General features: G+C 38.5%; 2 protein-coding genes across 2 annotated transcripts; one reads left to right on the plus strand and one right to left on the minus strand.

The window, feature by feature from the left end:
* Window positions 1-34,272: 34,272 nt before the first annotated feature.
* On the plus strand, window positions 34,273-39,667 carry acod1 (aconitate decarboxylase 1). Its single transcript, XM_039745363.1, has 5 exons — window positions 34,273-34,450; window positions 34,920-35,081; window positions 35,875-35,964; window positions 36,133-36,338; window positions 38,103-39,667. The coding sequence occupies exons 1-5, from the start codon at window positions 34,439-34,441 to the stop codon at window positions 39,052-39,054; spliced, it is 1,422 nt and encodes a 473-aa protein (XP_039601297.1). The 5' UTR covers window positions 34,273-34,438; the 3' UTR covers window positions 39,055-39,667.
* Window positions 39,668-46,260: 6,593 nt separating this feature from the next.
* zgc:162944 (uncharacterized protein LOC569993 homolog) lies at window positions 46,261-60,636 on the minus strand. Its single transcript, XM_039745364.1, has 4 exons — window positions 60,438-60,636; window positions 57,884-58,055; window positions 55,506-55,710; window positions 46,261-46,510 (listed from the first exon to the last, which is right to left on the minus strand). The coding sequence occupies exons 1-4, from the start codon at window positions 60,543-60,545 to the stop codon at window positions 46,318-46,320; spliced, it is 678 nt and encodes a 225-aa protein (XP_039601298.1). The 5' UTR covers window positions 60,546-60,636; the 3' UTR covers window positions 46,261-46,317.
* Between the last annotated feature and the right edge of the window lie 757 nt (window positions 60,637-61,393).

Genomic DNA, 61,393 nt, shown 5'->3' on the forward strand with positions numbered 1-61,393 from the left:
AACAGTCTGAACTTGAACAGTATACAATACAAAGTACACCTCTTGGGTTTTTAAATTTCCATAACTTTAGAGATGAAGATATGGACAGGTTTAAAGTTTCTCCCTTTGTGCCTGTGCTGCAGAAAAATCGTTGGGTATCTGCCAGGTACATTTTGACCTGGAAGCTCCCTCATTCTTTCAGTATTTTGATAATGACACTCTTTCAGTTTTCTATTATTTTACTTGTACACTTTAACTGGTCCTTTCTGTCATTATCCCAGACTTAAAATATGCTGGTCCATCTGCACCCATTTGAACTTAATTATCAAGAGTAATAACTAAATACAAAAAAAGTAAAGGGAAAAATAAATTATACAAAGCAAAAGGAATCAAGAAAGAACCAAAGAAAAATGTAAAAAAAAAAAAATTAAAATAAAACATCAAAGGGACAAACATCCATCCATCCATTTTCTAACCCGCTGAATCCGAATAGGGTCACGGGGGTCTGCTGGAGCCAATCCCAACCAACACAGGGCACAAGGCAGGAACCAATCCTGGGCAGGGTGCCAACCAACCGCAGGACACACACAAACACACCCACACACCAAGCACACACTAGGGCCAATTTAGAACCGCCAAACCACCTAACCTGCATGTCTTTGGACTGTGGGAGGAAACCGGAGCACTCAGAGAAAACCCACGCAGACACGGGGAGAACATGCAAACTCCACGCAGGGAGGACCCGGGAAGCGAACCCGGGTCTCCTAACTGCGAGGCAGCAGCGCTAAAAGCAAAAAGCAAAAAGAAGCTGGAAACAAGATAGCCGACCCAAATTTAAAAGCTTCGTAAGCCAAAAGTCCAAAAGCCAGAGAATTAGATACAGTAATTAAAGGTCAAAAGGCCAATAAACCAAAATCACAAAAATAAATTAAAGGGTCAATAATGGAAGCAAAGACACAGAAAGCCAGAGGGCTGCGGAGGAGACAACTTACAGCATCCGGGGCCTGTTTTATAATTTGGGACTTTGGCCCACCAGCATAGAAAACAATTCAACAATTAATAACCCAATTACCCAACAAAACAAGGAAGGCAAAGAAGGCAATATTATGATTCCTAAGTCGTTCTTAATTTATAGTATTCATAATAACATTTTCTCTTAGCCTTTGCATTTTTTTATGTTATGAAACATTCAGTTTCACTTTCCTTTTCTTGTTATATTTTATAGTTTTTAAGTTCTGATGCACATGATGCCAGCTTGTTTTAAGGGACATCCCCATTTTGTGTCCCAGTTGTTAGATATGACCATCCATTAGGGGCTTGAGCCTGAAAGTCACATCACATGATGTCATCAGTCAGTCCTTGTCCACGATCGTGGATTTAAAACTATAAACCTTTTGCGAGTACTTTTCTTTTTCTAAAATCAGGCCTTTTTGTGTTTCTTGGTGATTACAGTTCCACTGTTATATATAAGGCTTTAATGCAAGATTATTTGTCTATCAGATTATGACCCTTGCTAGCGTTTTCATTAAGAATTTCAGTTTGTAGCTCTTTCTCCTTTTAGAACAAAGAGACAAAATCCAAAAAAAACAAAGAAAAAAAAACAACTCAAGGGCAAGACCATCACTGAAAAAGGATACACCCATTTTGCTAGGTTGGGGATTTCATCTTATTTCAGAACCATGTGATTTTCTCCAGTTAAACAAGAAGTATCAGTTGTGATAGGAACCCAGGTAGCATCACCACTTATGGCCAACAAGGCCATCTATTGGAGAGAAGCATGGTCAGCAAGAATCCTAAACTAAGAGTGTGTGAATCTCCAATCAGTATGTTGGGATTCCCCCAGGTTAATAGATGATATTATCAGCTCCCTTTCCAGCACTGTCAACAGTACAGATTACCATTAAGATGCAGGAACATCTCCCCGATGGCCCCTGTACTTTTACACTGGATCCATAATCACAGAAGTGATTTTCCAGAAGTATGCAGAAGTAGCAACTGGAAGAAACTTAAAGGCCCTTTCCAGCCAGTATGACATCAAATGTGGAGTCAGATGTCACATGCACTGCGGTTGCTGACCTCATCACCAAACCATGTCAATGTGCACAAAGGAAATCACTGGGTGTGTCAAATTACAATAGTGCCTTTTTCTGACATCCAATACCATGTTACCTCACGGAGTCAGTACTGTTCACAAATACGCCAAATTCAACCCTAATCTCTGCCCTTTTTTCTTTTTTCCATTCTGTCAAGGTACATAAAGCACAAAACATCAGAAAGTCAAGTTTGTCTTCTGCTTGTGAAGTCCAAAATGCCCAAATTCCTTATGCCTCACCGCTGTATCAGATGCATTGTACTTGCATGTTTGCATGAGAATTCATTGGTTGTCATCTCTCATTCACACAGAACTTGCCCCAACAATTAAAAGTAAAATTGTAAGCAGTTTGATTTTATTGGAGCGAGATGCTGAGCATGTCACATGCGAGAGAATAATTTTAGGTTACATAGCATTTTTCTTAAAGAAATAGCACAAAGAATGAATAAATGTCAGAAACCTGTTCAAGCGTATCAGGAAACCAGATAAAGGACAAGTGACCAACAAAGACAAAGACGTAATGCACAAAATGTACTAAAAGATGACTAAGAAATCAGCAGATGTCCTGTAAACAAGAAGATTGAACAATTGTTCTATACACAGAAATTTCAAGTTTGTTGGCTAAATCCAAAGGATAGGAGATAAATAACAATTTCATAAAACAGACTTTTATTTTTAATAAGTCACTTGGGTGTAGACCGATGAACTAACCAGAGTAAATGTATGCATTGATTGACACTTGACACAAATTCAATAATTTAGAAGATGAACCTCTACCCTCTGTTTCTTTGACCATTCTGACCATGATATAACAGACTGCTGTGATGGATACTCCCTCTAAGGCATTTGCTGAGGAGTAATTACCGTAAATAACGAAATGAACAGCTTTTCTCCTACCTGATTACTGACTCAAAAAAAGTTTTATCAAACTTGTCCCAGTTGAGTATAAGTTTCTTTCTTTAATTAAGATGTAGATTTCTACCACACCAACTACATGACTAGCAGTCGCGGGAGTGCACCGCCGAGTACTTCTGACTTGCTAAGATTACGTAAATGAAGGGTACGACTGAAAAATCACTGGAAAAGTTGACTGATGTGAAATGGATTTTAGACAAGTGCTCAACTGGAGGGAGTAGTTAGACCAGGTTATAGAGGGGATGAAGGTAAGGAGCAGGGCCCCTGCTTCACAGAGAGATGATTACTTGTCTAATAGGGCTTACAGAGAGAGAGATGTTTGTTATTTTCTTTGCTCTGTTATTCTACTCCTTTCCTTTTACTATTATTTTTATTAATAAACTACCTTTGTTTATTCACTATTGGCCTCACCAGCATTATTCTGGGTTTGGAGATAACTCAGAAGCACCCCTGTCTGGTTAAACCAATCTATATATATAATTCACTAAGGCAAGACAACCATGAAAAGCACGCCGGAAGGGGCGTGGATTCACTAAGCCGCCGACAAGTGAGACACCTATGGCGCACACAGGAAGGAATCACGCCCACCAACTCCAAGACCATTGGATACGACGACAACTCGCAGGGCCACGCCCACCAACTCTGACGACACACAGAAAAAATGGCGTCATTTATGTTCGTCTGTCGTAGAGGCCACATGCAGTGCAGGTCAGGTTAATGTCATGTGCATTGACTGTTCATAGAGGCATGTTTCTCGCAGAGGTGAATCGCCATATGCAGCGTGTGAAACGGTTTGCGAGGGGTATCCCATGGGATCCTTAAAACAATCCTTTACAACTGAGGTTAAAGCACAATGAAGTAAGCAGTCTTTAAAAACCACCTTTTCGGTTATGATGCATGACCGCGTGCACCATAACAAACTGTTTTACACGCTACATACAGCTATTCGCTTCCGCGACAAACATGCGTCTTCTTAGATGCTCCTGCAGGAACACGGAAGACGTTTTCCTGCCCACCAACGCTCCTTTTCACTGGCCGGCGTCTACCCTCGCTCTCTAGGCATTCACACTGCCTGCCCATTTGCCCGGACGCAAAAACTCACCGACCACCCAGTTAGTACCTTTCGTCTGCGGTAAGAGTCCACATGCACGTCTGAGCCACGCGGCGTTTGTTATGCCACGGGTTCACTATTGTGTTGTATTTTGCTCTCATCAGAGTTCCATCTTTTCATTCACTTACTGTTGTATTCTCACACCAACCTGTTTCAGACATCGGTGTCTTTCCAGAAGTGTTTAGCATTCAATAAATAATTATGCATGACATTGAGCGTGTGTCTACCCAACGCAGACAGGCATGGGTAAGCCGTTGAACCCCATTCGGGCTGCAAGCCGTGGAATTCCCACTAAATGTGACTCATACGCTCCAACTCATTACGTCCCTACCCTTTGTGCACACCCCCCTCCTACCATGGTCGGGTATCTTGGTGGATTATATATAGAAAAGCAGCCAAAACCGAGGGGTATCCCATGGGGTCCTTAAAACATTCCTTTACAACTGAGGTTAAAACACAATGAAGTAGGCAGTCTTTAAAAAGAGGTTTCGTTACGACGCGCCTGTGCACCATAGCAAACTGTTTTACACGCTACATGCAGTAATTCGCTTCAGCGACAAACATGCGTCTTCTTAGATGCTCCTGCACTTTGTTCACACCCCCCTCCCACCTCGCTACTACCGTGATCTGGTGTCTTGATGGATTATATATAGAAATATATAGAAAGGCAGCCAAAACCGCACAGAGCAATGAAAAGTTCAATCTTTTCATTCTCATTCTGTTGTATCCTCAAACCCTCCCTTTTTAGACAACTGTATCTTTCCAGAAGTGTTGAACCATCATTAAATAGTTATGCGGCGTTTGTTATGGCGCGGGTTCACTATTGTGTTGTATTTTGCTCTCTTCAGAGTTCCATCTTTTCATTCGCTTACTGTTGTATTCTCACACCAACCCGTTTTAGACTACCGTGTCTTTCCAGAAGTGTTTAGCATTCAATAAATAGTTATGCATGACATTGAGCATGTGTCGACCCGGCGTGGGTAAGCCGTTGAACCCCATTCGGGCTGCAAACTAAGTCCCACTAAGTGCGACTCCTACGCTCCTACTGGTTGCGTCCCAACCCTTTGTACCACCCCCCTCCCACCTTGCTAATACCGTGGTCGGGTGTCTTGGTGGATTATATATAGAAAAGCAGCCAGATCCGCACAGAGCAATGAAAAGTCTACGTCACTCACAGGTACGTCTGGACTATGTAAAGACGGCGACTTGACGAGTTGGAGGTGAAATCAGCAGACTAGCATGACGAACGGAGCTGAATGGACGTCATTCTCCTTTCCTCCCGTTCCACACTCCGTGCCGTGCACCCCCATCCCTCCGTCTGGCAGGAGAATGCACCAGTTTTCAGTCACTTCAGACGATTGTGTGTTGGTTTGTTCCGTGCATTGTTACAATGTTGCTTTTCTTGCTGATTTATTACATTACAGATTTTTCAAATGTTAATTTTCTCCCTGTGCTTAAAAATCATTAAAAACCGGCCTGATTATGCGGCGTATGGTACGTCGCGGGTTGGCTAGTATAATATAGTGCAAGAACCAAACAAATACACTACCAAAACATTTGTAAGCTAATTATATCTTTGAGTATTATCTAAAGATGGCTTTAGCAGGTTAAAAAAAAAAACATTTCTTTATACCTGTTAGGTGTCAAGCAAGAGTTCCTGAGGTGGTAACAGTAATGATGAAACAGGAAACTGGACACAAGTTATTGTGTGACTCATTCTGAATTTGCTTTCATTTTGACAGAACGTTAGCTTCCACGTCTTAGTTTATAGGTTTAGAGAGTTATTATCATTATTTCTGTCATGTATACATAGTGCAGTGGAATATTTGCGTGCATGCTGATCAACATGCAACATGTTCCCACTCTGGTGCCTTGGTTAGTGAGTATTCGTATTTGTGTCTCCTATGTGGTTCATTTCAGGCTCCACTGACAATTTAGTAGATTGATAGCCTGTTAGCTTTGTTAGTCATAGGGATAGAGTACTTTCAAGTCCACTACAATTTCACATTTTTTATGTCATTTGGCGTCCATAATGTGCCATACTAACCTCCTTTTCACAGTTATCTAGTATAACCGTACAGAGGTTTCAATGTCTTTTGGGTGTCATGACTGTAGGAAGCTTTTCATTAAAGGTCCAGACAGACCTAATTAAAAATCAAGTAGCAAAGATTTAAGGGCAGTTACAAATATGTAATTGTACAGTATGTAGTGAAGATCAGGGGTCTCTAATACTTCAAGGAAGCTTGTTTCTCTAGCTTTAACATTAGCACATCTCTTACATATTTGTTGTGATATTTTGTATGCTAAACTTAGCGATTTTATGGCATTATTTATGCATTAGATGACTGGTCAAATTCTAGGAATTATATTTGGTTTTCAGCAAGGAGTTTGCTTGGTTGGTTTAAGTGATGCTTGCTGGCATATGCTTTTTGGTACATAATTTGTGGTGCACAAATGTTAAAATCATCTCTAAAAAATGTTCTCCTAATTATTATGGAATATGAATGTTTACCTCATACAGTTTGATAACCTTAAAAACCAGCAAGAAAGTTAGTTCAGTGGTGGACTAAAGAGGCGTAGGAAAAACTGAGGGACTGCTTTCATTGTGTTAACTAAGACATGTCTAGAAGCTCTTCATCAAATCTGAATGAGTCTGCAAACACGGTAACAGTTAAAAAGGTGTACCCAATTATGGGCTTGCAAAAACAATCCACATATTTCCCAATAAGAAATTGGACACAGTGACATTTGGAATTTCCAGAAAGCATATGGCAATGAGTTTAGGATGGCAGTATGTAAGCATACAAGAAATAAAAGTAACAGAAAAAGCAATTAAAATATGAGTATGGAAAAAAGCTTGAAAGTAGTAAGCACTAATGATTCATGCAAAACTTGGACAAAGTCTAGAGATGCCTAAGGATTACAGAGTAAAGTCAAATACAATCTCCTGCACATTCTCTCTTTTTAAATCAGTTAATTTCCACAAGGTCTCTGGTCTGGATGGAATTTCAGAGCATGATTTGAAATTCTGTAGCAACCAATTAGCTGACGTCCTTAATAGCATTTTTAATATTTTGCTAAGAGAATCTGTGGACATTGACTACTTCAAAATTACATTAATTAAAAAGCAGACTTTCTGATTGACTATAGATCAGTGTCACTCATTCCAGTCTTGATAAAGTGCTTTGAGAGACTGGTGCTGAGGTACATCCAACAGAATATTTCTGATAATCATAATTACCTCCAATTTGCTTATCATCAGAACTGGTCCACAGAGAATGTAATATCCCTTCCACTTCTTACTTGCATATCTAGATATTATAAAAACTGCTATGCCATAGTCCTGTTTATAGATTACAGACTGCATTTAATGGTGTTGTACCAGCAAAGCTGAATCCTACCAAGCTCCTAAACTGGGAATTTAGCACCACCCACTGCAACTGAATTTTGGACTTCCTAACTAGTGTCACACACGTGTGCTTCGGAGGCAGTCAACAAGCCCAGAGGTGAGCGATTTATTATCGGATGGGGGGTTGTATTGTGGTACTGATGCCTCTCTCTCCGACCTTGTAGAAATAAAGAAGACAAATAATTCAAACCTACCTGCAATAATCCATATTCCTGAAAATGGCACCTCATCCAAGACATCACTTCCAGCTCCCGAGGATGATGTCACTTCCGCTTCCCAATGATGACGTCACTCCCGGCGCCCATTGATGACATCACTTCCCATATGACTTCTCTTCCTGTTTAATCATTTCCTGCAGCCATTTTCTTTTATAAAAGCCACCATTACGAATACCGTGTGGTCGAATGTTTGATTTTCTCTGCATTTTTGACCAACTTTTGCTACAAAGCAATATACGGGGCAATTCCCCAACTCTCTATAATTGTCTGGTGATTGTTATTTCATCACACTAGCCAACTTGAGCATGTATAGATTGGCAGCATTACATCATTTACACTGACCCTCAACCCAGGCAGTCCACAGGATAGTGGACTGGGCAGCCAAAGACTACCCCAACTTACTAATTCAACCATAACTGTAGACCTGATCACCAACAACGATGAGACGGCTTACATAAAAGAGGTCTATCTGCTGACTCAGTGGTGAAACGACAATGATATCACCCCTTAATGTCAGAAAAATGAAAGAGCTGGTCAAAGATCTCAGAAGCAGAAAGCAGACCAAGCTCCCATCTGCATCGGAGGGGGTGTGGTTGAGAGGTTGAGCAGCTTTAGATTTCTTGGAGTAAAAATCAGTGATGAACTGAAAGGGATACAAGAAGGCTCACCAACATCTTCACTTTCTTAGAATTATCCATCTGTTCTGCAAGTGAATAATAGACTACATCCTCACTTACTGTATCACATCCTGTTGCTGCTCCACGTTCCATTGTGCATCGATTACAGCATATTGTACATAAGGTATTGCTGTTGTTGTGCTCATTTCATCCAGACAAATTCTTGGATGATTCCAATTGCCAGTCACCCCATAATGTTTTACATTGGACCCCCTTCACATAAGTACATATAAGAGTGATGCCAAATGCCTGTCACTCTACATAGGAATTCACACTCACCAGCACTGACAAACATACAGGTGTCCCCATGACAAATGAAAGCTCAGTCACTTTGGTTATAGGGCCCCTTTCTAACCAAAAGTGTGCTACCTCTACTGTACTTGGTCTAAATATTGAGGAGCGACCCTCGGCTTTGATAACCCTGTGGGCAAAAAAGCAGAAATCTTCCCACACTAGGTGCCTTAATATTTACTTCAATCACTCAAGATATAAATACTCTGTATAGAAATGTAAAAGTAATGTGGTATTTGTTAAAATACTACACAGAAAAAGATTTCATAGAAAACAAACAAAGCCTGGATGTAAAAAGTCATAAGAAAGCTTACTTTAAAATTAACAATGTCAGAAGAGGATGTTGTCCTGGCTGGCATTTTGAATTTGCGATAAGTGTTATTCATAGGTTATGTTCCTGGACATCCAGATGAAATGGTAATACATGTATTGATCTCTGAAGTCACTTCCTATGCCATTGCTGCCTTCTGTCATCACCTCTTGGTTCCTTGGACATGCCATATTTATGTTAAAATTTTCACATGGGGCTTCAGGACATGTCACATTGCACACATTTGATTGGATGACTGTCCTTATGATGATGCATGATTCTGCTCAAAGTCTTTGATATTTCCATAAACCTGGTACTGCATTCCTTTCCCAGACTGTAAACTGATTGAAACAGCTTCCAGTCCATACTTATTTTCCACTCTCAATTTATAAACTAACAGAAACATCTGCCTTAATTTTATAAATCACTGGTGCAATACAGAAAGAACGTACTGTGTGACAGATAGAGGGCGCCACTAAGCCCCAGACTCCAGACCCAATGCACGTACACAGCCAAGGGTTCAAAATAAAGTACATTGTCTTATACAAAAAATACATTTTTCTGGTTCTTTCTTCACAAAAGTAGGCACAAGCACAGTTCATACATGAATTCTCCTCTACTCTCCTCCTGGCAAGTCTTGTCCTCCACCTCCCAACTCCAACTCACCTGGATGAGGTTGAGCAGCATTTTTTATACCAGACCCATGAGTACTTTGGTGTCACAAATTAAAATAAGTGTTCTGCAATTTCAAAAATTGAGGATTTTCCACTCCAGGACACCCTAGACATACCATCCTGCCAAATTTCAGCTTTTTAACTGAACAGGAAATAGTGTTTGGTTTGATGAGTGAGGGAGTGAAAGAGTCGTTCAACTTTACATTGTATATATATTTCTGAAGGGCGCTATGCTTTACTCAAAAATGAGCAATGTAATAAACTGCATCCTAAACCGATTCTCTTACAACAGCAGTACATACCCAGTGATGTCTTACATAAATTGTTGTAAACACTTTGGGAACTATTTACAAAGAGGAAGCTTGTACTCTTCTAAATTAGTCATTCAGACAAAACCCAAAGCTGAATGAAGCAATTTTTCTAAAGTGGAATTTCACACTACACAACATGGCACAAAGAACTATTCTTACATTTGCAGGACAATTTATCATTTTGGTTGTTAATCCACCCAATAACAAATCATAAAGCTGCATGATTACTTGCTGTCTTCTTTTGTTATACTTGTGCTATGTAAAACTCTCATAATCCATGATTCACTTTATCTGGTACTGGCTGTCAATTGAGTAATCTCCTGTTAAGCCACAAAATTTGTTCAGCAAAACAACTTTGCACAACCTCAGAGCCCATGCCTGGAAAAAATCCAACATGCTGCAAAATAAAGGTAATAGGTACATTCTCAAACCTGCTTAAACAGATTCAAGGTGGTGGGGACAGGAGCCAATCCCAGCAGCACAGACCACTAGGCAGAGAGTAATTGAGCCCTACTTGTGCCTCCAACCATAAAGGGTAAGCTTAGAAGGTCCAAATTCATAGATCATTGGGATGATTCAGGAAAACTGGAGTACCCGGAGGAAAACCTGTGGCGACATGGAAAGAATGTACAAAAACCACCCAGACCATGATCAGCCACCAGATTCACACTCAGACGTATCTCATGTTTTTTGTCATTAGGACAATTATGACAAGATAGCACAGAGTAAAAATTTAAATGTCTGTATAGTCTTGCTTTCCACAAAGTTACTTGCTAATTTATCCCATGTGTCTATGGTACTTTGTGTGAAAAAAGGCATTCTAAAATTTGTATGAAATTTATACTTAACAAGTTTCCCATTTTGTCCCAGCGTTATTGTTGGAGAATTTTTTGTAAAGTAACACCTGGTCTCCACTGTACTAATCCATCCATCCATTATCCAACCTGCTATATCCTAACTACAGGGTCACAGGGGTCTGCTGGAGCCAATCCCAGCCAACACAGGGCGCAAGGCAGGAAACAAACCCCGGGCAGGGTGCCAGCCCACCGCAGGGCACACACACACACACACCAAGCACAATTTAGAATCGCCAATGCACCTAACCTGCATGTCTTTGGACTGTGGGAGGAAACTGGAGCACCCGGAGGAAACCCATGCAAACACGGGGAGAACATGTAAAGTCCATGCAGGGAGGACCTGGGAAGCGAACACTGGTCTCCTTACTGCAAGGCAGCAGCACTACGCCACCATGCCGCCCCACTGTACTAATTCCCTTCATAATTTTAAACACTCCAATCATAACCCTTTTTAATTTTCTTTTCTTTATACTTAAATTAATCTGATGATTATACGTTATCTGTCCTTCTTTCTAGTTTAGTATCTTTAATCTTTCCTCAGGGCTCATACGTCTCAGTCCTGGTCTCCTCTTGACTTTTCCAGTGGTGCTGTGTCTGCTATGACCAAAACTGCACGCAACACTCCAAGTGAGGCCTCACCAGTGCATTATGAAGGTTAAGCATAACCCCATCGGACTTGTACTCCATGCCTAGTGCTATATAACCTAAAAATCTGTTAGGCTTCCTTAAGGCTTCTGAACACTGTATTTATGGATAGTGATGAGTCCACTTTGACTACTTCGGTTTACTCAGTTATAGCAAGTTAACTTCATGTAATATGGTACATTTACTTAAGTGAAATTTAATCTGCCACAGATTTGCCTAAACCTCTGTAACAATTCAGCTGATTATCCATTATCTGTTGTCACGCATGCACATCGCAGGTCCTCCTCACAGGCTCAATCGAGGTATGTAATAACCCACCGGGATGAGAGGGGGAACTGCCGCTAACAATGCTGTCTCTTTCTTTCCCCACAGTGCCAAGAAGCTGCCCAAGGAAGGCTCTTTAATCCATCCACTTCTTGGCCAGCCACCATAAAACCCCAGGCATCCTAGGAGAAGGTGTCTTTTACTTTTATTGGCCAGAACAACCAGCGAGGAGCTCCGCTATAGAGTGTGATTTGAAACTCTGTAGCAACCAATTAGCTGGACGTCTTTAATAGGATTGTTACTATTTTGCTAAGAGAATCTATGGACCCTGCCTACTTCAAACTTACATCCTTCTGATTGACTATAGAACAGTGTCACTACTTTGAGAGAATGGTGCTGAGGTACATCAAGCAGAATATTGCTGATTATTATAATTACCTCCATATTGTCTAATAGAAGTGATAAAGCCTCAGCAGTTATTTGGACAATCCCACTGAAGGGACAAACACTATGAGCGCCTATTTTTGCTTTCTTAAATTTGTCTTTCTGTCTCCAGATAGTAAACAGAGCGGCACCCCAAAAATTTCCACGCAGTTTCCGTGCTGTCATCACCTCTACCCAGTCACACTCTCCTTTCCTCTAGTTTAGTATCATCTATAGACATGAACACCTTGTTGATTACAGTCTTGTCCAGATCACTTTTCAGTATTAAAAGAGTGGCAGTGCCAGCACTGATACCTGAGGACCACCTCTGTAAACACTTAATCACTTAATTCTGATAAGGTTCCTCTCACCATAAGCCTTTGTTTCTTGTGCTTGAGCCAATGTTGAACTCACCTACACATTGAGCACTGAATGGTAGCTTCTTTTAGTTTCATTACTAATCTCCTCTGTGGGGACTTATCTAATAATTTCTGATAATCAAGATATATATTATCATATAATGAGGCGAGGCTTCTTTTGTTGCTTCCACATAGAATTATTAGTAAAGGCAATCTTTCCCACTTGAACCCATGGTGACTATTTGTATTTTTTTTTTTTTTTTTGCTATGTGCTGCTCAATCTTCTCCTTAACATTTCCTTCCATTAATTTACCTGGGATGTGTGTTATACAACAGCATATCAGCCTGTTTTCAGCAACTTGAATAAAAAGGACTTCATTGTACAATGAAACGCTTACTGGCATGTGCCCTACAAATGAGTGATAGTAGGATAACACAAACGAGAGCAAATGAATAAAGCACCCCACATTTACAACACCTAGATTAGAGGTGGGGTGGGCAGATTCAGTCCTGGAGGGCCACAGTGGCTGCAGGTTTTTGTTCCAACCCAATGGCCTAATAAGAAGCACTTATTGCTCAAGTAACACTTCTGCTTCACTTTAGCTATCTCGCTCGTTAAGATTTTGAACCCTTATTGCTTATTTTAGTCTTAAACAGCTGCATTCTTGGTTTTTAATTGTTCCTTATTAGCAATAAGATGCACATGACAAAAGAAACCAGCATTTCTCCATTTAGCTTGTTACCATTTACACCTGTGTGTATTTATCATGCACTGTTGGGTAGTGATGGGCGGAGTGAAGCCTCATGAAGATTCAAAACGTTTGAAGCAATTGTGTCGGAAATCATATCGAAGCTTCGAAGTATTTGACACTCACCTCTGTAGTGACCCCTCCTGGCCATTTTCATTAACATTACACAAACTCATGATCCACTTCAATGACGTCTGTTATAACTCTTATTGCTTTTATTTTTTCGCTGCTACAGACTGACAACGAAGAGAAGGGTTTGTCAGCAACTTCTAGTGTCTGATGTCTAAAAAATATAAATATATATATAACTAACGCTGACAAGCAGAATGCACTATACGATAGCAAGAGGTAAACAAAATAAGACGCCTCACTCATGGATTCCCGGCTCTTTCAATTAGTATTTACTTTTGCACTGTATCATTATAATCGCTCCTGTTATTAGTACTGTATTAGAATTAACCTTCATCTTTTCTTGAGATCATATTTAATAGCCTTAAATGTTTTCTTTGGTTTGACTTAATTAAAATGAAGTAGACGGAAAGTAAAGGTTTATCCCTGTACTTTGCCATGATATAGGTAAGCACATTTGAAAAAGAAAAGGTGAAATCCTTAAATCAGTTGTTATTATTCGATCAAGTATTGAAATATTTCATTTATTAATACTTTACAATATTTTGTGGAGCACGAAAGTAAAGAATTAGCTACAAAGAAATGACGCCGTCAATGGCTCAACTAACTAAGGTGGTTGCTTTTCAAATTCTGAGCGTAGTGCTAGCCCGAGTTCGATCTGACTTAAAGACTCATCAAAATTAACAATAATAAAAAAAATGATCAGAATTGAAATCTTTATAACCAATTAGAACTAAACAATTTTGAGAGATACTGTGGAAGGATCGCATAAGAGATCTGTTCGGGAATCACCAAAATGCGATGTCTAATTGCGGATGGCAGCTCACGTATTTACATTAATCCATTTCTATTCATTGCCATTTTGACGTCCATGAACCCCTCCATTGAATAAGGCAGTGGGGCGCGAAGTAACAAAAAGGGGGGCGCGAAGATGTGAAAAAAAGAAAACAAGAATCAAAAATATGATAAAAACATCTGTTGGAACCAAAACAAATTAACTTAAACTACATTCTGATAATAGAACAATAAATACCATATAGAGTTAGATAAATGTCGATAAAAGTTAAGTAGGTATAATCAAATATGCATCTACATTTCAAAAAATGTTAGGGGGTGGGGGGGCGATTAAAACCGTTATGAATCTGCCCACCCATGATCTAGATAGTATGTGCAAGAAACACTTGTGCAGTGCAGAGGCCTTTGAGCAGAATCCAGCAATGTGAGTGCTAATGGGCCTGTACTGTCTGGCAAAGTGGAGGAGCCATCAACAATATTGTTCACAGTGGGTTTAGATACGTCCTGAACAGAAGCAGTCAACAATGACTGACATGAGCTGACCAGGTGACATACCAGGATGTAATGCAGCCATGAGGATGACTCCATTGTGCACTTGTGGTTATAAACCCAGAGCACTAGACCCATGAGGCAGCACCTCCTGCAGAATACTGATTTTGGTTTACATTGGTCACCTTGTTACTCAGATGTTCTCCTTTGCAATATTTTGACAAGAATACCACAATGATGAAAGAATTAAAAATCCCATGGACTGACAATGATCCCGGTGAACAAGCTGCATATGACTAAATGATTAAACCCTATGAAATCAACTTGTGCTCCTTGTTACTGATGAACGCGGCTGAGAATTTACCTTTCATGCCTCAAATAGAGAGAGAGAGGACCCCTGTTACATTTCAATCAACTATCACTCTTTTTGAAACTTTGAGTGGTGGGCAGTTTTTGTATAATCAAAATCTGTAAATGCAATATCCTACGGTAATTTAAAGTTAATGTCGTTGCCTCCAGCTCTTTCATAATGATATTAATGTCCCTTTCTTTTAGCAGTGGATGGTTTTTAGTATTTCATTTTAAAAGGTTTGGCTTCTCCTTGACCGTTATTTGGATAAGCAGGTTTAGGAGATGGTTCTATGGATTTAGTAGGTCTGAATTTTGTCATAAATTGACCTTCTGTTGTCCTCTCAGCTCTTTACTTTAACCATTTGCACACTGCAGAATATCTGCTTCTTCTTTTAACAAATGTGCCGTCTATCTTGCTGATAAAGGAACTGTTTTTGGCAAAGGGATTTCTGGGAGCTGAGAAGGCTATAACTGTTTTTGTTCCCTTCATGCTGTCATCAGTTGATGGTTAGTAAACTTGAGCAAGTCTTGATGTTGAGGGTTAATTAAAGTTCACCAAGTTTTGCTTGGCCAATGCACCAGAACTTCAACCACCAGTTTTCTCATTGTCATCTACACCCTTTATGTCTCCACCCTACATAACATATGAAAAATATGAGATCCAGACAGGCAGAATACTGCGATTGCTCCATGAGCTCTGCTGTGTACGGAAGTTTGTGAAATGTGGAAGATGGAGTAAATCGCACAAAACAAGGCGATTAAGCCATATCACGTCTGCTTGTGTAATACATCATTGCCAGCTATTGGAAAGGACTCTTTTCCTGCCTTAAAATGAAGACAAATATTTGGTTCCCCTGATACATTTAAGCAATAGAGAATTCTTTTGGAGAATTTGAATTCTTGTGATTTTGGATCATCAGTTTCTCATTCCATTACTTGTCCATCCTTGTCCAATCACAAACCCAGTTAAGCCTTACATTAATTATTTTTCCAGTATTGCAGGGTTTAATTATGCCTTGGGTATCTAAGGTCCAAGGAGTAACTGCAATTGGAGCCATGCTTTCAGATTTACCTTACATGTAGTAGTAGTCGCAGTCTTACAGGTGGAAGTCGTACAGTGAAATTCATACTTGCATGTCCACTCTCCAGTGCCAAGATTAACAACTCATTGTAGAGATGTGCTAGAGATATGTAATAGCATAACATAAAAGGCACTATATGACAAACTGATATAAAGAACACTACATAACAGAGGAATATGTGAAATTACAAATTCGAGTAATCTACGAGGTGTGATCAAAAAGTATGGTGAATGTTGATGCAGAGCACCATCCAAGAGCAACGCAAAAAACAATCCTAGAGGTGAGTTTGTGACAACTTTCAACTTGTTTGATACTGTCAGTCGTTTGTGAGCCACTGTTGAGTTTGTGTGTTTTTCAAGTTTGTCGTTAATAATGGCTATCGAGCAACGCATTAACATGAAATTTTGTTTCAAATTGCAAAAAGCTCAGGAAACCCATCAGATTTTAAAATCGGTTTATGGTGACACTGTTATGTTGGGTGTTTGGAGAGCTGTGCACTCCCAGTTGTCACAATATATACTCAGCAAAAAAAGAAACGTCCTCTGACTTTCAACTGTTTTTGCTTTCAGTAAACTTAATGTGTAAATATTTGTATGAACACTAAAAGAGTCAACACCATAAGACATAAACTAAAAATGTTTCACAATGTGTCCCTGAATGAAGGGAGGCTCAAAATCAAAAGTACCAGTCAGTATCTGGTGTGGCCACCAGCTGCTTGAAGTACTGCAGTGCATCTCCTCCTCATGGACTGGACCAGATTTGTCAGTTCTTGCTGTGACATGTTACCCCACTCTTCCACCAAGGCACCTGCAAGTTCCTGGACATTTCTGGGGGGAATGGCCCTAGCCCTCACCCTGCGATCCAACAGGTCCCAGACTCAATTCCTTGACGATAAACACGAATCTGTCCATCACCCTGGTGAGACAAAACCGTGACTCATCAGTGAAGAGCACTTTTTGCCACTCCTGTCTGGTCCAGCGAAGGTGGGTTTGTGCCCATAGGCGGCATTGTTGCTGGTGATGTCTGGTAAGGACCTGCCTTACAACAGGCCTACAAGCCCTCAGTCCAGCCTCTCTCAGCCTATGCGGACAGTCTGAGCACTGATGGAGGGATTGTGTGTTCCTGGTGTGACTCGGGCAGTTGTTGTGGCCATCCTGTACCTGTCACGCAGGTGTGATATTGAGATGTACGGTGTTGTTACACGTGGTCTTCCACTGCGAGGATGATCAGCTGTCCTTCCTGTCTCCCTGTAGCGCTGTCTTAGGCGTCTCACAGTGCGGACATGGCAATTTATTGCCTGGCCACATCAGCAGTCCTCATGCCTCCTGCAGCATGCCTAATGCACGTTCACGCAGATGAGCAGGGACCCTGGGCATCTTTCTTTGGGTGTTTTTCACAGTCGGTAGACAAGTCTCTTTAGTGTCCTGCGTTTTAGAACTGTGACCTTAAATGCCTATTTTCTGTAAGCTGTTAAGGTCTTAACGACCATTCCACAGGTGCATGTTAATTAATTGATTATGGTTAATTGAACATGCATGGAAAACATTGTTTAAACCCTTTACAATGAAGATCTGTAAAGTTATTTGGATTTTTAAAACATTATTGTTGAAATACACAGTCCTGAAAAGGGAAGTTTATACACTTTTGTATGCATCTATCTAGGAAATACAATAAAATGTCAGTTGCATATCTACAATAAAATGTCAGTTGCATGTTACTCCACTCCAGATAGATTAAGATTTAAATTTATGGAAGCAAAACTATGTATTTTTATTATGAGAAATACAAAATAACAAAACCAATCTGAATTCTTTAAGGGTATCATGCTCTTTACTTAGCAGAAAGTTTTACAGTAAATCCAAAACTGCAATAGTCGATTTTCTTATTAAATGCTAATAATTGATTGATTAAATGCCAAAATTCCAAACATAAACCAAATATGAAATAAAGATTGTGTGTCAACACTTTGTTCATGGCTTTCTCCTGGCTTTTAGCATACACAAGCATTTTTATTTTCCAACCAAAATACAACACCATAGCAGTCATAGTGGTTTCAAACTGTAATGTGTTCCTCGTTGTCTGTGTGAATTTTTTTTGTGTGTTTTGTTAATCTAATTAATTATATTTATGAATTATTTTCTTCAACAGGGTGGTCCAGATCTAATTATGCAGATCCAGATCATCTGGATGACTTTGATTTATGCGAGGACGATTACAGTTCGGCACAAAGACGATTCTTCATGTCGTCAGTTCACGCACTTCTCGATGGTCTGGGATTTTTTGGATAATTTTCTATGTAATAAACATAATAAGTTATAGCGTAATGAAAATTCATAATTAGATTTGGACCAACCTATATTATACAAATGTTTTTTTATTAACCATACTCAACTTTGTTAATCATTTTGTAATTAGTTTTGTTCTTTCTTAATTGTGTTTTATCTCACCTACTTCTTTGGCGTCCTCATGTGAAGCCCCTTGTGGGGTTTCCCAAACATGTAAGTGCGCACCTAGTGGAGATGTCACAAGAGACCCTCTTGAAAGGCTGACAGCCGGGGTGCTGGGCTTGTTCTCTGTGTCAATTAGCTCCTGGTTTCTCCCTTTATTTGTTTGCCATTGTTTTATCTTGGTTTTTAGACATTGCTAAGCCCCCTTGTCTCATTATGGTATTCTCTTGGATCTTGCCATTTTGCATTGCTTGAATGTTTTTTTATTTTAGTGTTTTTGTATCTTGATGTTATTTGTATCTTTTACTTTTTGATCTTATTTATATATTTTCGTATTTTCTCATCTTTTGTACCTTGGATTTTTAATGTATTACTTCCCCTTTTTTGTATCCTTGCCTGCCAGTATTGCTTGTTTTTTTCTTATTATAATATTTTTATATCTTGGCCTTTTTGCATTTTGGACTTTTTATATGGTTTTGCTGTTTTTTCATTACAGGAGGTCCTCGGGTTACGACACAGTTCCGTTCCTACAACGGTGATGTAACCCGAATTTTGGTGTAAGTCAAAACACACCCTAGCTTAAGTCACTTAAGTATCCTAACACATTTGCAAAATCATAATCTAGAACAGAAAAACACAACTAAGCCACAGAAAAAGGACATAAATATGCTATACTGTACACTGTACTGTAGTAACAGAAAAAATAAGTTTTTATGGGAGTGAGCGTTGTAAACTCGAAAAATCGTATGTTGAGATGTTGCAACCCGAGGACCCCCTGTATTGTGTTTTTTTGTATTTTACCCTTTTTAAGGCTTGACCAAATTATGCCACATTATGCTTATTTTTTATGTTTACTATTAGTATTGCTTGACATTTTGTCTTTATTGCATTTTGACCTATTTGGCTATATTAATTGAGTTTTGCTTTAAGAAATTTGCTAATTAACCGTATACATTTTAATGTAGGGTTTTTTGGTTTTTTTTGGTTTTTTTTTTGCATCTCACTGTTTTCATTATAGCACTTTCTCCTAATTTATAAAAGTTTGAATAGTTTAGTCCTCATTTATTTCTGTAATTTTGAATTCATCGTTTTCCTTACTCTCCATTAATGTTAATCACTTTAACGATATCTAAAGACTCCACCTAAGGTTTTGGACTATTGTGGAGGCTCAGAGGTTTTCTGTCACATAAGCCTTTGAAGCTCTGTAGAGCGCTTTAATCTATGTGGTGTTATACTAAGTCATCAGTAGACACTCTGAAGCCGGGCAGCGCCAGTCTCTGTCTGTCTGGCATTGTGAAAGCTTCTGAGTGTGGTGTGCTGACTGTCATTTTAGGTCCCACATCCTCTGCTATGGTTCCTATTTCATTTTTGCTCTACAGTATGGCTCTTTAAATTTCAGGAAGTATTGATTATCCAAAGTATAAGTTCACTTCCTGAATGAAATTATGCACATACAGTGGGATGCAAAAGTTTGGGCAACCTTGTTAATAGTCATTATTTTCCTGTATAAATCGTTGGTTGTTACGATAAAAAATGTCAGTTAAATATATCATATAGGAGACACACAGTGATATTTGAGAAGTGAAATGAAGTTTATTGGATTTACAGAAAGTGTGCAATAATTGTTCAAACAAAATCAGGCAGGTGCATAAATTTGGGCACCGTTGTCATTTTATTGATTCCAAAACTTTTAGAACTAATTATTGGAACTCAAATTGGCTTGGTAAGCTCAGTGACCCCTGACCTACATACACAGGTGAATCCTATAATGAGAAAGAGTATTTAAGGGGGTCAATTGTAAGTTTCCTTCCTCCTTTAATTTTCTCTGAAGAGTAGCAACATGGGGGTCACAAAACAACTCTCAAATGACCTGAAGACAATGATTGTTCACTATCATGGTTTAGGGAAGGATACAGAAAGCTGTCCCAGAGATTTAAGCTGTCTGTTTCCACAGTTAGGAACATATTGAGGAAATGGAAGACCACAGGCTCAGTTCAAGTTAAGGCTCGAAGTGGCAGACCAAGAAAGATTTGGATAGACAGATGCGGCGAATGGTGAGAACAGTCAGAGTCAACCCACAGACCAGCACCAAAGACCTACAACATCATCTTGCAGCAGATGGAGTCACTGTGCATCGTTCAACCATTCGGCGCACTTTACACAAGTAGATGCTGTATGCGAGAGTGATGCAGAGGAAGCCTTTTCTCGCCCACAGCACAAACAGGTATGCTCAAGCACATTTGGACAAGCCAGCTTCATTTTGGAATAAGGTGCTGTGGACTGATGAAACTAAAATTGAGTTATTTGGGCATAACAAGGGGCGTTATGCATGGAGGAAAAAGAACACAGCATTCCAAGAAAAACACCTGCTACCTACAGTAAAATATGGTGGTGGTTCCATCATGCTGTGGGGCTGTGTGGCCAGTGCAGGGACTGGGAATCTTGTCAAAGTTGAGGGACGCATGGATTCCACTCAGTATCAGCAGATTCTGGAGACCAATGTCCAGGAATCAGTGACAAAGCTGAAGCTGCGCGGGCTGGATCTTTCAACAAGACAACGACCCAAAACACTGCTCAAAATCCACTAAGGCATTCATGCAGAGGAACAAGTACAACGTTCTGGAATGGCCATCTCAGTCCCCAGACCTGAATATAATTGAAAATCTGTGGTGTGAGTTAAAGAGAGCTGTCCATGCTCGGAAGCCATCAAACCTGAATGAACTAGAGATGTTTTGTAAAGAGGAATGGTCCAAAATACCTTCAACCACAATCCAGACTCTCATTGGAACCTACAGGAAGTGTTTAGAGGCTGTAATTTCTGCAAAAGGCGGATCTACTAAATATTGATTTCATTTCTTTTTTGTGGTGCCCAAATTTATGCACCTGCCTGATTTTGTTTGAACAATTATTGCACATTTTCTGTAAATCCAATAAACTTCATTTCACTTCTCAAATATCACTGTGTGTCTCCTATATGATATATTTAACTGACATTTTTTATCGTAACAACCAACGATTTATACAGGAAAATAATGACCATTAACAAGGTTGCCCAAACATTTGCATCCCACTGTAGATTCACTTTCACTTTATTATTTATAACATGAAAGGAGATTCTTCACATTTTGTCTGCAGACACTTCATTAATGTGCTTTAATCTACTTAATCTGTACCCATGTGCCAAAATTCCTTTGTTTCGTTTAGATTGACTAAAGAGAGGAATGAGAGGAATGTCTTCTTTATTCCCATAGACCAGTGTTTCTTGAACTATGGGTCAAGTGGGAAAGGGCGACGTTCATTGGCGATTCTGCAAGGGAAGCATCCATCTCCACAGTCGACGGTGATTCTCCTGAAGGGGAAGGACAATGTTTTGGGTTAAATGCCACAATGATTGGCTGCTGTTCCATAGCAGTTATGGGTTGGGAAGACATGCAATAGGCAATATTGGGTTGAGAGAAAAAAAAAACTTGAAGAATAACTGTCATGGACATTTGAAAATTACAGCAGAAGAAACTGCCATCAACTTGAAACATTTTGGTCATAAAATCTGCTTTATCCAGTTTAGGGTGGCAGAAGCCAGAGTCAGTACTGGTAGTATGTGGTGCAAGGCATGAAGGAGCCCTGACCAGGACACACACACACCTCCACCAGAACAGAGCCAACTTAACCTGCATGCGTTTGTGAACATGAGAGAAAAAACAATGAAGACACAGACAGAACAAGCAAACTCCACATAGACCAGAACTGCACATGGATTTATGAGGCAGCCAAACTAACTAGTGTGCCTCTGTGGAACCCTATCTGGGTACTATTGGGCAAAAATGAAAATTTGTGGGATACATAGCCATAGGTCCTGTGATGTTTAGTAATGTCATTCAGTAGATTTGTATACTCTGTGCTATAAAGGTAATGCTGGGAAGTTGCAGATATAGTCATCATCTCAAAGGCAGTGATGCATGTGCTCTCATGTGTTGTTTCTCAAATTGTTATCAGTACTAGCGGCAGTTTGGCACATTAGTCCAATAATGTACTTTATCAATGTGCCAATTGTGTAGTGCATGTTTTTATCAGAGTGTAAGAGAAACACGAGCAGTTTCATAGGAAGGCTCCATGATTCATTGTAGGTTCACCATCTCACTTTCCCCAACTCGTGAGCCAATTCAATCCAGGATCCCATGAGATACTCAGAGGCGGCTTTGTACAAAGCGGACATTTGAACAGCCTGTTCTCTGTGCTTCATCTGATAACAGAGTTTGTTAAAGATGAGACGATATATTTGCAGAGACTGCTTGAGAAGGAAAGGCACCTAAAACAGAAAATTCATTTTAAGCTTGCAAGCTTTAAGCCCTTCTAACTCTGATGCATAATACAATGCAGCCATAAGCCAGCTCTCTAACTCTCTAACTGAAAGGACTTTGACCAATCACCAGAGGCCATACCACCCCTAAAACGAGGAGCATCACATTGCCATCCTCAGTGGAGAGGAGACAGACCAGCTCTAAGCAGTGTAACAAGCTCATGACCATGCCAGGTAAACTTCTGGTTTTTACAAGCTTTTGAGTAAACTGGAAACCAGTGCCTTTAATCTCCGCCCTCTTTCATCCACAACTGTGCATCATGGTGCAATGACTGTAACATCACACTGAAATAACATAAGAGATAAAGTAAACAAAGACTTGCAAAATCAAGAAACTTCAGAAAATGACTAAATGAACTAAGAATAGCAAACCTCATCCGTGTTATATGTTGGCCTATCTCATCTGTCTTGTGTCCCTTCTTTATTGTCAATGTATAAGAAGTTAGCCTATTTCTTTAACCATTGTGTGTATCAATAAATTGTACTATTATGTTTGTTAAAATGAATGTAGAAGCCTTAGCAAATTGTAAGATCAATTACTGGCAATGCCAAAAGCAAAACCCATAATTAATTGATTGATTAACATTAATCGATTCTTCTCATCCACATTTTCTCAACTTTTAACTTTCATTTTTTCATAATTCATTAATGTTATTTAAAGGTGCAACAAAATATCAGAAAAAAATAATAAACCTCCCAAAAGACCCACAAAGCAGGTCAAGAACTTCAATTGCCTCACCTCAGGTAGCCAGACCCCATGCAAAATAGGAAACTGTCCATCCATCCATTTTCTAACCCGCTGAATCCAAACACAGGGTCACGGGGGTCTGCTGGAGCCAATCCCAGCCAACAAAGGGCACAAGGCAGGAACCAATCCTGGGCAGGGTGCCAACCCACCGCAGGACACACACACCCACTAGGGCCAATTTAGAATCACCTAACCTGCATGTCTTTGGATTGTGGGAGGAAACCGGAGCGCCCGGAGGAAACCCACGCAGACACGGGAGAACATGCAAACTCCACGCAGGGAGGACCGGGAAGCGAACCCGGGTCTCCTAACTGCGAGGCAGCAGCGCTACCACTGCGCCACCGTGCCGCCCCAAATATGAAACTGGCTTTATAATATTTTACATGTACCAAAAAACATACAAAAATGCCCCTCAAAGGAAAGGAAACCCTTAAACTTCTGGTTTGAGAAACAAGTTCAACATAAAATTGTTATAAATGAAGGAATTTATCAAAAGAACAGCAAAAATTGGAAAAACTAGGCTGAAAGGGTTTGCTAAACAAGAAACCCATAAGTAACAAATCCAAATCGGTAATCCAGAAATTGTAATCCAAAAACAGAAGCAAAACAAATACAAACCAGACAAAGATAATACTCAGAAATATGTCCTCTTTGACCATAAACCATAAGGAACCACTTAAGGACCGAGCCTGGAATATGCACTGTTGTTCAGCAGTAACATCAGGGTGGCCCCACCTGTTGGGGTTTCACCCACAAAACACAAGGAAAATAAGAGAACACCTCATACACTAATCAATAAATATACAGAACATAGTTAACAAAATGTACTTAATTACAATAAACACATTAAAGATAATATTTTAGAAAAAACAAAGATGACACAAAAAAGAAAAATAAACACACCCTGGCTGACACGTAACAACAGGATTGATTATATCCATTAATTGGTCGAGTGTATGTCTGCCCAAAGTCTAAATAAATGTGATAAAATACAAAATAATGTCCAACTAGCTCCAGAAACGTTAAAAGATCATCTGAAGCAGCCATAGGGCTAGATGACTTGTCCAGGATTGTGACACCGAGTTCATGGAGAGGCATCTTTACAGCTGCATTGTTGAGAACCTTGTATTCCTGGCAAGGTAAATTGGGAAAACTGATAGGCCAAATAAGTGATTCTTTAAAAATTGATTCTCATGGTAGACTGCCATAATCCAAAGCACACAATTAAAGAACAGGAGTACCAGGAACCAATCATGAAACACAGCCATAGAGAGGTATTGGTTGGCTGACTCTTCCTTCCCACTCTTGCTCAGCGTATAGAATAAAGAATTAGTTTGGAGCTGCCCTGAAATTGAACATAAATGATGGAGCATAGGTGCAATAATAGACAGAATAGACCCTGGCAGTAATAACTGGCTTTTGGGATGAGGAATATTGCATTACTAGTCAGAATACTGTACAGTTTACATTTGTGCAGTAAGCACAACGGACAGAAGCTAATGCAATGCAACACATTCATGACAGCTTATGGATAATTTGAAGGCTCAAAGTTTTACTCTATCTGCCCAAAGAAATCTGACTATGGTGCATTGATCAACAATGGTGCAATTGGAGTAGAGCGGAGAGTCCATGTTCATTTGTCCTTCAATTGGACTAGTGGCAGAGTGAAAACTACCCATAAGCCATCATAAACGTATTGCATTGGATGAGCTTCTGTTTGTTGTGGTAACAGCGTAATTTTCCATTTGCCTTTACTTTTTGATTTACCCTTGTATTAGTTAGATATACAGTACTGTATAACCAGGCTCACCTTTCTGCAAATCATAAGATCTGGAATCAGACTATTTGTTGAAGTTGATGTCTCATAGGAAGTTGCAAGGAAGTGAAACAACTGAGGTTTGTGCTTTAGAATACCAGAAATACCTTAATATTCTTTTGGATTGTAGGAAGAACATACAGTAAATCTTCGCTATTCACATATTCTGTTCTGGCAGTTCTCTTATTTGCTTTTATAAAAGTATATTAGAAAAATAAGGTCCTCACTGCTAGCCACAGGATGGGGTTTGGGGATTTGTATGTGTAGTCACATGCAGCAGAAAGCGAAATTCAGAGAGGCCTATTGCACATTAGTGAAATGTAATACTGAGCAGTAACAGGCCTGTGGTACCCTTAAATGCCTGAGGCTGCACGTGCGCAAGTACCAAGAGGCGCGGGAAAGCCATTGAACTTCATTTGTCATGGGGGCCGGTGCTTGTAATTGTTCGTCATGAAAAAAGAATTCCCAGTAAGTGTGGGTCACAAGCTCATGATGATTAAGTCTCTGCCCTTTATACACACAGCCCCTTGTTACCACCAGCTGGATGGTTTAGTGAGGTTCTCGGATTGGACCACTGCTGTGGCGGCTTGTAGCCTCTGGCAAGGCTCCTAAAAGCTGATCAAACTTGACTACAGAGGAAGTAAAAGTAGTAGCAAGGTGTCTGCAGGCGAAAAAGAGGAAGCATCATTACCAAGCCTCAGGGGGTGAGAGCAGAGGGATGGCACGTTGAACCCCATCTACCCACACTGGTCCCACACTGCTAGCAGGCATTCCACTGGAATCTCATTTTTCCCAGGGAATCAATGCTTCAATATCTTTGTTTTCCAAACCCACTGGGTCTTTCAGGAATGTAACTCCTGCAGATAATGAGAATTGACTGTATTTCATTTTTTGTTTGTGTTTATTCTTTTAAAAATTGCTCTGATATTCCACCTTCTGTGAGAAGCTCATTACTTTGCTAAAAAGGGTGCCACTCGTTGGCAGTAGTGCTAGTTGGTAACTTCAGTGTTTAAATGGAGAAGGACAGAAACATTCTGAGGAATGCGACAGGTATGAACAATAGCCCTGATCTGAAGTGCTACATTCATATTAGATTTCTGTACTCATCTTTGTTCTCCAAAACAAATATCTTCATCAAAAAGCAAATTATTAATACAGTGGGACCACTGGACACCAGACTTCTTTAGGCCAAAGGCAAATAATTGAGTTTATATTTGGAGTTTTTTGGTGCTGGTAGTGAGTTTGTTCAAACAGTCAGAACATCAGCAGAACAAACTAAAAAGTAGACTGAAACAGCTCATGACTGATATCTAGCAATGTCAGCGTGGGATACGCTCACCACTCACCTAAGGAAAAGGATGACAACATGGAGGTTCTTTAGGACGTCTGTACATTATGTCAGCATTTTACAGGGAAAACATGAAAACTCTGACGCTGAGCAGTCCAGGACTTGAAATCACTTGCCAAACACTTCTGATTTGTATGCTGCTGTAGATAAAAGAACACAACTTTATTGTTTTAATAGTACAAGTGGAGACATATACAAGTACCCTTTAAAAGCATGCATATACATTTGAGAAGAGTTTGCCATCCTATGTCTGCTTCAGGTTTTCTCTGGCTACCCCCAAGATTCTGCCACATCCCAAAGACATACACGTTAGGCTAACTGGACATTAAAAATTGACCCCTCATGAGTGAGTATGGATGTGTATAGGAGAGCGGCCTACAATGGACCCTTTCCAAGTTTTGCTCCTGCCCTGCACCTATAGGCTCCAGGGGCATCATGTAGAATGGAGTGAGTATAATTCACAATAAAACATGGTGTATGGACAAAAACAGAAATGTTCGTATGCACAAAAAAATCCAAATGCATAAATCTGTACGTATGCAGATTTCCATGTTCTTCTGCTACATAAATCCCGGCCAGCGTGAAATGTAACACACATCCCATGCCTGCCGCCCCACCCCAACTATTCCTAGAATTACGCCCCTTTGAAAATGCAAATCATTATAAATAACTCCTTAAATTCAGCATTCTGTGAAAAGGCAATGGCAAAAGCAGAGGGAAAATAGAAGAATGTCAGCAAATACCAAATGGAGGCAAGAAAAATGTACTATTTGTTGGTTTAAACAGTGGTATAAACAACAAAAGGAAGTTGAGCAAGTGACAGAGAGTGGTAGAGAAACTGAAAAGTTCAAGTTCATAAAGTCGCACAGTGCCCGAAATAAAAAAGAAGTTGTCAGATATCAAAATCGCCATGAAAAGGTGAGCCATAGCCCACCGTCTGAGTGTCATATGAAAGCTTATTAGGGTACAGAGAAAATAAATAAAGGCACACAGTTTAAATTTCCAGTTTAATCACATAGTTTATCCATCCATCCATTCATTTTTCAAACTGCTGAATCCAAACACAGGGTCACGGGGGTCTGCTGGAGCCAATCCCAACCAACACAGGGCGCTAGGCAGGAAACAAACCCCGGGCAGGGCACCAGCCCACCGTAGATCACGTAGTTTATTTTATCATTAAAGTAGAGTGTCAACTTCATCTTAAAATCATTTAATTTACTAGTTTCCCAAATACCATTGTAACTAAAGTCATGTTAAATGATTTGTATTGTATGTGTTCTTCTGAGTGCTCTATGTGTGTGAATCACTACGTGCTTCTTAAACGGGCTTTGTCTTAAGCCTACAGGACACAGAATACATTACATTCTTGATATTACAGCTCTCTGAACAATTTAAATACTAAGATGTATACTTGATATTTTCATGATGACAGAAATTAAAGCATGTATTAAACATTGAGGCACGTTGGTGCAATGACAGCAACAAACTGGCGCCCCGCCCAGTAATTTTTCTTGCCTCCCGCAAGATGCTTGCTTCCCTATGTGCTACCAGCAGTGGAATAATTTATTGCAGCAGTACTGTCTCTTTCAAACGTACTAACCCACAAATCCTCTCCTTTTTCTTTCTCCAAGTAACCAATCACCACACAATCAGCTCTGTAATAGACGTTAAGCCATCTGTATGCTTAGAACGCCAACTCTTCAAAACTTTTAAGGAACATTGAAATATCTTCGTAGTACATGTTTAATTACTCCATCCATCTATCCATCCAGGGTCTCGCCTATCCCAGCAAGCATACAGCGTGAGGAAGGATCAATCCATGGATTGGGCGTGAGCTCATCGCTACAGCTGTCCATCGTGTCCTCAAATGTTTAATTATTAACAGTATACGTTATTTAAATTAAGTTAAAATGTATCTGTATAATGTGATATACATATTACACTGTTTTCCATCTTAAAAATGATATCAAGAGATCCCAGAAGATAATGCTTGGAAATCTTAATCGACTTAGAAGCCAATCATCATCATATGTAAATATGTGCTTTCTTCTATTGAGTTGAATTGAATTCCTTTATTGTTATTGTATATTTTCCTATAAAATGATAATAATAAAAATAAAATGATAAAAAACAATGAAAAATATACAATATTAAAGCATAAGTACAATATACATGTACATATAGTGCAGATAGTGGCGTACGCGACACTTATACATGAGGCCCCAGATCACCTCTAACTAAAATTAAATTAGGAAAGTTGATAAATGGATTCATAGATAACACATTAAGAGATTTCACCTAATAGAGAACTTCATGTTATCTCATCAGTGTGAAATGGACTGCTTGTGGTCAAGTTGCCTAATTAAGCCATACTCTATTAGCTGCCATGGAAATGGTGGTGAACTATGTAAGGCAATTCGTAGGGTGCTTTATGACACTTTTGGTATTTTGGCTTTTGTGTCAGCATTAATCATTGAATCATTAAATGTTAACTATCTGTAATGTATTTTAGCACGAAGCCCTGCACAGGTTGGGGATGGGCACACAGCTCAGTAACCACTGATCTTTGAAATTTTGACCTGGAGATTGGACGTTTCCATGATTTTGAGATTGAGTTACACATTCTAAGTGTCGTCAGGAATCGTCTGGCATCCCGGCCAGGTTAAATACTGATCCATTGCCAGGAAGGGAGGCAGGGATTGGAGGAGTTGGCCTTCCCAGAGACAATACTACCCTGATACACTGGAAGGCAGCATCCTTGTTTCATTGTAATTACTTTTCAACTAACATGCATGATGAGAAATGTAGTTCCATACTACAGTTTGGTGGTACACTATGCCTACCACCAAGGGGAATTGCAGGGAGGAACCATCTTTGCCTTCTTGACACTTCTGCCTGACCCGGGAGTGCTTCTATCGGGTTATGCCCTGGCACTGTTAGCACTTCTGGGTCTGAGATAAATGGAACTGCCCTGCCACATCCAGGGGAGTCTAAACTGGGAAGAAGGAAGGCAGCACTCGCTGCGAGAAACGAGAGACCAAAGAGCAAGTATTAATTCTGTGTATTGGCTGTGTTAATTGTCCACTTAAGAGCTGTATGGCATGGGAAACACTTACTGGATGGGTTTACCACAATAAAAAAATCTTTTATTGAACCAGAGAGGTGTTGGGACTTGCATGTCTGGGGTTTGGTTGCTTGGCAGCACCTCCTACTATTCACAACATATATAAACTGTTAATGTAAAGTATATGAACACTCAGGAATTCTTGGTGTCTACTTGCAGTGGCCCACCAAGAACAAATGACACTTTACTAATTTTTGGCATATTTCTCTCTTTTCATTGATATTAATTCATCTTTTATATTCTATGTGAGAATGTTAGGTGTGTGTTATTTAGACACACTTGCTGGGCAACATCAGGGTAGGGGACCACATTGTCCCGTAAAGCATGGTTCACTGACTTTTGTGCAGCTTGTCGTGCACAACAGACAGATCAGGCATGTTGGGTAAAGTAATGAATACAGTATTTGTTAAAATAAGGGCCTAATCTGAAAATGAAAATGCTTAAAATAGGAAAGACGTCATACATAAAAAACATCTGAAAGGTGTAACGTTAACTGATTTGTAGGCTGGAACATTATAAAATGTAATCAGCTATTTCATTAAAGAGTCAGTTATCATGTGTTTGTCTATGGAATATTTTTATAACAGTGAGTCATATACAAAAATAACAGTGATAACAGAATGTTAATTCCACGTGTTAGCAGACTACATAAAATGTGTGGCTCAAATGCCCATCACAAAGACCAGAGTCAAACTGAAGTGACAGATTTGGGGCTCAGTGGCGCCCCTGTTGGTCACACTGTTTAAATATCTGAGAGCCTGGCATGAGTCAAAGTGACATTTCGCCATTAGACCAAGTTTCATTCAGCCAAAAAGAAACTTGTCAATCCTGTTCCTGTTCGAAAATGACATCCAGACGAGTTTTGAAGTTCCCTAAGATCCTTCTGTTCCAGTTGATTGTGCCATAAACATTATGTCCTGTGAGGTCACAAATATTTGGCCGATCTTTCCAGCCGAGTGTTTGTTAGAAGCTGACTGAGAAAACCTCACATTAGACTCTCAGTTCTGAGAAGTTGCACAATTAGAGAATTTACAGGCATAATGTACTGCATTACATTAAAGGATCACTTCTTGCAAATGAAGTTCACGCTTCTGCAATACTTTTAAGAAAGCACACATCCAAACAAGTAAAAGATATATTTCATAATAAGCAATTCATTGAAAATAGCCATAAAAGTAAATCCATTGATCCTTAAGTCTACTGAATCATATCTTCCACCAGCAGTTCTGGGGGACAAGACCTAACACTGGGCACGTTCAACTGTCACCTAACGTATAAGGCTTTGGATTCTGGAAGAAGGCACCTAGAAAGTATGCAGGTGCACATTGGGAGAACGTTGGAATTCCTGACCAAATATTAAACCCTGCAGTTTGGACAGCCGTGCTTGCCACTGTGACGACATGTTGTCCCATAGAAGGAAACCCAAGTCTTGAAGTTGGCAGTACTTGGGTAAATGTGACTTTGTGATATCTAGAAGGTATTCCAGACTACAGCATAATCATTAAGTGGCCGCACTTAAACGTCTGCTCTTTGTGTGCTCACACCACAATAAGTAGTTTTCTTACCATCCCAGACTTTCAAAGCGAGGGTTTGGAATAAAAACTTCTAAGTGAAAAGCTTTCTTTTTTGTATTAAAATGAGTGTCACAGTTTCTGCTTCTAAATCCTGACCTGGTTGTGACCTGTGTGGGGTTTGAGCTACAGTATCTCTCTCCATGACTGTGTGGCCTTCCTTCTACACGTCAGCTTTAAAGTGCTTTGCTGTTGGTGTGCGAGAGACAGTGTGCCCTCCAAGAGGGCTAACAGAACCTTCCCAAGACCCCAAACTGGTTTAAGTAGGATTAATAATGGTACACCAGATTGGGTGCGTCTTCTATTTAGATGAAATATCACAATTACTGTATTTCCGCTTTGCATTCCAGTCGAATACTGTGGAGTCTTTATGATGATGACAGGGCCCTGCAAAGGCCACTTGATAAAAATCTTCTTTCAATTTTCATTGAAATGTGGAGCTTTATGTGGAATAGATTACACCATTCCCAATCCGTGTGATACAAGTTGTAACTCAGGTTTACATAAATTACATAGGTGGTCCTGAAATGAAAAGTAAAACGACGACAACACATCAACCTTTAACTTGTTTTGTTTTGATCTGTCAGCAGAGCTGAGGAGGAATCCCCAGTGTGTGCTCATCAAACACGGCTTTCACCTGGTGGTTCGTACACACACACACACACACACACACACATTCACCGAGGCACATCTGCCGCCAGCAGTTACTTTGGTGTCTCTCCAGGAATTTCCCACACTCGGAGTGTTTTAATGGCCTTAACTTCAGGGTGTTGTTTCTTTTCTTTCAGCAATTTCCCTAATCGTTGCTTTATAATGTTTAGTTTTTCACTTGCGTCGGTTAGTATATGTATATAGTGTGAGTTTATTCTAGAAATGTTTAATTGCTGTAACTATAAAAATACAGTACTAGTTAACATTTGGACACTCTTCCTGGAAAGCTGACTCTTTAAAGAGCGGCACTCGATGGAGCAAACAAAGGGACATTTTAGACAGTAATGGCCCCCCCGCACACCTCAGCACCGTGTTGCTGTGAGCAGTGAGAGACGTACGACACTCTGTACTACATACAGATAAACACAACCAGTAAGAAGAATGGATCTGGCTACACAGATATATACAAAATAAAATATTTCTTTCAGATTTCACAGATTTATATCATCATATATTGAAATAATTCAATACCGAAGCTGCTATTAAACACACTGTATGTATTAACTTTAGATAGATAAAAAGGCACTATATCATAGATAGATAATATAAGGAAATATATGATAGATAGATAGATAGATAGATAGATAGATAGATAGATAGATAGATAGATAGATAGATAGATAGATAGATAGAGATAGATAGATAGATAGATAGATAGATAGATAGATAGATAGATAGATAGATAATACAAGGAAATATATGACAGATAGATAGATAGATAAAAAGGCACTATATCATAGATAGATAATACAAGGAAATATATGATAGATAGATAGATAGATAGATAGATAGATAGATAGATAGATAGATAGATAAATAGATAGGTAAAAAGGCACTATATCATAGATAGATAATACAAGGAAATATATGATAGATAGATAGATAGATAGGCACTATACAGATAGATAGATAGATAGATAGATAGATAGATAGATAGATAGATAGATAGATAGATAAAAAGGCACTATATCATAGATAGATAATACAAGGAAATACATGATTGATAGATAGGATTTATGAATATTAGCAAGGAACTTATTTTAGCATTTATTTCTAATTCATGTTCAATAAGTTGCTTTTAACTTCTGCAATTCAAAATCTGCAAAATGTTCCTTCTTTTCTATTCTAGTTGGAATCAATCAAAAGAAATTTTCTAAAATACTTATGTCTAATTTATGATTATTGTTTCTATACTGTTCACTCTAATAAAAAACTAAAACAGAATTCAAAACCTTAATAAATGTTCACACGTTACTATTTATTTTGAGTGTTTCTATGTCATATTTACAGATGCCTTGCCTTCAGGGTCACTCACAACTGCTTCCATTACTTTTGCTTTTCCAGCTGGAGTGCCGGTGGGTGAAGTGATCTGCTCGTGGTCACCAAGTGTCAATCGTGGGATTTGAACCGACAGCCTCAGGGTTTGAAGTCTGGAGCCTTTACTGCTGTGAAACAGACACATTCATAAAGTCTGCAATTAAATAATGTCCAGCACATAATTATTTATTATTATTATTGCTTGTTTACAGTAATCAAAAAAGAAAAGAAAAAATTAATTAGTGAGTATCACACATAACTTTTCATGATTATTACAGCTGTTTTTTTTTAATATAAAATAGAAAATTAAATGTAAGCCCAAATAAATATTTGACGTGATTGTTTCTGTGCATTCCTAAAGCAAGCCCTAGATGGAAACGGGTCTTGTGCTGTTGGCCCTTTGCTGTACTGGAAATGCCGCTGAGGGTCCGCGGTGCACATCTACACTTCAAACACTCAGCGGCTGCACTGTGTGTGTGTGTGTGTGTGTGTGTGTGTTGCTTGTCACCCCACTTTTTGGAAACTCCACAGAATGAATTTGCCTGCTCTGCTTGTTTACTAAAGCTGCACTCAAGCACTGATTGGTACATTTAAAAGTTGAACTGTATCATCATCTATATGAGTGAGAGTGGCCCAGACTTCTGCTTTCCAAGCTCTTGCTTAGTTAGGTAAACTCGTGTTTGATTGCAAAATGCCAGCCCTGAGGCCAGGCAAGGCTGAGGTGAGTCATATTTGTTGGGAAACCCCACAGTTTGCAAATCTCTCAGCAGGGCTTATAAATAAGGAGCAGCAGCCTGCGAAGCCACTGGCACCGGCAACTTTGGCAGACGTCAAGAGGAGCTAAGGACATACTGACAGCTTGACAGGAGATGCTCAGAAAGGTAACACGCCGTCCTTGGGTTTAGGCAACTGAACAAAGAGAAATGAATGCAGACATTTTCAGATTTTTGTAACCAAATGAAAAGCAAAATTGGGGGTGGACTGTTGATGAACACGCTGAGGAGGATTGAATTTCCATTTAAAGTCATACTGGGATCTAGAAGACCACTGATATAATTACATTTGATATTAAGAGTAGTATGTAAGCAAGCCATTATCTTATATCAAATATTTTGTATAAAGTAGCAGACCCCCGTGACCCTGTATTCGGATTCAGCGGGTTAGAAAATGGATGGATGGATGGATGGATAGTTTTGCTTTGTGATTGTAAAAATGGTCAAGTTAAAACTACAAAATAGATGTAGCATAAGAGAAGCAGCACACCTCTCTTTTCTGCTGCTCCCCTCTTCTTGCACTGTTCTGCTTTAAACTTCACCAAGTATGACGGCAAAACTTCTCTCTTCTTTGTAGACGGTCACTGACAGCTTCGGCTTGGCCATCCACGGCTTGAAGGAAGGACATCTGAGCGATACTCTTCTTCACCGGAGCAAGCGGATGATACTGGACACACTGGGCGTGGGGCTTCTGGGGACCACCAGCAGTGTCTTCAGTAAAGTTGTGCAATACAGCAAAGTAAGCATTTGTGTGATTTCTCCTTGGGTCACAGTAGCGACATTTCCAAACTGGTGGTTAATTCTGAGGCTGGGAACACTTCTACTTCTGTCCAAAGTCTTCTCACACTTCAGAAAAGAGCTTCTATGGATTTATTTATTATTTTTGGAGCCGTAACAAATAAGGCCAGACACTCTGTGTGGGAGCGAGCAGAAAACTTAGAAGTCAACTGATTAGTGATAGAGCAATGGCTGAAGTTAGAACATTCCAGGCCTCACGTACAAGCTGTACGGAAATAAGGCAGTGGTCTCAGCCCACCATCATTAATGTCAGTTCAATGTGATCAGCTTACCTCTTAAAATCACCTACAGCTTCTTCAACGCCTCAGTGAATGGACCCTACCCCCTAATGTCCTGGCAAAGAAATGACAGCCACTCAGGTGGTCCTGAACACTACAGCGACTGCAGGACTTTCCGAGCAAAGTCTGTGCTGTGCAGAAGCTTCTCTGCTGGTTTAAATTTAAAAGTGTACATTGAAATCAAATGCTAGAACTCACGAGCGCTGTGTTGGTGCGCCAGAGGCCACGTTTCACAGCATGACTGGAGCCCAGTTGTTCCTGCCATATATGCTGGCTGGTCAGGACTGCGTTTCCAATTTCTTGACACTAATCAACTGTGATGTGGCTGTCTTTTCACTTGTATTCTTCCTTTAATAAAGCCGTAAGAGTGTATTATTTTGTAACCCGCCATCTACGCGCCAATATGTCGTCAAATAAGGTTACATTTGTTTTGTTTTTCCTTTCTTCTCTTGTTAGCTGTACAACGCACACAATACAAGCTCCGTCTGGGGAAATACGGCACAGAATCTTTCCCCTCAGTACGCTGCATTTGCAAATGGAGTCGCAGTAAGTTATCGATCTCTTTGTCAATTTCACTTGCATGCCGTTATATTTATTATAAACATTCAAAAGGATGAAGCCAACAAGGTAGCCAGCCAGCCAGCTTCTTATGAGTTGATCTACTTCCGTTTTTGAGAGAAATTGTACCTGAAAGTCTTCTTACCTCCTCCTCAGATCCATTCCATGGACTTTGACGACACGTGGCACCCGGCGACTCACCCTTCTGGAGCTGTTCTACCTGCGCTGCTCGCTTTAGTGGAAACCTTCCCAAAGGAGAGCAGACCTTCTGGGCTCGACCTCTTGCTAGCATTTAATGTAGGGATTGAAGTTCAGGGTCGACTGATGAGGTTCTCCAAAGAAGCAAGCAACATTCCAAAAAGGTACTTGTCCATGTCATTTGGGGTGGCACTAGGTTTATAGATTCTTAGGTAGGGCACGCTGGGATGGTACTTAGTGTTGGTTCCTCATAGCTTTAGAGACTTGGGTTTCATGCAGAGCTTAGTCACACTTCAGGTGAAACTTGTGCTTTCTTGGTCTTCCTCACAGTCTGTCACAGTCACTAACTTGTTCGGACCGAGATGGTCCTTGCTAAAGCTGAACAAATGGTGCAGCGGCTGACACTCGCAAGGTGGCACTGTCAATCTCCTGATGTGTACCTTGTCAATGCAGTAGAGCAACTAACAATATCGTTACAGCCATCGGAATGACCACTCTTTAATGTCCAACTAAACCATCCAACATGGGTTGAAATACAACAGAAATCACAACAAGAATAATAATTAATAAACCAGTCGTCCTACCTTACGGAGGCTTCAATCTTGCTTCTGATGTATCCAAAAAATGATTTTAATGGTCCCAAAATCCTTACCACGCCACTTGGGTTCCGTTATCTAGTTTCAGCTGGTTTACTTTTCCAAGGACCCCAAAAGGATCCACGTATGACTCTGGGCAGATGTCAAAGCATACATGGTAAATGAAGATGGCAAGAGGGGTTAACACCATATAATGGGACCGTAGGTGGGCAGTAGGCAATGTGGCCAGTATGGTAAGCGCTGCTGCGTCACAAACCTGGAGTCTGTGGGTTACTCCCCTGATTTCTCCATGGGCTTTACCCTTCACACCCTAATTGTCATGCAGGTTAGCATGACTGGTGGCTCCAATACGAGTGGGCCCTGCAATGGACTGGCTCCCTGACCAGGGCTGTGTTCCGGCTATCTCAGCTAGGTGGTCTCCCATCACTTTGACATGAATTAAGCAGATATGAAGATGTAATGTTACAGTATGTTACATACTGGATATCTTAATAGGCTATTCTGATGTTTGAGCTGGTAAGTAAAACGAAAAACAGCTTTTATCAGAACTTTCTTTAATTTTTTGTGAGCTTTGTTAGTTTGTCAGTTGTAAGCACTTGGATCTTATCAGTTGGGGTTACCCATCGGCTTAAGTTGTAATTGTTAACATTTGTCTACAAGTGACGTTTCTAAATTAAAATGATTTCTGTCCAGACAACTTTTCACATCATCTACAAAAGTATCTACATCCACACTAAAATGAGTGAAGACGCATATGGCGTAGTCGTCCGCCAGCACTGGGTGTGCGCATAGACATCTTGCACAAAACTGGCGATCCTTGAAGGGATTGTAACGCCACTGGCCACAGGATTTATTGTAAAGCTTTAGTGAATGGTACATTTTTTGCCTTTTGTGAATGCAAGTAACACATTAAGAGCCATGCAGAGCAACTCCTCTGTGTCTCTGTGCCGTTTTGGAATATGTTCTTCTTCTGTGAAGGTTGACCCATCGGGAGAGGAGACATTGTAACGAGCAGGATCCAATCAGAGAAGGGCCGTGTAATAAACCAGAGCACGAGTGGAGTCTAGGTTTTCAAAAAACTGCGTGTTTTTTTGGCCATCCGCACTGCGACACTGAGGTTGTGTTTTCAGAAGTAACGGCTCTGGACAGAATTTTCCTCTGTTTTTCATGGGTTGAAAATGCCAGGATAGTGTAGATGAAAGGTGAAAATAGAGACTAATGTCTGCATTTTTGAATGAAAACAGGGTAGTGTGGAAAGGTGTCTTAGCAGTGGCTCAGTCTTTTCTATGCTTCCAGGCAAATACTAAAACTATACCTCTTCTTCTGTTCCAGATTTCATCCTCCTGCTGTTGTGGGTACCATGGGAAGTGCCGCAGCTACTGCAAAGCTCCTTGGTCTTGACTCAACGAGATCCAGAGAAGCCCTGGCTATTGCTGCATCCTATGCAGGTGCCCCTATGGCAAATGCAGCCACTTCCACTAAACCGCTTCACATTGGCAATGCAGCAAGACGAGGCATGGAGGCCTCATTTTTAGCCGTGTTAGGACTGGAAGGTAATCAGCAGATATTAGACCTGGATTACGGGTTTGGTGCTTACTACAGCGATTATTCTCCAAGTGTCCTACCAAATCTTAGTTCCTATAAGTGGGTCCTGGAGGACCAGAATGTGGCGGTCAAACGTTTTCCAGCTCACCTAGGGATGCACTTTGTGGCAGATGCCGCTGCAGGCGTGAGGGCAAAAGTGTTGGCCAAATATGACTACTTGCCAATAGACAAAATTAAAAAAGTAACTCTTAGAGTTCCAAACTCAAGATACATCAACCGACAATTTCCGGCCTCAGACCATGAAGCTCGGCACTCATTTCAGTTTAACGCCTGCACGGCCTTCTTAGATGGCAACGTTTCAGTTTCTTCTTTCAGTGGAAGTAAAATTCATCGGAATGATCTCCTAGATCTGCTGCAGAAAACTCATATAGAAAACCCACCTGAAAACCAGGCAAACTTTGACACAATGTACTGTGAAGTAGAGTTGGAGATGCTCGAGAAGGAAACTTTTCTTGAACGCTGCAACACATTTTACGGACACTGGAGAAGACCCCTGAGCCGGGAGGACCTGCTGAAAAAGTTCAAGTCCAATGCATCTGCCATTTTGCCAATGGAAGCCGTCGAGGCCATTATAGAAACAGTGGATAACCTGGAGAAGGTGAATGACTGCTCGGAGCTGATTTCTCTGCTTCAAGTGAAAGAGTCCCAAAAGCAATCAATGAACATGACTTCCTGGTAAATTTTACCAGCGGAATTCCTCAGTAGATGCCAGAGTTGCTCCATCTGTATATTTATTCTTCTAATAGTGCTTCATTTTCATAAACTATCTGCCGAATCCAAAGAAGTTTGTATCAGACATTAAAACCATAGGATCATAAACTCTGATTTGCACAACATAAACTGGTAGAAAGGATTAGACAGAGCTGCTTACTCTATGTACATGCCAGAAAAATCCAACCTCCGGTGCAAAAGCAATACGATGCAACTACCTCTAAGACTACTGACGACTCCTCTTTACTGCTGGTATGTTCTAAACTGCAAAGAATCCACATAGGAGGTGATGTGGCCCCCCTGGTTTAGCGATCAGAATGTAAATTACAAAGCTGCTGGTTCCATCCTCGCCACAAACTCACAATGAGATTCTGCACAAGTCACTTTACCTGCTAATGCTTGAACTGGAATCATATGGGCTTATCGCATCATCTTAAATCCGAGGGTTAGCTAAATTAGAGAAATGTAAAGATTCTTTGCTTAATGGATCATACGTTGTGTGTAAAGGTTTGACATTTTTGCATAGATTTTGTTAAATTGTACTTTTAAATGGATTTCCTCTAAACTAAATAAAGTTTAACTACTGTAATAATGTCTGTGCACAGTATTAAATGGTAATTATAAAAGGAAGGTGGGCAGAGGTATGTGTTTTTAACAACAGGTGGCCTTTGACATGACTCCAGTTTGGAGCCATATACAGTACAGGCCAAAAGTTTGGACACACCTCCTCATTCAATGTGTTTTCTTTATTTTCATGACCATTTACATTGGTAGATTCTCACTGAAGGCATCAAAACTATGAATGAACACATGAGGAGTTATGTACTTAACAAAAAAAGGTGAAATAACTGAAAACATGTTTTATATTCTAGTTTCTTCAAAATAGCCACCCTTTGCTCTGATTACTTCTTTGCAGACTCTTGGCATTCTCTCGATGAGCTTCAACAGGTAGTCACCTGAAATGGTTTTCACTTCACTGGTGTGCCTTATCAGGGTTATTTAGTGGAATTTCTTGCTTTATCAATGGGGTTGGGACCAGCAGTTGTGTTGTGCAGAAGTCAGGTTAGTTGGACGATCATTTATTTTTCAACAGGACAATGACCCCAAACACACCTCCAGGCTGTGTAAGGGCTATTTGACCAAGAAGGAGAGTGATGGAGTGCTGTAAATGGTCATGAAAATAAAGAAAACACATTGAATGAGGAGGTGTGTCCAAACTTCTGGCCTGTACTGTAGAAGAAAGCCAGCTAGAGGGTGGTCGCTATTCTAATCAAGTCCCTCGATGCCACATCTTTTTTAATCTCTCCACAAGAAGGGACAGGAATCTAGGGGCCTGGAGCAGCCATGTAAATCATCTACACCACAGGTTCTTAAACTATGGGTTACGACCCGTTTTGGGTTGTGCAGAGTCCATGATTCACAATAGCATTTAATGGAGAATGTCAGCATGTGGTTTGCAGACTGTCCTGTGATGGGTCGCCAGGGGTAGTTAAAGAAAACGCCATTGCTCTGCTACAACATTTGTCAGCAATTCTCCAAAAGGGGATGAGGATGACGGTTGACAGCAATTCTGGGTCACTAAGACACAAAAAAAAGGCAAATGTCCATTGATCACCACCACCGCACTACTAGAAAATGGCTACATTCTTCATGCCTTATCTAAAAGTTTGCAACGAATTATGTGCATTCCTTTGGAAGTGGGAAGTAATTTCTGAGTTCCTAGATGGAATTTTCAACTAGAAAACCCCTTTAAGTCAAATTTCCAACTCAGAAACTCAGGGCTGGTCTGTCAAGTCCAAGTTTGTGCGACTTCAGATCATGACGTCAATCCAAAATGACGATGTACACGGCAAACGTGAGTGAACGCTGTAGTATTATACCATTTATTAGCACTTCTGTCTGTTTGCGTCTCATTAAATCAGTTGTACACACAGTACCCTCCATGCTGCTATGGTGTTTGGATATGCAAAATACCACATATTGTATTGTTATCGACTGCTATTTATTCCAATGGAGCAAGCACAATGCACATTCCCTGGATGCATCCATATTGATTTTCTGAATGTTTTACTGGAACGCAGTCAATTTGGGTGTAACATCACTCCCAGCTCTGACATCCAACTGCATTGCAATTGAAGTGAATGAGACAGGGTCACAAATAGTTTGTGTAAAGTCCTGTGATGGGTCACTGCTTTCATGGCTGAAAGAGAACCCCCAGACAACGACTACTGACAATTCTCCAAGGAGGAAGAATTATGTTTCCAGAGAACGGCGTTATGATTGATCACTGTTCTGTGGCTATTACGGGTTGCAATAAGAAAAACTTAATTGTGAGAAAGAAAGTTTAAGAACTGTTAGTCTAAAGAATCAGGCTTTTTCAGTCTTTGTCTCCAGAGAAGCTCATGTTACCATCACAGGTGTTTTGACCCACAGCAATGTTCTTAAGGCATTATGAGAGCATGCAGCTATTGGACTGTTTATGACATTAAAATACAAAGTATGCTAGACTGCTACAATAAGTAAATAACAAGATAAAACTTGAATATAAATGAAATGCATCACATAATATGTTTTTGGCCACTTATTTCTTTTTGTATTTGTTTAATTAGTTCTTAGTTCTTCATTTATTTATTTCAGTGACAATGCACACAACGCTTGTCAAAGTTGAGAGGGCGGGTTCTAGCAAGTACTGCTTTTCAAGTGTTGCATTCACAGCAGACATCTCAAATGCAAACTTCTAGTGATGAATTTGGAGTTTCTGGAATCAAAGTCGCAGATTCACATTAACTCTAGGTAACATTTTCTTGCACTCGTATTCGATGTGCACAGTCAGAGCTTTGAGCATGGACACATACCACGGGATTCCCAGGTCAAGCAATTCTCATTCGTCCAGCCTGAAGATGATTCACCAATCAAAAACTAGTAGTCACTAGGACACGCCCTCTCAGGTATGATGAGCGAAAGTGACAGTTTTCATTTCAGGGCTTATTTAATGGTGTGTGTGGTATAACAGAAATAAGTAAAGAGACAGTTAAATACATAAAGGAAAAATGTAACAGTGACTTGTAATTATTAATAATCACATTTCACATTATCATTTGTTTATTGTTACATACCACAGTACTTTTACTTATTTGTGTATTTAATTTTGCCCAAAACATTCCTCCATAAGCAAAAGCCTGGTTTACAAATTTACTGGAATTTTAAGAAATATTTACAGTATGAGAGGGGATAATCTTGCCTATGAGTGCTACTGAAAAACTTAACAAGGCATCACAAAAGGGACAACAAATAATATACAGACAGCGGTAAAGGCAGAGACCAATTGGTTCTATTTAAATTAAGCAAAAAATGGTGATTTGGTGGACTCGTTTCTCTTTTTGATAGTACAACTTTAACATACTTTGGCCTATACTTAATACACATCTGGAAGGGTACTGGAAGAGTCCAAAAATATTTGTCTGCTATATTACTGTACATCATGAGCAAATTTGATGATAAGGACAATATACACACATTTCTCTGGTGCCACTTCAGAATTGTCCATAACCTTTCAGTTGAGTTCATATATGGTGACTGATAGGACTTTATTAGATCATGAATAATGAAAAATAAAACACATTGAATTACATACATTTTGCAAAACTGACACAAAAATCTGTTTTGCAGCCAATTTTGCAAACTTCACTAACTTTGTGCAGGTTTTAGAGTTTTTTGGGGTTTTTTTAAGAGTAGAAAACAAGGAAAATTGCTTCTTACAGCTTTCCTTACACTTGTGTGTTTGCCTATACTTTTCCCTGCAATTGCACAGTCTGTTGCACTCCTGTCAAGTCAATTCAGTTTAAGCCTCTTGTTCACATCGCTGCGTAGGAGTGCAGTGCGTCTGCTAAAAAATGACATGCTGCAAATTGTCCACATGGAGACACATCAAAACAATGTGCACACCACTGGATTTCTTCTCTCTCACACCGAGAAGCCCCCCACCACTACCTAGTGGTTGTCCCTCCTGTTTCTTGAGAACTGCAGAACAGACTGAGGACATGCGTTCTCCAAGTGCCAAGGAGCTTCAAATTTCATTTCTGTCACTGATGCAAATTTATGATTGTGACCAAAAGACATCTGATGGCTCAAAAAAAATGCTTGAACGTGACAAGAAATGAGGCCAGGGATTTATTTTTTTTATTGTTTCCACTGGAGATTTTTAATTAAATACTAAATGGCAGGCAGACACATGCAGAATTCATGCATTTAATCAGTTGCAGACAGGACTAAAGATCGTTATGCTTATTTTAATGGCACAAATTTTGCTGGATGCAAAACACAATTTGACCTTGTAGTGGTGCAAAGTAATGCAAATAAACAGTCATGGAAATTAATAATTAGCAAAGCTGAGTGACTGACATGACTGATTGCTATGGAAAAGTATTTGCCCCTTTCTGATTTCCTTTATTTATGGTTATTCATAACACTTAATTATTTCTGGCCTCCAAACAAATTATAACACAAAATATAATCTGAGTAAACACAAAATACAGTTTTGAAATGATCATTTGATTCACTGAAGGAAAAAAGTTTACCAACGCCTATATTACCCATGTAATATCAACCTGTTTAGGCACTCAACCATCCAATGAACCAAATTTAAATGATAACGGGTTAAATTAGACTAAACACACATAAGCTTGATTACTGCCAGCCCTATTGAATCTAAACATCACTAAAATAGGACCTTTCCAGCTACACAAATATGGCTAAAATGTCTCAACAAGCAGAATGCTATGCCACAATCAAAATAAATTCTAGAAGACCTGAGAAAGTCAGCTGTATACCAGCTGGGGAAGGGTTACAAAGTAATCTCTAAATTCTTGGGACTCCAGTGAAGTACTGCGAGAGCCATCATCTCCAAATGGAGAGAACTTGGAACAGTGACAAATGTGCCATGGAGTGGTCTGCCTAACAAAATTACTCCAATAGCACATAGAAAACGTGTCTGGAAAGTCACAGAAGAACCCAGATGAATATTTAAGGAACTGCAGGCCTCCTTCAGCTCAGTTAATGTCAGCATTCATGATTCCACCATGAGAAACACAATGGGCCAAAAGGACGTCCATTGGAAAGTTGCAAGATGAAGCCACAGCTAAATATGAGGAACATCAAAGGTTCATCCAACATTTGCCCAAAAACACCTTGACTAACCTCAAAACATTTGGAATAATGTTCTGTGGACTGATAAGCCAAAAGTACACCTTTTTAGAAGACATGGGTCCAATACATCGGGCATAAAGATAACAAATCTTTCCACAGTAAGAACATCAATTCCACAGTCCAACATGATAATGGTAGTGTGATGGTGTGGGGATGCTTTACTTCCATAACTGAATTGAACTCTATATCAGAAAGTACAGAAGCAGAATGTCCAGTCATCAGTCTGTGATCTGACACTCAAGTGCAATTGAATTATACAGAAAAGCAACACTCTGCAGCACAAGAGCAAGTCTACCTTTAAATGGCTTGGGGGGGAAAAACAAAAAAACTTTGGCTTTGAATTGGCCCAGTCAAAGTGCTGACGTTGAGATTGAGATGTTGTGTCGGGACATTAAATGGGCAGTTCACTGCTGAAAACCCACCAATGCGGCTTAATTTAAAATATTATCCATCGATTTCTTAAACGTGCCATTTGGCATTTACAAGGTCAAAAAAGCCAAAGTATTGGGCACAAGGCAAAAATAACTAATCCTGAACCAAGAACTAGTCAAGCACAATGCTGTAGATGAGCCCTCCAACTCATACTAAAGATTCAGGGGCAAGAATTAAGTTGACACATTAGGTGCATAATATGCTTTCTCTAGGTTCTGTCTTAAGACACATAGACAAATCAAGAGTCTGGCTACAGACCACCAGTGGCACACACCTCGGTGCATACTGTATAAAATAAATAAACTAAATAAATAAATGCAACCAACTGAACCTCAAAATGTTGTGGTCTCAAATTCAGCTGTGTAGCACCTGTGCTTGCAAATGTGTTTCAACCATTTGTGCTTTTAATGGGACTGTGATAATAATATTACTGCACTAATGTGTAAATATTTCAGCAAGTTTGCTTTTCATAGTAATTTAACAAATATTTGTTTTTTTACATGCAGAGATGTATAAATGTTTAATTATCGTGCTTGTACAGAGTTTGTCTTCTAATTTTATTTAAAGGTTTTAGGTATTTAAGCAGGAGCAGGCCGACACTGGATACCTTTATCATTCACAATTGTCTTCACCAGTATCTTCTCTACTGTTCACTGCTCATCATAAAAATGCACAAAGAGAATAAAATGAAAGACAAAAGAATTAAAACAAAGAAAATACAATCACAAAACTAAATTGCTGTTTTTTTGTGTACATATTAAAAGAACAGATCCGCATAAAATACAATTAAAAATGAGCCTTTCACCAGAAAATTGGTTGACATAAAAACCCAAGACTAACTTTAAGAGCACATGATCTACAGAAATGTTCATCTCCACAGCATGGTATACTGTATACCCAATCACTCGCAATGCTTCCTAATAGGCGTTCATGTCTCTCAACATGGAGGTGAACCTCCAAATTAAATGAAGAATTTATTTCTTCTTCTAACTTTTAGGTTTCTAGTGATTTACTTTAATGCTGTACAGTTTTTCGAGACTATTAATTGCCCAGATTAAGTTACCTGTGGTCATGGCATTGATGCAAAGTAAGTCCACATTTGTTTTGGAGATAGTTTGCAGAGAAGATGCAGAGTCTCTTTCTGATAAAGTCAAGAATTGTGCTTCCCAGTACTTTCTACTGCATTACTAAATTGAGTAAACATGCCATACTCATGGACGTCATCTATAAGATATGAGCTAGAGGAATAACAACATACAAAGTTTAAACTTAATGAGAGATAGTGAAGAAGAAGGAGAAAGCAAAAGGACAGACAGTGAGAAGAACAAGACAAAAAAAGAGAGAGAGCAGACTACAACTAACTTTGATACAGAAAAAATGAAAAGAAAAACAAAAATAAAAACCAAAACATAAGTTTTTAAAAAATTTCCTTTAGTGAACGATAGAGTCAGCACAATTTTCGTTTATAGTATGCGAGTTATCATATGATAAATTTTACATTTTCAAAATGAATAAACAGGTAAATCATTAAATAGAGAAACATTGTCTGAAGCACTGATAATTTTATTTAAAATTTTTCAAGTACAGTACAGTTTCAAGCAATTTTTAGCACTTCTTGCACCATTACTCCAATTCCATCAAATATTTCATGTAAAGGGGCTTTGCACATGAAAGCACAGGTTGTAATAATCTTGTTTTTTTCATCAACGTGAGCTTCATTGACGTTCTTGCAGATATGCTTGCATCCCAGTTCTTCTATTGAAGAAGCAGTTGAGCAATCAGGAAACCTTAATAAATAAAGAGAGATGCATTCATTCTGTTCTGGGCACACTGGAACACTAATGCTATAAACATCCCAAAGAAGAAGTTATGAGATATTGACAGTAAGGGGGTGGGAGAGAATAATGAAAATAGAATGCATAATTTATAAAGATCAATTAATAAATCGACAATTTTGTTCTTTGTTTCATGAAAATATTCCTGTATATACAGCATAATAACGCTTTCAATAAAACACGGCATTAGTTAATCTTGTGATCGTCTCCCACCTACAACATATACTGTAAACCGCTGTATGTAAAAGAAACAAACATTTGTAGATGATCTATGCTCTACATTTAGTTTAGTTAGGTTTAGCATGCCAACACTATGTAGGCATTTCTAGAAAATGCTATTGAAGCACTTGAATATTGAGATTTGGCAGAATAAAAGTGACATCTACTGGTGCACTTAAAATACAATATATTTAAACTGAAATTATACTTTCAAATTTGAATAAAGGGTAAATAGGCATGGTTTAAATAAAAATGTGGCATTCAGCATGGATGAATTGGAGAACAATTACTGGAAAAGGACAATTTATATTTTTTCTGTGTGTTTAATGTGATTACAAATGTTTGCAATAGGATTTCATGTAGGACACCAAAGTTTCTCTGACAATGTACACTCCTATTCTCTGTACTCTGCCTTTGTTTAATCTCATGTTGTTGGAGGAAGGAGCAGAACTTCTGTTGTAACATTTAAAGTGTGTACTTATATAAGGGGACTTTACTCCTTTTCTATGTTAAAACAGCCTGCTATGTGAAACAGCATGTTACTCGGCTACTGAAAATTGTACCTTGCTTGTTGATGCTTTTGTGTTTGTCAAAGAATTGCCCAAATATTTCAATAATTACTTTAAGTAAAAAGTGTAACAAGCTTTACTATATTGTAAGTCGAGAAAAGCCAAGCAAAATGACACCTTTTATTGGCTAACTAAAAAGAATACAATATGCAAGCTTTCGAGGCAACTCAGGCCCCTTCTTCAGGCACAATGTAATCATCTTCAGATAATGGCAATGAGCTTTATAGCAGGGGTCACCAACTCCAGTCCTGGAGGACCACCGTGGCAGCAGGTTTTCATTTTAACTCTTTTCTTTTTTTTTTTTTTTTTTTTTTTTAACTCTTTTCTTAATTAGTGACCCGTTTCTGCTACTAATTAACATTATTTGCATTAACTTTAATTGACTTGCTCTTGAAGACTCAGACCACTTAATTGTTTTTTTCCATTATTAGCAGCCAAACAATAATGAGATACAAAATGAGTGAAAACAACTTGTGTTCATCATACAATATCTGAAAATAAAGAAGGATGAAGGTCTCAGAAATGTTGATCTGCTCAGGTCCCCAAAACATTTGAATAGTCCTCTTAGAAAGAGAAAGTCAACAATTTCAGAAATGTCTGGTATGCACAATGAGAGCAGCAACAAGCCATGGAATTAAAGAACGAGTTTAATTAACAACAAGAATCAGAACCTCATTACGCAACTGCTTGGAGTGAAATTGGTTGGAGTTTGAGGCCCTGACTTAGTTGGTCTTCTGTTGGCTCACCCACTTCTCGTTTCACTTCTGTTTGGGTGCCATTTAAGGAAAGAAATTAAGCAATTCAGAATAACGGTGAAAAAATTAAGGGGAATAAATCTTAAAGAAACAATTCAATTAAAATGAATTCACAAGAAGTTAATTACCACAAACAGGACACTCGTTAAAAAAAGGTTAGAATGAAAACCTGCAGCCACGGTGGTCCTCCAGGGCCAAAGTTGGCAACCCATGCTTTATAGCAGGGGTCCTCAATCACAGTCCTGGAGGGCCGCAGTGCTCTGCAGGATTTTGTTCTTAATTAGAAAGCAATTCTTGCCAATAATTTAATTTAATGGCTTGTTAGTGCTTTAACTCAGCCATGTCAGGTAATTCTCATATCCTATATTTTTAGTTTCCTTTCTAAGAATATTATCCAAAAGTAAGTAATTGCTTCTTATTAAGCAACCGGGTTGGAACAAAATCCTGTAGCCAATGCAGCCCTTCAGAACTGTGATTAAGGACCCTATTTAAAGCATCAGTGAAAGAGTTGATCAGAGATAAATGAACACAAGCCTGCTTTCCTGACTGCAAGTTTATTCCATTTTACTGAAAAGGGCTAGGAACCAAGTTTCTTTCTCAGCTTAGTAAATCAAGGATGAGAGAGGGATGAGAGAGAGAGAGAGAGACTCCCAATAGGAAGGCTAAAGTGACAGTCATCTTCGAATGAAGTCTGAAAAAACTGTTTACAGTAAGGTGGTGGACCACCATCCCAGGTTCATGAGCACTGCAACAGTGAACTGTATATTCCTAAAGTTATATATATATATATATATATATATATATATATATATATATATATATATATATATATATATATATATATATATATATATATATATATATATATATATATATATATATATATAAATAAATAAAATAATTTTATATATTATAAATAAATAAAAAAAGAACAGGTAACAGGTACTATGGGAATTTATATTTTAAATACAGGTGTACCCAAAATCTTTTCCACAATAAAACAAATGAAAACTATAAACTAAAATTAAAATTTCTCATTGGAATATAGCCAAAAGCTCTTAATGCTGTTTTTAGAGAAAACTTGGGATTAGCTAGTAAATTGACAACACTATGATGAAACCAATCAGTTGTGAATTATAGCTTGCAGAGTCTCCCTGTTATACGAGGAAATACATAATGATACAGAGAGTGCTACCATTAAAAGAATACCATAATTAGTCACATATGTCTGTCCATCCATTTTCTTAATCCACTTATACAGTTTGAGGTAAAAAGGAATTGGTGCCTATCCATGCAGTAATAAATACAGGACAAAAACCAACCCTGGACTGGGAGCCACTCCATTGCAGGTCATACTTGTACACACATCTACATTTGATCATACAGGGACATTTTAGAGTCATCAATTAACCTAACCTGTACATGTTTGAATCTACAGAGAAAACCATTATAAATGTTGAGAGAATAAAAACAAAACAAAAAAAAAAAAACCTTCACATAGGCAGTGCCAGCAACAACTGCAACAAGCAATATCTCTGCAGCTGCCATTAGTCTATACCTGTGACAAAAAAAGTTGCATATTTGTACAAAAGTGTACACACTAGTCAGACATTTGTGTGACTAAACTTACAATGCTGTTTAAAGCACAGAGAATGCCAGTCTGATGATGAGATATCTAGCATCAGTGCAGAATCATAATGTGCACAATTGTGGGACTGACACTACTTCCTTTACCACTAAAAACAGAGCCCAGATGAGTGTTCATTAGTATAACTAAAATGTAACAAAGCACAGTGAAAAATCACATAAGTTTCACATCTTTAATTACTAGCACATTACTGGATTTCAAGCTAACAAAATATTTAATATTAATATATAAATATTTAATTTAAATTAATACTGAAATAATGGATTTATACTCAATCGTCTTTGATTTCACAAAAGCAAACTGAAAGCAAGGACAGGTATAACAAAGGAAGGAAAGAGATGGAAAATTAAAATATCAATAGTCTGCGAAATTTAAAATGTCATTCATTAGACTGACCCATTCAGCTTTATTTTTCAGTTAGTATAATTAATTAGCTAAATGTTTTCTGTGCAGTATATTGATGTAACTCTCATAACTTTCACATCAACAAATGACATAATCCTAGGTTTTTATAAATCAGTATAAGTAATGAAAGACTACATAATCTCAGTATTTGCTGATTTAGGTAGCACGGATGCAATCTACTACATTACTGTGATATTGTTTTATTACATTTTACTTAGTATTTATTTTTAAATACCATATAAAAAGTAAATTATATATGTACACACGGTAAGGTAAATCTGGTAAACCATGAACAACACTGGAAATAAATGGGTGAAAAAAAAGACACCCCAAATTAAACAATTTTGATTATTAAAACACTAGGTCAGGGACAAGATCATAATGGGTTATTTGTAATTATTTAAACACATGAGTGTTATTATCATACACCACATTCAAACTCAGCTTTGACATTCCAACTCCATCTAATGTGATGTTTTTTCTTTTTATGCAACTTTCCCTTATCCTTCCCACATGTGTTGACTCTATAAAACACTTTCATTGTTTTGACTGGCTAATGCTACAAACATGAAGTAAAATACACCACCAACAGCACAACAACACATGATTATTTAATGGGTCAATCTACCAAACCACTTAAAATAGATGTTAGATTGGCATAAAATAGGAATGCATGCTTATAAAATATCACAACTGTATCGCTACGTTTAACAAGTTTTTCTTCACAGAAGCAACAGTGCTGTTGAGGAGTTTGTGAAAGGTAATAAAAACCTTAATTTTTTTTTTTTTTTTTTAAATTGACCAAACTGAGGCAGCAATTGAACAAGCATTAGGTTTGCATACAGTGAGCAATGGTTAATATCTCTAATGACTGTTTATGAATGGTCTAATTAATGTAACTAACAGGCTGTCTAAGGTTAGCTAAAATCATATGTTAGCAATCAGGTTATGGTTTGAAAGTGTGGTGGATCTGAAGAGAACAGTCATTGTATCAGAGCAAACTGAGTTTTAAATTGCTAAGATATGCAAGGCCATTATATGCTGTATGTACTTAAGATTTATTTACATCTGCACTGCTAAAGTCCAGTGCCACTGCGAGTACTAACGTTCCAGCAGAGAGTAACTGTAGTGTTTTATTAAATTTACCAACATGGCCATATAAACAACATTCACAATAATTCAAGGGGAATAATGAGCAAGAAAAAAAGAGAACTTTATTAATAAGTATAATACCTCCTTGATTGCTTGTGATCCCTCTCTGCAAAATTTTGCTTTACTTTAATTCTTTAAATAATTCCAGACACTTTCTATATTAGTACTGCAGCTGATGAAGCATAACTCTTAACTGGTCTGCTTTTTAAGATTTATAATCGTTAATTACTTCATTTTTGCTTTATCAGGAGCCAAACAATACAGAAATGCAAAGTTAGCCAATATATCAATATTTAACTAAGGGGACTCAAACTCAGTTCCTAGAGGAACACCATTTTTACTCTGCTCAATTTCTTAAATAGAAATTAATTCTTACGGCTCATGAAACAAATTATTTAATCGTACTGCTTGTTGATACTCTTATTCTGCCACATCAGACATTTCCAAAACTTTTTTTTTTTTTTTTTAAAAGCGCATCATCCAAATGTTTTGTGGACCAGTGCACACCAATATTTCTTCAGACCTTCACATTGTTCTTTGCAAATACTTTTCTGAAAAAGATTGCATTGTGGCTGGACATCTGTAGACTAACCCTAGCAGCTAACAAAAAAGAAAAAAGAAGCAGAAAAATGTTCTAAATCTAAATAATCTAGTCATTTAAAATTAAGACAAAAGAAGTAAGCTCCATTAACAGCAGTAAAAGGTCACTAATTAAGAAAGTGGCTAAAATGAAAATCTGCAACAAAAGGCGGCCTCTAAATCCCCTTAGTTTCTCGTGCATGACACTTCTCCAAACTCAAGTCTCACTTCAGTTCAACCTTTGGTCTATATGCAGGACTCTTTCTTAAATCTGCCTTGAAGTCAGTTAATCTCTTTGCATTGCAATCCTTTTAATTTTTAATGTGGCCAATAATGTATGTTGCTTTTACCGGTGCTGTCGGGATGGCTGATATTGGAATTTCTTCATGGCTACAGGATAACTTGCAGCACCTCTCCATTATCCAAGCCAGACATTTTTATATGTGTTTGAGGCATGGGGTTGTTGATTTTTAAATGTATTTATTTACGGAAGCTTCTGTAAAATTTTTAAAATTTCCCCTTCATATCAAAGTAATTATTACAAACAAATTGCTGAATTCTGGAACTTTGAAACTCTAACAGAGTACCACTGGGTGTAGTATTTTTAAAAATACCTTTAGTAAAATATTATAATTGTTATGTAGAACTACAGTCACAAGTGAATGTTAGCCATAAGTGATTTAGAGGCTATATATTTCAATTAAGTAAATTAGTCCTCATACTGAAACATCTGAAGTACCAAGAACTTATATAAGACATGTTTTCTTTTGCCTGAATCATATAACGGAGAAAAAGTGGGTTGTGACACAAAAAAGGTTGAGAAACACTTGAGTTCGATTTTCCGAAAACCTTGCTCTAACCAGGTCATACACACTAGCTTTACTCTGACAAGTCCCTAGCAGTTTGAGTGCCTTTGGACTTGGGTGTCTCATCTTCCAGCATTATAGGATTGAAATTAACTTTACTATTTATCCACAGATTTTTCATGGCAAGATATGAAAGTAGATTTCCTGGCCTTTCTTCTGTGCAGTTAATGTTGGTGCTGTTGCTGTTTGAACTAAAATATGATGTAATCTTCTGCTGTGAACAACTACCCATACTGTTGCTGCAGATGAAGGGTCCATGCTCTTTGACTGATTGCTAACCACTGGTCTTCCTTAACATCAACTTGACACCACCTTACTAACTATTTAAGCATAAATTGCCTGTTAATTTCAGTTAGCAGGGGCAAAAATGACCTCTTAATAAAAATTTAATACTGTGACTTTTATAATCATATTCTTTATAAAACCGCATCTGAAATTCTTACCCAGCTTATAAAATCTCCATATTTGTAGTTAGTGCCTTGAAAATTATTCAGACCCCAAAATAATTTAACATTACTTACAATACAGACTTACAATGTATTTACACTTTCTCCATCTGATCTATGAAACAGAGTACCAGCACGTCTGATCAAAAGAAACAAACCCCAAATCTTTCAACAACTTGGTAAAAAATAAAAGCAAATCTAAATTGTCACATTTAAAAACTACTCCTGCCCTTTGTAAATATATGCAACGTTTGACCTTAACAATATATTAAATTTTGTTGATGGTTGTTGCTTGTGCAAGAAATTAGTGAATCGCCTGTTTTGGATTGATTTGTACAGATAAATCCTCTCTCTCTCACTGAGGTCCAACAACATGATACAGATTTCCTAAAAAAGCAAAGAGGAGGGATACAATTATAGAGAAGAATAGATCTGGCATGGGGCTCAGTCCATCATGCAGAAATGAAAAAAGTAGGAAACTATAGCCACACTGCCCAAGTACTTGCCTGTAAAGAATCTGCAAAACATCAGCTGAAATAAAACTGCAAAAATGTTATGGAAAGTCTTTTGACTGAACAGACTAAAGTGAAACACTTTTTGGTTTGAACACTATGTGGTATGTGTGGTAGAAATCGAACACTGCACATCAGCCAGATTAACAACATACTCACTGTAAAATGTGGTGGCATATGTGGTTTTAAAGTGTAATTTCTTATTGGCGTAGAATTTTTTTTTTCTTTATGGGGCAACACTTTAAAAGTGTCCTATGTGCAAATACAATGCCCAATCACATTGATCAATATCCCAGATTGTAACAATCATTTAAGGGGTGTTTATGTTTTGGGACAAAACAAAAAACTAATATTACTTTTTTCCATCATTTCACATTACAATCTGTATGGCTAATGCTACAGGATAAACACATTTGAAAAGACAGTAATTGGGAGAGGTTTACAAAAGATGATGTCTGTAAGATCAACAAAATTTGACATGCTTTTGGATGTACTGATTTTACATTGAGTATTCAGGTTTCCAGTTACTTCTCAAAATGTACTAATGCATTATTGGGAAAGAACAGCTGAAAGTTATTTCCAAGCAGAAAAGGAAAGAAGGTTAAAGGCACGTTTTAGCTGTAGAGCCTTTATTGCCTCTGTGATCATGTAGAAGGTTATATAAATTATACCGCAAAAATATTAACAGTTTTAATATAATGTGGAAATTACAATTGTAACAATTTAATGATCCATACTGAACAATTTTAAGGTATCTGAATCATCATTCACTGTCAAGAAAAACTGGGTAAGTCAGAGATGGAGTCTGTTAAATCTTAGAGGAAATAGTTGCTAAGAAGACAAGTTTCAGCATTGTGTGTTAAAATTTTAAACCCATGTGAGACACTTCAGTGTTTATTTGAGCAAACTCTCACTAAATTTAAAGATGTGTACCTAAATGGTTGGAGTGCTCACTTAATCTGGGCAACACAGTCCTACTGCGTGCTTGTTGGCTTAGTTGAGTTTTAGCTTCCTTTGGAATTATAGCTTGAAGCTGTTCTGTTAGTTAGTAATAACTTCAATAATTTTGTTCCTAGAGAATTATCTCTTTACAGAAATGTCTTGCAGCTAGTCTCTGCAAAATATTCCACTATCTTCATTTTCTTCTTCCTTTAATAAGTCTTATCATAGTGATATGTTTATTATCCTAATTCAAAAATGTTACCTTTGCATGAAAACCACAAAATGCAGATATCTGTAATAAGAATTTAAAATATTTTCCAAATATATATGAAGAATGGGAAACTTCAGAGTTGGGATGATACAACATGCATGACTTTTCAGGATAAGGTATTTCCAAAATATTGAGCGAAATTATTATGGTGGAAGTGTTCTGTGTAAATAATTATCTTTCCTTCCAGTAAAATGTGGTATATTTTTGTAGTAGGTAAAAATGTATATTGTTATGAAGATTGTGAAATTAACATATAGACTAGAATGAATTTAATTAAATGGAGAAAAAAGTTGCTAAAATACAGCAGTATTTTTTTCTGCTCTTTTATATTGGAAAAGTCTGGAGTTTTACTATTCTTTCAGTAAACTGTTAAGTAACCTTTGACAGTATCTTTACAGCGAATTCTCATGGAATAACATATGTAAACATATGTTTTGATTTGCTTGCCATTACTAACACTGTACTTGGCTCAAACACATGCAATGGGAAAGCTGAAGTATATGCTTCATGCAGCTTCCACGGTTTTCAACATTTGTAAATTCCATTCTTCTAACAGAATAACCCCACGCTGCAGAATTTTTACCTGCCATCTGAATTTGTATCATGCCCAACAGTAACTTCACATCCAGGAAAAACTTTGGCAGCAAGCACAGGCGAGATGCAACATAAACCAATGGGCTTTTTTGCATTATGGAATGCCAGCAGTGTTGACTTGACTAGGTCATTTACAGTGCATTTGTTTCCATCAACTGCCCAGGAACATAAGTTTTTTGCTACTCCAAATCCACCTGCAATGCAAAGAAGAGATACCACAGTTGAAGATTCTTGCTAATTTGCAACAGTGACAGAGCTGACATAGTTTAGGCATCAGGGAAAAACTTTAGATACAAAACGGATTATAGTATTTTTATCACATTCAGTGGGGGAAGCATGTGTTTAGTATCAGCTTATGCTTCAATATAATCTGTGCTTCATTCAACAAAAGAAAAATGATTTAGCTTGATGTATTTTCTGGGAAATGATTCAGCCTTGATCCAGCCTGGCCAGATAAAAAAAAATAAGCCGCACTATGTCAAACATTCCCAAGATGCTCCCAATTTGCAGTCCAACTCGGTCAAGAGAAACAAATACAATAACCTGTAGTTTAAATAAATGTTTAGTCAAACATCCTCCTAATTCAAAACACAATATCAGCAATAAGAGTGAACGTCTCCATTCGAAATCATTAATCTTTTTTTTTTTTTTGCTGTAATGTGTTTGAAAAATGGTGACATTTCTCTATAAAGTTTTTTTTTCTTTTAAACACAGAAACTGAAACAATGTCAGTCCATACATTTTTACTTCCACAGCTGAGCTAAAATCATACTGGGGGCTTTAACCTACAGAAAATGCATATTTAATGGTATAATGTTTAAGCTGAACTTCCTGCAAAGTATTTTGGAACTCATGAACAGCTGAAAGTATCTAATAACTAACTGATCAGTTGTTGATTAACCTTAATCTACTATATGATATCAGTTTTAGAACTTTTAGAAAATCTCAGTGTTTACCCATTAAATAGTTCAGCCACGTTTGGTGGAACAGAGTAGAAAGCTGGACAGATGTAGAAAATCTAAACATTTTCTCGCTCTCCAAGTATCAAAGTCTTGTCATCTTTTACATTACATACAAATGCATATACTTTTCCTTCCTTAAGTCATGCCATATTGCAAAGTAAACAGAAAGCTGGCTGACTGCTACTTGCACACATTTGCCTTAACATGTCAAATAAAAAAGACCTACTGACTCCATCCATTCAGGGGCTGAAGTCCATCTCAACAAGCATTAAGGAGTACGGCAAGTACAATATCTAGACAGGGGACACCCACTCACATTCAAACACACACCACACAAACTAGGGGCAATTTAGCATTGCCAATCTACCTAACATATGCATATCTTTGGACTGTCGAGTGAAGATGGAGCCCCAGGAGAAAACCCATGTAGATGCTTGGAGAACATGCAAACTCCATGCAGGGACATGAACCCTGGTCTCCCTACTGTGAAGCAGCACCACTACCTCTGCACCATTGAGCTGCCCTGTAAAACAAAACATTAAACCATTGCTTTCACTCACTCATCACAAAATATACTTAACTTTCTTAGCATTAACCCTGAGTCGGTCTTGGGCTTGGACTTTGTGCAAATAGGAGTTAAGCACAAGTGTCACTCAGAGAGCTGCATTGTTTGAATGTACAGTATTAAGTCTGAACAGCAGGAGGGACAGTATTCTGCTGCCATCTAGTAGATAATATAACACTGTGCTGCAAAAAAATATCATGACTATTTCTGTGTTTTATATTCTAAGGTAACTCATCAATATTCACGAGACAGCAGACTCTTCAAACAAAACACACAATAGACTGTAAACAAAAAAAAAAAAAAAAAAATGTAAAGCCAGTTTTAGAGCAAAATGAAACCGTACCATTATAGTGATGACAATGTTAATCAGATGTTGACAGAGATAGTGTAGCTGATGCAGATGCTGTACGTGCAAATCACTAGAATATCATGTCATATGAAGTGTCAGTGTGTCAAAAAGATGAAATGAATGCAATCAAGTGGAAGAACAAGAAAGGTGTTAGACCCCTAATACTGTTCATAATGCAGCAACTGTAAATGTGCTTTTCATGGGAAATATGGGTGTGGTAGCCTATAATAACACAACGAGCATGTCCAAATATAAGAAAACTGTGCAAAGAAACACTTCTGCTGTCCAGAAACATATTACGAAAAGACATAACGTTGCTTCTGTATTTATTTTGCTAAAGTCTTTGTATTTACATGTTTGTAAGAAAACTTTTTTTAAAAAAAAAAAAAAGGTTTTTAGCACATTTTTGTAAATGTATAGCTAAAGAAGCTAAGAATATTCTTTAACACACAAAAAGAACAACAGTAGTACCCATCTGGGTGACTGCATACCTGGAAAAATAATGGCATCCAACTCATTCACCTGCAGCTCTGCCAAGTCGAGTATATTACCCCTTGCCAGCCTGGCACTTTCTACCAACACATTTCTCTGTTCTTCTGTGGGATTGCCTTTGACATGGTCAATCACATGCATCTGATCAACATTGGGAGCAAAGATTTTCACCTATAAGAAAAAAATGGAATTCACAGTCTTCAAAACTCGCACTTACAGTTAGGTCTATAAGGATTTGGAAAGTGACAAAATTTTCACAATTTAAACAAAGCAATCATTATGTGATTGAAGTGTAGACTTTGAGCTTTAATTTAAGGGGTTTACCAAAAATACTGTCATTTAGGAATGAAAGCCATTTTTCTGCACAGCCCCTCCCTTCCAGGGGCTCAAAAGTATATGGACGTTTGACTGATAACTTTTTCCTTAGCCAGGTGGGAGCAGTTCCCTCACCATTTCATTGATTATTAAGCAGGTAAAAGGTCTGGAGTTGATTCCAAGTATGGAATTTACATTTGGAAGCTGCTATTATGAACTCTCAATATGAGGTCCAAAGAGCTGTCCATGCAAGTAAAAACATGTCCATCATTAGGCTGAGAAAGAAACACAAAACTTCAGAGAGATAGCAGAAATGCAAGGCATGGTCAAATCAACCATTTGGTACACTCTTAAAGAGAACCAACACACTGGTGAGTTCAGCAACACCAGAAAGTTTGGAAAACCACAGAAGACAACTGTGCTGGATGACTGCAGAATTCTGTCCATCATGAAGAACTCCCCTTCACAGCATTTAGGAAAACCAAAAACACTCTCTGGGAATGCCAAAGTCTAAAAACCAAGAGAAGACAGAGGGTATACCACAAGCATAGGAAAGACAGATTAGACTTGGCCAGAAAACATTTTTAAAAGCCTGTCCAGTTCTGGAACAATTTTCTTTGGACAAAGGAAACTAAGATCAAATAACTCAGAATGCTGGAAGGAGAAGAGTATTGAGAAGAGAGGCAATGGCTCATGATCCGATGAATACCACATCATCTGCGAAACATGGTGGAGGCAGTTTTATGGCACGAACAAGCATGGCTGTGAATGGAAGTCAGTCACTGGCGTTTATTGATGATATGACTGCTGGCAGAAGAAGCAGAATGAATTCTGAAGTGCAGAGGGCTATACTATCAGATTCAGGAGAATGCTGCAAAACTGACAGGACACAGGACATATGGACAATGAGCCAAAACATACTCTGACAGCAAACCAAATGCTTTTCAAGGCAAAGAAGTGGAATATTCTTCAATGGTCAAGTCAATCAACTGACCTCAACCCAATTAGACATGCATTTCTCTTGCTGAAGACCACAATGATGACAGAAAGTCCAAGCAGCAACAAAAAAAAAAAGCCGCAGTAAAGGCCTGGAAATGCATCACTAAGGTGGAAACCCAGCACACAGAGAAGGCCATAGGTTCCAGTCTTCAACCAAATATTTAAAACAATCATTACATTTACGATTATGTTAGTTTGTCCAATTATTTTTGAGCCCCATAAAATAGGGGGACCATGTTTAAAAACGGATGTCATTCCTAAAGAGCTCATACAATATTTTAGGTTAACTCCATAAATTAAAGCTAAAATTCTATATTTCAATCACACAATGATTGCTTATTTTCAAATGCATTGTGGTGTACATAGCAAAAATCATGAACGTTGTGTCACTGTCCAAATACTTTGGTGGAGTACTGTATATTTAAAACTTAACAGAAAGCCTTGTACATCAGTTTCTGTAGTGAAATGTTGATGTTATCTTAAAAACTGCATGCATACAAAAAAAAAAAACTGTCAAAAAAGTAATAATAATTTAAACATAATGGCCCAACTGGTCTTTAAGAGATCAGCTCAAGGAAGTATAAGATAAAGTTCCTTTTACAAACATTTTTGATAAAACTACTGTATTTTTTAGGATGCCCTAAATCTGATACTTTCAAATGCATTGTGCCCGATATTAAAAACAAGTATCCATTTAGTAATTAAAGACACCAGTATTTATAAAAGTTGGCCAATTTACATCAATCCAGTCCCCTATCCATCAGTTAAAGCTAAATGGGACTGACGACATAACACCTGTTTGGGAAGCAGTAACGGAAGAGAGACTACACAAGGAAGCAATTCATTTTACCAGAAAGATTCCACAGCAAGTGAATAACAACTTTCAGCACATTGACTAAACAAACAGACAAACCATAAAATGATATGACAGGAAACACCTACACACTGCTATCCCCAAGGAGATCCAGGATATCATTTACCGGCATGTCCAACTTTAATGAGTTAACTACTGCATTTTACTTTGTAGTAATACTTGCATTTTTAGTTACCTGCACATTCAAAGTATCTACATCTTCACAGCATATTTTTTAACACTGACATACTAAGAAATATAACTGTATAAAGACACGTATACCATAAAAACCCTGCGTTGTGATATAAATAGCGCTCAGTTTTCTGGCATTCCCCTTATTAGTACCGGCGGACCAGGGCAGCGGGTCATCACAAAGTTCCCTTTACCTCGGCTCCGCTTCTGCTCAGGTGAACCAGCACTGCAGATGCCTCGTGAATTTCACTACCGTCAAACACTCCACAGCCAGCCAACACCACAGCTACGCGTTTCACCATCTTACAAAAGGAAAACGCTGTCTAAGAAGAAGGTAAAAGCGCAGCAGAGAGCAGGACGCACTAGCGCTTTAAACTGAAGGGAGAAGGAAGGAAGCGAGTAGCGCGCATGCGTAAATCAACGATGCGAGGGAGTCGCTATGGATGCGCGCGCATGATGACTGTGCACTACAGGCAGGCGCGGCACGCTGGAGTCGGAAAGTTTATATGAAAACAGGTAAACTGAGAAAATGTCACAGTTACTAGCTAAACGAATACTATGAGCGTTAATAACGTATATTAACCCTGCCACAGTAGTTAAAAGTAGTCAACCTTGTTTAGGAATCCAGTCAACATCATTTTGCAAACGTTGCCAGCAATCATGAGATGGAAGCAGGATACAACCCAATGACATTGTAAAATGTAATCGTTCTCTCCGTTTTTTCCCTGCAACAATTGATTTTGGGTTTTTTTGGTTTTTTTTTTTACTCTAAATAAGCAAGAGCACCCTGCGATGGTGCTTCACCCTAACTAAACTGGGGCAGGTGGTCTGAATTTGGCTCAATCGATAAAGAACTGTAATGTTCTAAAAACGTCATGTTTTCTGGATTTTCGGTACAGTTGGTTTTGGAAGATTGCAAAAACGCAATCTTCATTAAACAAAATTACTAATTCTAGTCAAGGGAAATTGTTTTTTCACACTCTAGGCTTTTTGTAAGTCCGTAAAGCTATATTGTGCCCCTAAAGTCCCACCTCCAGACTGTGTATTAAAGTGTGTTGTATTCCACGGTACATGTGGCACTGTATTCGTTTACTGTTATTGCTGTTTCTAGCATGGATTTCTAAGAAGCTGGACTTATCCAGACAATAAA

The sequence above is a fragment of the Polypterus senegalus genome, chromosome 2 (genome assembly GCF_016835505.1).
Source record: "Polypterus senegalus isolate Bchr_013 chromosome 2, ASM1683550v1, whole genome shotgun sequence".
Lineage (NCBI taxonomy): Eukaryota > Metazoa > Chordata > Cladistia > Polypteriformes > Polypteridae > Polypterus > Polypterus senegalus.

Excerpts from the sequence above, each read along its gene's own strand:
- acod1 (XM_039745363.1), top strand. Across the intron at positions 35,082-35,874 it reads AAGTTGTGCAATACAGCAAA|CTGTACAACGCACACAATAC; the intron begins GTAAGCATTTGT and ends TTCTCTTGTTAG. Across the intron at positions 35,965-36,132 it reads CATTTGCAAATGGAGTCGCA|ATCCATTCCATGGACTTTGA; the intron begins GTAAGTTATCGA and ends CCTCCTCCTCAG.
- zgc:162944 (XM_039745364.1), bottom strand. The coding sequence starts at position 60,545 with ATGGTGAAACGCGTAGCTGTGGTGTTGGCTGGCTGTGGAGTGTTTGAC. Across the intron at positions 58,056-60,437 it reads TGAGCAGAAGCGGAGCCGAG|GTGAAAATCTTTGCTCCCAA; the intron begins GTAAAGGGAACT and ends TTTTTCTTATAG. Across the intron at positions 46,511-55,505 it reads GATACAAATTCAGATGGCAG|GTTTCCTGATTGCTCAACTG; the intron begins GTAAAAATTCTG and ends TTATTTATTAAG.